Source organism: Amphibalanus amphitrite, unplaced genomic scaffold, assembly GCF_019059575.1.
Source record: "Amphibalanus amphitrite isolate SeventyFive unplaced genomic scaffold, NRLGWU_Aamphi_draft 000322F_arrow, whole genome shotgun sequence".
NCBI lineage: Eukaryota > Metazoa > Arthropoda > Thecostraca > Balanomorpha > Balanidae > Amphibalanus > Amphibalanus amphitrite.
The window spans coordinates 511,414-582,822 of NW_024881817.1; the positions used below are offsets into that span (position 1 = coordinate 511,414).

Genomic DNA, 71,409 nt, shown 5'->3' on the forward strand with positions numbered 1-71,409 from the left:
GTAAGCCCAGCGCGCCGCGCGCGAAAGGTGAAGTCCCGCTAACGGTTGCCCGAGTTAGTCGCAGGGAGGCCTTCGCTCGGGTCGCCGAGTTAGCCACAGGGAGGCCTTCGCTCGGGTTGCCAACATGGCGCCCAATGCTGGCGGCGAGTCAGCGGACAGCAAAGCCCACGGCACGTTCTTCAGAACGCGCAGATGAACCATGTCAGCAATGCTGCTCCAAGACAGCGCATCGAAAATGGGCGTATTGTGTTCACTGCTACCGCGGCAACCGTGATCAGTCAGACGAGCGGTAAAGTTTACTACTTTTTGGATCCTCGACAGGTGACAATCAGCCGCTCCTCCCTACACATACAGACAGTAGATGATCTGTAGAAAAACACGCGTCTGGACTGGGAGCTTCAGGGCTTCAAGATTTGCCGTTTGAATTTTGAAAATCGGACTGCTAGTTTCGGAGATAGGAGGCTACTCCTATCTGCGGGGGCTCTGGAGAGCTCCCCTCCCCTCCCCTCAGTCACTTGCATATGAAACGCATCCCAATCTTGCGTGGGTTAATCAACCACGCATGGTTGATTACTTTTTTTTACTTTGTTTTCTTTTTCAACGTGTGGAAAAAGTAGCTGCTGATGGGAAAACAGATCAGCTAGTGTGACTGGTACCTATAAGCTATTTATATAACGTTTTTATCACGTAGCTGACGAATTTCTGGTGAGACCTATAGGCAAAAAGAACCGAAGGTGGTAATATTTACGAGTATTTTTCTGTCGGCAAAATGGCCTAAGGGCTAAGCACCTTGCCTCTGAATTCATCTATCAGGCTTTGATTCCCGGACAACAATGGCCTTGGTCCTTGGCGCTTGAAACAGCGCGGAAATTCTGGTTGGTGCTTGGTGCACTGGGTATATGGTGCTTCATACAAATTGATATGTTCGTCGCATGTTGCACACATGGTGCCCCCGTGTACCTTTCGTGCCCGCATTTGATTGACCTGGGTGAAACGAACTGGCCAGTGGAATACCGGGTCACGTTGTTGCCGACCCGGAAGTCGGGGTGGGGCTTTCCTACCGATTTATGTCGAACGTACTCTTCTGTGGAGCGGCCGGTGACGTCACTGCAACCAACCGGCTGTTTATGGACACAGCGCACATAGATTGCAGCTCGTCTGTATTCAAATGGTTTAGACTCAAACCACCAAGAATGAGAACAATGTGTGACGGCCTGTTTAATTAGCCCGGCAGCCGCTGGGCCTCCTCACCACCCGCCGGCCGCCGCGCTGAGGGAGGCGGGGTGGGGGGGGGGGGGGGCGGGGCGGGGGGTAACTAGTTCCCCTCCTTACTTCGACGATATCGGGGTATAATGCGAAGTGATATAGAAAACGAAACTCAGAACACATATTCCTGAGCGAATACCTATTACCTACCAGAGGTTGTTCAAAGATGTCTATCCCATTTGGAAATGACGTCACAGTGACGGTGGCACTCCTTGCTCCCGTTTTTTAGGTTTTGTGAAAAACTGCAAGGAAGTGTTCAAACACGGCCCAGCAGGATGCGGGCTAATTCATCCAGTTTTAACGTGATCATGGAAAGTCCGTCAAAACAATTATTATTGTCCCCGGTTTTTTATTCAGAGTGCTCAACTTGCTTATACTGCTTGGGGATGAGCATCAACGGATGAAATGAACCAAGCGTTCTGATTTTTTTTTGTGCGTAGGATTGCAGCATTTCTTGACAATTTATCCGCACAATGCCCTGCATTGGATCGGTATCAGAAACGTAATAAAATCAGTTCGTTTTATTACAAAAAGTTCAAGGAAATCAGCAGCCTACACTAAATGTCGATGAATGTGCATTGCGCACACTTGCTTGCGTAAGAGCTCGTGACGCAGGCGATGCATGAAAGCTACGATATAAAAGAGACGCCTAAAATCAATTAAAAAAAATGCATACAGTCGGGCAGCACCCAATAGCTAAAATCGACGATAGTTTATATACACAGTTCGAAAAGAAGTCAAGGGCCCAACAGAACAGTACTTATTACATTTACACATGGTCAGTTCACAAAATCCCGCAAGCGCCCTAGTCGCGTAGCCCAGAAGAAGCCTTTTCCCGCCGATCCTTTCCAGCCACCTCAGCAGAGCTCCAGTCCGCCGAGGTCCACCGGGCCATAGTCCGTGAGGTTCACCGAGCCGCAGTCCGTGAGGTTCACCGAGCCGCAGTCCGTGAGGTTCACCGAGCCGCAGTCCGTGAGGTTCACCGAGCCGCAGTCCGTGAGGTTCACCGAGCCGCAGTCCGTGAGGTTCACCGAGCCGCAGTCCGTGAGGTTCACCGAGCCGCAGTCCGTGAGGTTCACCGAGCCGCAGTCCGTGAGGTTCACCGAGCCGCAGTCCGTGAGGTTCACCGAGCCGCAGTCCGTGAGGTTCACCGAGCCGCAGTCCGTGAGGTTCACCGAGCCGCAGTCCGTGAGGTTCACCGAGCCGCAGTCCGTGAGGTTCACCGAGCCGCAGTCCGTGAGGTTCACCGAGCCGCAGTCCGTGAGGTTCACCGAGCCGCAGTCCGTGAGGTTCACCGAGCCGCAGTCCGTGAGGTTCACCGAGCCGCAGTCCGTGAGGTTCACCGAGCCGCAGTCCGTGAGGTTCACCGAGCCGCAGTCCGTGAGGTTCACCGAGCCGCAGTCCGTGAAGTTCACCGAGCCGCAGTCGGTAAGGTCCACAGAGCCGCAGTCCGTGTAGATCCACTAGGGCCGAGTCTACAGGTCTACTGAGCCGGCTTGCAGACCCTCAGCTCGAGGCAGACGTCGTAGCAGCACTTGTCGGCGTGGCCGCAGGAGAAGTCGCTGATACACACCTCCGGCCGGGAGGAGTGGTGCTTCAGCCGCGGGCAGAACGGACGGGGTGGCGGGCAGCGGCCGTGGTGACCTGGCCGTGGAGAACGGAGGTCAGGTCACAATACGACGGGCGCATTGGAGTTCAGCTACCAGTTATGTGGGGAATGGCTTTTACAAATTGTTTCATTTTTGAAATATTGCAAGTCTTAAAAATCATAGAAGTTGGCTCGAGAACAATCTGCTGTTTTTCATTAAAGCGAAATGCACGAGCCTTTATAATGCGATGTGCAAGGTGATAAGTTCTACTTATGCATAGGTGCAAATTGCTATTTAGATTGTGGTCTGTTCAGATATTCCTAACGTCAATAATAATGTTTACCTTCGAGAGCTTTAACCCTATTAGTGGCAGGGGGGTTGTTTTTATCCACCCCTCAGGTTTTTCGGGAATATCTCCGAAACCGCTGAAGCTACGATGCTGAAATTTTCTGACTTTTCCTAAAACTAAATTGGGCACATTCCCTGAAACTTTCAAGCTCATAACTTTACCAGGGGCGGCTCCAGAGCACTGGGAATTGGGGGGTCCTATTCGTGAAGCGAGTCATTTGGGCGAAGATCACGATGCTGCACCAGTTTTACGAACAGTGAATGAAAGGTATCATGTGATAACATATACAGTTATTGTGTATCCTCTTTTGACACGTTTTTGCTATAATAGGCGGATCCAGGCGTCCAAAAAGGGGGTTATGTTTTACCTCCCAACATAGGTGCCCTGACACCGCCTATGCATGACCAATACAATTGTAGTCGTTATCTCATAAGAAAATTGTAACATAACAAGACCATTACCAGCCCTTTTTAGAAACAGTACCAACAAAAACCTTATTTACTATACTTTGTGTACCCCCAATCTCAATGATCTGTATCCGCCTATGATTTTTGAAAATGCATATTTTTAGGATCCATGTGAATTCCTGGTTCATTCTCTATCGATCGGCAAAAGTTGCGTTAAGATTGGTTCAGAAACCTGGCCGTGATAAACAGTCTAAAATGTATCTGCAATTTGCCCGTTTTTACCCCCCTCTACCCCCCCTATTGACATTTTTTAATTTTTATTTTTTAGAAATGTAGATCACGTTGAGCGAAATCGAATGCCGTTTGAATTTTGAAAATCGGCCCGTTAGATCTCGAGATATCAAGGGGGGGTCGTAAACAGCCCTGCCACTAATAGGGGTAGCCAGGAGCCTGCCACTGATAGGGGGGGGGGGGGGGCATTCCACGATAGATCGTACCAGGCCCGTAACCCTCATCTCTCAGATTTGAATGAAAATTGGTACAATGGGTAGTCATAGGCTCCAAAAACACCTGTCAAAATATCAGACTTCTCAGATCAAAACTTTTTGAGTTACATTGCATAATATTTTCTAAACTTCAGATTGTAAGGGTGAGTTTGATGAGCTATAACTCAAAAACGAGCTAAGCAAGCAACAAACGGTAAACAGCTTTGAACTAACGATGAATCAAAGATTGATACAGTATTTTTAAAATTGGAAAGAAAAGCTTAACATATTGAAAAAAGTCGTAGTATTTTTTTAAATTGTCTTTAATGGCCCTTGGGACCAAAATTTTTGCCATTTTTATTTTTTCAAAATATACCTCAGGTCCTTTAAAATCGACATGCAAAAAATTAGAAAGGTGTTCTTTTCTATAAGTTCCTCATTTTAGTGTATACAAAATGAGTTTCCGGGGGTCACCCCAGCTCGCCGTTTCGCTTCTAATGGAGCTAGAACCTTGCGGAAAAAAACGAGCATGTGCGCCGTTACAAGATGCATCGAATAATACCACACTTTAAGGTCTCGGGTTCATTGGTGACCCCTGAGGTCATTTCAAGTGACCCAAATTACGGGTCCGGTTTTTGATAGATAACTTCGCAACAAATGGTCGCAGAACCGCGATTTTAGCATCTTTGTGTTTGCCTAGCTCCGGCGCGTCGAATGGTATACTGTTTGTTCTGGTGAAGTCAGCTTAAGTCGCTGACCTCGGGTCAGCACACTGCCGTGTATTTGACTCCGCGCCCTGACCGGGCGGCCCAGCCGGCAGCCAGCCGTGGCGAGCGGGGGGGGATGTCCCCTTCTACAACGACCCCGGGGCAGCTCGCTAGTCTGTCCGGGGGTGTCCCCTTCTACAACGACCCCGGGGCAGCTCGCTAGTCTGCCCGGGGGTATCCCCTTCTACAACGACCCCGAGGCAGCTCGCTAGTCTGCCCGGGGGTGTCCTCTCCTACAACGGCCTCGGGGCAGCTCGCTAGTCTGCCCGGGGTGCCCCCTTCTACAATGGCCTCGGGGCAGCTCGCTAGTCTGCCCCAGAGTGTCCCCTTCTACAACGACCCCGCGGGGCAGCTCGCTAGTCTGCCCGGGGGTGTCCTCTCCTGCAACGGCCTCGGGACAGCCCGCTAGTATACCCGGGGATGTCCCCTTCTACAACGGCCTCGGGGCAGCTGTCTAGTCTGCCGAGGTTGTACTTTTCTACAACGGCCTCGGGGCGGCTTGCTTGTCTGCTTGGAGGTGGCTGCCGCCAGGACGCCGGTCTAGCGCAGGCGTCATTCCGGAGGGTTGGAATGCTGATGCCGGCGCGCGCTGAGAGCTCTCCCCTTTTTGCTTGTCGGCTATCTATGACCTGATTACCTATAGTTTCGTGGTCACTGTTTTAAGCCCTTGCAAAGTTTTAGGTAACATTCATGGTCGTTGTCATTGCCACGTATAGCACAGGGGCTAAGGTACACGTAACAGTGGCTGCGGCCTCTGTTTTCAGTTGCCTAACAACCAATGGGTTTTCATGTTTTTTTTTGTTTTGTTTTTTTTTAAGGTGCGGCGCTAAAATAATAACAATAATAATAATAATAATAACAATAACAATAACAATAATAAAAGAAAAAAGCAGCTCGCTAGTCTGCCCGGGGAAGCAGTTTCTCATGGCCTCGGGTGCTGCCCGGGATGCTCCATTCTTCCACCTTCTACAACGGACACGGGGCGGCTCGCTAGTCTACCCTTAGGTCGCTGCCGCTAGGACGCCCGGTAGCGCGGGTGTCCTTACGGCGGCTTAGAGCGCTGATTCCTGGAGCGGGCTGAGAGCCCTCCCCTTTTTTGCTGGGCGGCTGTCAACGACCTTCGTTGATACTGTTCTAACCCCTTCCAAAGTTCTGGGAAAATTAATGGTCGCGCTGAGAGGCATGTGCGTGGGCTCAAGGTAAGGAAAATACAGCTTCTGTCGTCAGATGCCTCAGAACTCATGGATGGTTGTTTTTTTCGGCGGGTACATCGCGGGCCTTTAGTTGGTGGAGGCTATCATCGCAGTAGTGGCTAATGCTACTGGTTATTAGTCCTGCTGTAAGGGCTTCGGTATAAATGCCGTAATATTGTTCTTCATTGGTGACCACTGTATCGCTCACATTCATGTTGGCAGGTTTTAGGGATCGTGGCGTTTCTGGTAAGCTTCGGGCCAGGTTGAGGAAATAATTACCTTCCTTCAACCAAGCACGTAGGTATTTGGGTGGGTTCCGCCACTGGTCTCGACACTGGCGGTAACTATAGGTCTTCTGTGTTAATTTGTATCCCCCATTCGGTCTGCTGGTCTCGGGAAGGGGGTGTTTTATGTTGGCGCATTGGTGTCTGGGTGGATGTATTGAATGGGTGGGGACACCATTGCGCCGCGCGGGGGGAGGGGTGGCGGCCCGTTGGCAGGGCAGTCTCGGTTGAGACATGTATACTTGCTAGTATGTTTGTGTCGTGTTCATTTGGGCTGAATATACCAATAGCCCCTTTTTGTACAGCTACAGTGTTTTACTGGAGGGACTTGGTTGTGAGGTTTGCGCTGAGATTGGTTACGCATAGCATAGCTAATTGTCTCTATGTTTGCTGGCAGCTCGAAGGGGATGCGGAAAATACGCCCGGTTATATATGACAAGATATAACCGGTTTTTCCGCGACACTACGAGCGTCTTCTCTGGGGCGGCCCCGGAGCCGGGCCGGCCTCTGCGAGCAGCGTTCGGCGGCAGGCGGGCGGCCGCCTGCGCCCCCGGGCGGCAAGGCCGCTAAGGCGACGGCCTCCTCTGATTGGTGGAGCGACTCGTGTCACGTGACGGTGACGGCGCGGGGTTTGAGTGCATTTGCGCGGTCACTCTGTTCTAAGCCGCCCGGTCTGACGCAAGTCAGCAGTGTTCTCGCTCTGAAATGTTTTTGCGTCGCGACAGCCGTGGCGAGCGGACGTGCGTGGGCCTCCTCCGGCCGGCCGCGTCCCGACCTGACCCGGCGGTGTGTCAGTGACCGCAGCGGGCGGGTAGAGGTGCGTGTGAGTGAGAGCTGAGACGAGACATTGAAGTGAGGAGTGATGACGAAGGGCAGAAAGAGGCGTCACCAATCAGGAACGCCGGAAAAGGAAGATGAAGGAGGGCCGAAATTGCAAGATGCGATAGAGGAGCTCAAAACCTTCATCGAAACAAAAACTGGTGAGGCCGTCAACGAAATAAGAAGGGCATTTGACTTAAAAATAACCAGCATAGAGGAATCACTGAACTTTGCTTACGAAACGATAATGGAGACATCACGAAAACTGAACCAGTGTGAGAAGGACGTGAAAAACGTGAACGAAGAAATTAATTGTCTCCGAGGACGCCTGGAACGGCTCGAAAATGACAAAGAGGAGGCAGACAGGCTGCGAAGGAGACCAGTGCTGATCTTCTCTGGGGATGACCTACACATCCCCAACAACGACCGGGCTCTTCAGCCAGCCGTAGCGGCCTTGATAAATCGACACCTGGAACTGGAGGTAAGCCCAGGCCACATTGCAAGTGTGCAACGCTTGTCAAGGAACCGCCTGCTAGTCAGGTTTGCTAGCGACGAGCGTGGCTCCTTACGAGACCAGGTGTATAAGGCCAAGTCAAAGTTGCGAGGGCAGAAGTTATACATTAATGAAAGCCTGACGCCAGCCCGACAGGAGGCCCTGAACTTCCTGCTTGAATTAAGAAAAGCGCGGAAAATATCTGCAGCTATAACGAGTGGCGGAGAGGTGCTGTACGCTGTTGGGCGTGACGACAAACTCAGCAGGGTCAGGTCAAAAGATGAGGCAGAGCGTAAGATATATCAAGTTCTTAGACCCTGCCCCATTGACATGGAAGCCTCCATGGCCGACATGCCTGGTGCCGCCCTTGCGGCTGCCTCGGTTGGAGCGGGCCGGTCTCTGGCCGTGGGTGGCGCCGGCGGTGGTGCTGGCCGAGGCCAAGACCGTCTCCCCGGCGAGGCGGGGCCCCCACCAGCACGCGCGCCTGCGGCCGCCTCTGCGCGGGTCAACGAGGGTCGCGTTCACCACCCTGCGGCTATGGGTCGTGAGAGTGACCCTGCTCTACAAAGTGAGCAGGCTGATGGGAGCCCTCACTCTGACCCGCGGCCGGCCGCTGGCGCCTGTGCGGAGACAGAGGGCGCCGGCCGGGCTGACATGGTGCGCCCGCGGGCGCCCCTGGCGCGACCTCCCGGCCGCGTCCAGCAGTCACGGCTCGGTGAAACACTGCGCGGGCCGGCGGAGCTTGACAGATCTGCTGACAGGAGAGAGGACAGCAGTCAACCGCGGAGGGAAGGTGTCACCGGCCAGGAGGGTGGCGCCACCGCGGGGCCTTCCTGTCTGGAGCGCCGTCTGCCGGCAACATCTGGAACCGAAGGTACAGCTCAGCCAGCTGAGATGGCGCCACCGTCGAGCCGACCGGCTGGGAAGACCGGGGAGAGGGATGTTGCGCCGAAACCACACAAAGAGGGAAGTGCGGCTAGGAGTTCGTCGGAGCCGCGGGGAGAGGGCATGCGTGACATACGCGATTATTGGAGGTAAGGAAGATTGTGAGCGGACAGACCAGGCACAGTGCTGGGATGTACACGGGTGATAGTGGGATGCACGACTTGGGGTGCGTCTTACGGGGAGTGGGTAGTGATCAGAGAGTTTTCGTTACTTTACCGCAGAGGTTCTGTTGTGATTGATGGGTGATATACAACTAATCACCATTAATGTAAGGGGTGTTCGTGACGTGTTGAAAAGACGGGCTCTGTTTCGTCACCTTCACGCTATGTACCCAAAGCATGCTGTTTGCCTACAAGAAACTCATTCGGTTGTGGGGGATGAGAGTCGCTGGGAAAGTGAATGGGGTGCACCAGTGTTTGTATCACATGGGCGTTCAGCGAATCAAGGAGGAGTCGCAATCTTAATTCCAAATGGTATGCAGGCAGGAATAAGGAGGATAGACTTTGAGCAGTGTGACCGTATGATTGTGTTGGAGATTAGTCGGTCGGGCATGGTGTATTATCTAATAACAGTATACGGCCCCAATAGTAACAGAATGAGAGACCAGCTTGATTTCTTGAAAATGTTAGAAAATCAACTGATGGCCCTCCCAGAGACTTCCAGGTTGTTTATTTGCGGTGACTTCAACATGCACTTATCCCAGTTGGACACGTCTGCCTGTTTCACGGCGAGTCAGGCGACGCAACAGCTGAGACAAATAATGGACAAATTCAATCTAGTAGATGTTTGGAGACGAATGTTTCCTGATGTCAAGGGATTCACCTGGCATCGAGATTGCAGCGAGCAAAGTCAGGGATCTCGTATAGATTACTTTTTTGTAAGCCAGGAGACGGTAGATAGCCAGGGAATCGCAAAGATAGAGATAAGACCCAGTATTAGGTCAGACCATAGCATGCTAGTGTTAGGTGTGAATATAGTCTCGCAGCAGCGGGGTCCTGGGGTGTGGAGATTCAACAACAAGCTGCTGCAGAATGACGATTTTTTAATTAGGGCCAGGGAAGAAATAGATATGGCTTCTAGAGGGCAGGGAGAATACCACAACATCGAGGATGAGGGACTCCTAATGGAGGTGTTACTGGCAAGGATACGGACGGAAAGTATTATAATAGGGAAGAGAATTGCGAAGCAAAGGCATAGGGAAGAAAAAGCCCTACTGTCACAAATAGTTCGATGCATTATTCAGAACCAGCAGGAAGTTCACAGGCAGAGAGAATACGTAGAATATGTAGCACGGTGGGAGCGGATGCAGGAGCAAAAGGCCGAGAAGGCTATCTTATTCAGTCGAGCAAGGTGGACTGAGCGAGGAGAGAAGCCTACAGGCTATTTTTTGAGAATGCAGAAGAGGGATGCAGAAATGAAGGTGATAAGCAAGCTAGTTACTAGCAACGGGGTAGAAATCACAGATAGGAAGCAAATACTAAACGAATGCACGAGGCACTACAAGGATCTGTATGCAACGCAACAGAATGATGAGACGTTTAAAGAGAGTTTTCATCGTTTCATGGCAGATGTAGACAACCCAAAACTCTCAGACGCAGAGCGAGATAGCTGCGAGGGAGAGATCACACAGGAGGAATGTCTGCAAGCGTTAAAATCGATGGCCAATGGTAAAGTGCCCGGTCCGTCTGGTTTCACAAAGGAGTTTTTTGTCACATTCTGGGATAGATTGGGCCATCTTACTGTAAAGTATATTAACCAGGCGTACAGACAAGGATTTTTCTTCGTCACTCAGCGACGAGGGTATATCTCTATTCTCCCCAAAAAAGGTGACCAAAGATACCTCAAGAACAAAAGACCGATCGTATTGTTGGATATTATTTACAAAATTGTAGCCAAAGTTATATCTATTAGAATAGGCAAAGTTATTAATGGGCTGGTATCTACGGATCAAACGGGCTTTTTGAAGGGAAGAAATATTGGAGATAATTTACGATTAATGAGCGATGTCCTTCACTATGCCAAAGGAGAGGGCGTCCCAGGCATAATTATGAACATGGACTACGCAAGTGCATTTGACTCCGTGGAACATGCGTTTCTTTTCCAAGCCTTAAAAGCATTCAGTTTCGGTGAGTCCCTAGTAAAATGGGTGAAACTCTTGTACAGCCGACCGGAGCTGACTGTGCTAAACAACGGTTACACTGCACAGTGGTTCGAACCGACTAGAGGAATAAAACAGGGTTGTCCCGTATCCGGGATGATATTTGTTCTGGCAGTGGAGCTGTTTGCTTGCAAGGTGAGAGCGTGTAAAGAGTTGAAAGGTATACGTATACACGGGAAAGAGTTGAAAATTTCGCAATACGCCGACGATACCACGATATTCGTCAATGATATGGACTCAGCTAGAAAAGCCTTGACACTAACAGAAGACTTTACTGACATATCAGGGCTTAGATTAAACCTGTCCAAATGTGACTTCGTGTGGATCGGCAGAAATAGAGGAAGTAAAGATAATATTTGCGGCAAAGCACCAAGCACTATGTTTAAGTCGTTAGGCGTACTCTTTTCTACTGAGAATGAGTGTATAGAAGAAAATGTGCAGCCAAAAATACAGAAAATGCGGAACATCATGAATATGTGGAAAGGGCGGCAAATGACAATTAAAGGCAGGATCACGCTGATTAAGTCGTTGCTAGCGTCACAATTAACGTATATCGCGACAGCCATTGTAATACCATCAACATACGTGAAGCTAATTGATAAAGAGGTAAGCTCATTTTTGTGGAATGGTAGATCCCCTAAAGTCAAGAAGGCGGTCCTGTGCCAGTCAATCGACCAAGGGGGATTGGGTGCCATTAATATGGATTGCTACCTTCGCAGTGTGCGGCTCATATGGCTTAAAAGGCTATTAGGGAATCCAGAACCGAAATGGCGGGCCATACTACAGAAAGTGATAGGAAAAATTCAAATAAAGGATCTGTTACAAGGAGAGATGGACGAAGCAGGAATTAGAAAACTCAACTTACCAGAGTTCTACCATGGAATCATCGTAGAATACTATCGACTAAAACCAGATAGACTGGCAGATAACATCAATGACGTCATGAGGCAGCCGTTATGGTTCAATAGGCGAATACAAATTGACCATGAGGTAGTATTTTTTGCTGACATGTATCGCCAGGGAATAAAATACGTTGGCCAGCTAGAAAGTAACGGGACTTTATTAACGCACCGTGAATTCGCTCAGAAATATCCGGAGCTGAGGGTAAATCAGTACAGATTTTTGTGTTTACGGCAAGCTATACCGAGAGAATGGAAGGTTATATTGCGGATAAACAGAAATAACAGGGTTCAAAATCGGTGGGACTGTGACGACCCTTTATCTGTCACAGTGGGGGAATCAGAAGTTGAATTGGAAAAAATGACGTGTAAACAATTCTACCTCACACAACTACCAAGGAATGTTGTACCTTCATGTAGGATAAAATGGTCCTCTGAACACTTTGACTTCTCAGAGGCAAGATGGAGAGAACTATGCTGCCTACCATATAAGATCACTGCGTCGACAAAACTACAAGTTCTGCAGTACAGGGTGATCAATAGATATATTCCAACAAGAAAGTTTTTGTACGTCAGAAAGGTTGTTGAATCACCGGCATGCTTATACTGTGCAGAAGAAGATAATATTTACCACTTTATGTACAATTGCAGAGAGACATTAACATTTTGGGATAGCATAATAGGGGACATAAATCAAAAGATGGGTACCAGGATACGCCTTACGGCAGAGCTAATCATATTTGGACAAACAAGGGTAGGAAAACTTGCAAATTACCTAGTGTTGATCGCAAAACAGTATTTGATGAATAGAAAGCTGAACGGAGAACCATTGTTGACTATCGGGTTCTGGTCCGTAGTCAAAAATTATTACGAGGTGGACAAATGTATCGCCATACAGATGGGAGGAAATGTCAATATGCATAACCGTAAATGGCGGCGGTTGAACACTTCGACTATCATCACAAGCGTAGGTTAATATTTATAAGGGCAAGTGTTAGATTTTTAAGTACGGATAAGGCTGTGGGTGCCGGGACCGCACATCGGAGTGCACGGTGCCCCCGCCCTTCACCCATCCGGGCCAACCTGGGACCGGCCCTTGTGCATATAGGTATGAGGTGTATGTGGGTGCGTACTTTGCGGGGGCCGGTCGGCCGGCCGGCCGGACGGTGGACCGGTCTGTGCGGTGTGCACTGTGCATGCCGCGGGCTGGTCCCTCGTTCGGCCGGCCGGCGGTTAGGGGCGCTGCTCCAGGCAAAGGAGTGTAATGCCGGGGCAGCGCGGGCGGGGGCACGGCCCGCCTGGAGCGCCGGGGAGGTACCCTACAGCTCTCCCCGGCCGGGGGGGCATAGGGGGGCCTAGAGACCCCCCCCCCCCCCGGGGCCGGGACGGTTTTTGACGCGTGTCACCGTCCCGGCCTGGCCAGGCGGGCCACAAGGTATATGTTAATGGGTGTATATGTTTTATGAGAGATGTTGCTGGGTGCCATTGTGATGTGCATTGTGCTTCTTGTAACTGTGTGTGGGTGCATGTGTGATGTGGTGGCGAAATAATAAAAAAAATGATATTTGAAAAAAAAAAAAAAAAAAAAAAAAAAAAAAAAAAAAAAAAAAAAGATTGGTTCAGAAACCTGGCCGTGATAAACAGTCTAAAATGTATCTGCAATTTGCCCGTTTTTACCCCCCTCTACCCCCCCTATTGACATTTTTTAATTTTTATTTTTTAGAAATGTAGATCACGTTGAGCGAAATCGAATGCCGTTTGAATTTTGAAAATCGGCCCGTTAGATCTCGAGATATCAAGGGGGGGTCGTAAACAGCCCTGCCACTAATAGGGGTAGCCAGGAGCCTGCCACTGATAGGGGGGGGGGGGGCATTCCACGATAGATCGTACCAGGCCCGTAACCCTCATCTCTCAGATTTGAATGAAAATTGGTACAATGGGTAGTCATAGGCTCCAAAAACACCTGTCAAAATATCAGACTTCTCAGATCAAAACTTTTTGAGTTACATTGCATAATATTTTCTAAACTTCAGATTGTAAGGGTGAGTTTGATGAGCTATAACTCAAAAACGAGCTAAGCAAGCAACAAACGGTAAACAGCTTTGAACTAACGATGAATCAAAGATTGATACAGTATTTTTAAAATTGGAAAGAAAAGCTTAACATATTGAAAAAAGTCGTAGTATTTTTTTAAATTGTCTTTAATGGCCCTTGGGACCAAAATTTTTGCCATTTTTATTTTTTCAAAATATACCTCAGGTCCTTTAAAATCGACATGCAAAAAATTAGAAAGGTGTTCTTTTCTATAAGTTCCTCATTTTAGTGTATACAAAATGAGTTTCCGGGGGTCACCCCAGCTCGCCGTTTCGCTTCTAATGGAGCTAGAACCTTGCGGAAAAAAACGAGCATGTGCGCCGTTACAAGATGCATCGAATAATACCACACTTTAAGGTCTCGGGTTCATTGGTGACCCCTGAGGTCATTTCAAGTGACCCAAATTACGGGTCCGGTTTTTGATAGATAACTTCGCAACAAATGGTCGCAGAACCGCGATTTTAGCATCTTTGTGTTTGCCTAGCTCCGGCGCGTCGAATGGTATACTGTTTGTTCTGGTGAAGTCAGCTTAAGTCGCTGACCTCGGGTCAGCACACTGCCGTGTATTTGACTCCGCGCCCTGACCGGGCGGCCCAGCCGGCAGCCAGCCCCCGGGCATCACGTGACCGCTCGAGTCCGCGGCAAAGCCAACCAGCGCGGCGCTGGACAAACAGCGCCGCTACAGAGATGGTTAACAGTCGGGTCAGGCCACGAAGCTGAGTGAATGAGATCATATTGCACATCATTCGATTCACAATGTCTTTCCGAGTGCATTGGTAGCTTTCCCGTCTCTCTAGCTCAATTTGATCGAGAGTTATTGACGAAAAACTCTCATGACCCTAGTGACGTACGAATGACGTCACGAAAGATCAACAATGCAACAGTGAGGCGAAAATGACTTCAACTGAACTTTCAGTAACCAGTGATGTCACTAGGCAGCTTTACCACACCATTTGTAGGCTCTTTTCCGAAATCACAATACGAGACCATTACGGTGACGCAAAATAAGTACATTTATAGAAAGAACACCTTCCTAATTTTTTGCATACTACTTAACAATGATCCAAAAATGTTTTTAAGTAAATAAAAATTCAAAAAAATTTGGTCCCAAAGGCATAAAAATGCAAATTAACCCGCGCCCTGCTGGGGGGGGGGGTGTTTGAACACCCCCCCTTGTGGTTTTTCGCGAATATCTCAAAAACGGCGGCGCGGAGCGCCGCCGTTTTTGGTACACCTTATCATACATCAATTCTACACATGTTGTGAAAATTGAAGACCAAGGTCATTCAAGGTCAGGTCACCAGGTCACTTGAAGTGACCTCACCTCATAAAAAGTTTCAATGTCTGTCATAGCTACACCGAGTGACCGATCGCTTTGAAACTTTCAGCGATTGCTAAGAGCAATAGCATGTACAAAATGTATATCTCAGAATTTTGATATCGATGACCTAAGGTCAGGTCAATTTTGCGACCTCCCCATTATAAGTCAATGGGAGAAAATTGAAATGCGCCTCTTTTGGACGAAGGACATTATTAACACTCCCAAACACCGAATTACAAGTGGTTTAGACACACTGAACATGAAAATGGTGCCCGTGACCCTTGTTTGTGCCCTGAGGTCATCTTAGGTCACGAATGGTATCTAACAGTTTTTCGCAAATAACTTTTGATAGAGACATGCTAGAGCGATGAAAACGCCTTATATGTGTTCAGCTCGACGATACGGATCGACTGATATGCAACATGACCCTTTCCGGTCAGGTCATGACCTTGACCTGAGGTCAAATTTTCAAGTTGACCTTTCAAGGTCAAGTTATAGTTCATTCGATGCGTCTTGACGAGAGGAACACGATACCGGTAAAAGTAAGCTCGTACAAGGCTTGGGTCAAAAGTTATTGCAGAAAAACTGTTTCCGAAAAAATCGGCTATTTTTGCAGCTTTTGCCCCCTGCAGGCAAAACCGTTGACGTTAGGTCAAATCTGAGAGAATTACTCAGAAAGGGCGTTAATAGGGCTATCGAATGCACTTTTCTGCGGCGTTGTAGCTCTATTGATTCCCGAGTTATGCGTTAGCTTCTTGGAAATTTTCGACATTCGACCTGGAAATCGGCGAAATTTTGCCTTCAATGACCTCTGGTGACCTGACCTTTGACCTGACCAAAAAATTGACCGAAGTGATTTCGTCATTATTTCTTACGCTCTTTCGAACGCCGCCTTCCGCGTATCGCTACGTGGCCCAGGAGCCGAGTTACAAGGGGGGTGTTCAAACACCCCCCCCCCAGCAGGGCGTGGAAATCCAGGACCCCCAGCGGGGCGCGGGTTAAAGGAAACTCGAGGTGTTATATATCAAAAATAGCATATATTTCAAAATGTTGAAAATGCATATTATTCTTTGTTTCAATGCAAGTTTAATGCCGTATAGCATTCGGCATTTTGATTATCCGTCTTAGAGTTACAGCCCGCCAAACTTGGGGCTGCAACGCAAGATCCAAAACATGTTATACACTATAACTCAAAAACCACTCGTCTGATAAGCTTGAAATTGTTACAGGAGGATTCAGAGCCCCTGCTTACCCCTTAGACCAATTATCGTTAAAATCCGAGAGATGAGGGTGTCAAATTCGAAAAAAGTGGTACGATCTATCGTGGAATGCCCCAGGGTTAAATATCATAGAATGATTCATAATAAACCCTTTAAAAAAATGTTCCTTTTCAATTTTTGTCGAATTAATTAGCAAAAATTTGCCTAAATCGAACTATTTTCCCAATTTTTTAAGCGTTGCAAAGAAAACAATGAAGAGTATAAGCATTTGTCGACTTGTGGATAATGCAATTCGCTGAAGCACGAGTGATAAACTAGACCACGAAACTGCCCGAACACCCGGGCTATATTGACTTTTCTTCAAATAAATGCCTGATTAACCCTCGCCCATGTAGGGGGGGGGTTGGTGCACCCCCCCCCTAAGGCTTTTCGGAAATAGTGCAAAAACGGCGGCGCGCAGCGCCGCCAAATTTTGGGTACCTTATGGGGCAAACCTTGCGCATCTTTTGATAAAAAAAATTTTGACCGGGTCATGTCAGGTCACGGAGTTATGACGTCACAAAGGGAACAGCCTCCGGCCGGATTTTCACAGACTGAGTGCCAACGCCCGAGGTTTCCTGCCGGTGGTACGGACATCGGTTGATGGATCGTGATGAAACTTCCCATCCATGTTGGGACAAGTATTGGCTATCATATGGTATAAGAAACTTGACCGGGTCAGGTCAGGTCACGGAGCTATGACGTCACAAGAGGAACAGCGTCCGGTACTATTTTTGAAAAGCGCCCGAACCACTATTTTGCTAATTCTTGTTACCTCAATGGGAATATGCAGCAATATTAGCTTCTATAGGGAGCAAATGGACCTCCCAAATCCAAAAATACAATCAGATTTCAAAAATTTAAATTTTGATTTTTCGAATTTCTGCCGCCGACTGTGACCTTGCCGACTTCCGGCGCTCCCAACGCGCGATTTTTAGAGCTAGGGAAACGAAATACATACCAAACGATAGAGAATTGATCAAGGAACACGATAGTGAAGGTTTCAACTCGATACCTCCCACCGTTTTGCCGCAATCGCCGCGGAAAGTTGAAAAAAGTCTATTTTTCCGAAAATTTGACCTTTGACCGGTCAAAAGTAGGTCAAATGTTGACCTAGGACCAAAAAATATACCACCAATCGCGAGATCTCGGCGAGAGCAATCCGTTGGTTTTTTCTGCTAAGCTCTACGACGCTCCGTTTTCAAACGCCAAGGGGGGGGGGGGTCGCACCAACCCCCCCTGCATGGGCGAAGGTGGCAGATCGCCGTTTACGGGCGAGGGTTAATTGAAAAAGCGAATTGTTTAGCTGTTATTGTTTATCGTTTGATTTACTTCACCATTTAATCAATTAAAATTTGCCAATATGAATTTAACCGAAAGGTATAGTTCATTTTCCTATAAAACTGTTACAAAAATTTCACCTGTATTTCAGTTGAGACAAGTATAATAACACGGAACAAAAATGATAGACGAACGTGTTTCGGCTAAATCACCGTCATCAGCGTCTAAAAGGAGAACCGACTCTCTTTTAGACGCTGATGACGGTGATTTAGCCGAAACGCGTTCGTCTATCATTTTTGTTCCGTGTTATTAAAAATATCACCCTCCGCGGCACACCTTCGGATCCGGGATCACCTCACCTTCGGAGCCGGAATCGTCGCAGCAGTAGAAACGGTTGGAGCGGGTCTTGCACCAGTAGGTACAGCTCGAGGAGCCGTGACCTGATCCGTGACCGTGACCAGAGCCGTGGCCTGACCCGTGACCGAAGCCGTGGCCTGACCCATGACCTGACCCGTGACCCAGGCCCACACCGGGACCCAGACGGTGACCGGAGCCGTGACCTTTGATGAGGTCGCTCAGGTGTCCGCCGGAGACGGTCACCGCCAGGGCCAGCACCACAACGGCGGCAGAGAGACGCATCTTGTCACGATCTGGGCTGAAATCACACAGAAAGAACGATAAATAAACGCGCATCAACAAACGAAACGCGAGACAATATTTGGAGCCCTTAAAACGAACCATTCATGTCTCACTTGAAATACAGCAAATGTTATAAAACAAAAGCTGTTTAATTTACTGTCATTTTTCCTACAGTCATCTACTGTCATCAAATAACTGACACGAAAGAGATGCGCTGCAAAGTTCCGTGTTGACCCAAAGAACAGTCCAAACTCCAAACTAACACCAGCTGCCCACTGTATGACCCCGGCTCAGCCTCACCTGATAGCAGCACACCCCGCTCCGACCTCGAGCACTCGACTGAACGGCCCCGGCCCTCGCCTGCCGCTGGTCTGGGCCGTTTGGCCGCGGGCTAGGTCGGTCGACCACGGCTCGAGCGCTGATTGGCTGCCGCGCCTCGGTGCCAGTAGACATGCAGACTTTGTAGCCGCAATCCAGTCAAGCAAGGTGATTACAGGGAAACTTGATGTTGATCACCGGAATGCAATAATAGAAGCTGTTGTTCGCGGAATTGGTTAACAAAAGGGTTTTAGCCCTATTAGTGGCAGGCTCCTGGCTACCCCTATTAGTGGCAGGGGGGCTGTTTACGACCCCCCCCCCTGATATCTCGAGATCTAACGGGCCGATTTTCAAAATTCAAACGGCATTCGATTTCGCTCAACGTGATCTACATTTCTAAAAAATAAAAATTAAAAAATGTCAATAGGTGGGTACAGGGGGGTAAAAACGGGTAAATTGCAGATACATTTTAGACTGTTTATCACGGCCAGGTTTCTGAACCAATCTTAACGCAACTTTTGCCGATCGATAGAGAATGAACAAGGAATTTACATGGATCCTAAAAATATGCATATTCAAAAATCATAGGCGGATACAGATCATTGAGATTGGGGGAACACAAAAAGCATAGTTAATAAGGTTTTTGTTGGTACTGTTTCTAAAAAGGGTGGCAATGGTCTTGTTATGTTACAATTTTCTTATGAGAGAACGACTACAATTGTATTGGTCATGCATAGGCGGTGTCAGGGCACCTATGTTGGGAAGTAAAACATAACCCCCCCTTTTTGGACGCCTGGATCCGCCTATTATAGCAAAAACGTGTCAAAAGAGGATGCAAATAACTTTGTATATGTTATCACATGATACCTTTCATTCACTGTTCGTAAAACTGGTGCAGTTGCATACAGTTATAATACATCAGCATCGTGATCTTCGCCAAAATGACTCGCTTCACGAATAGGACCCCCCAATTCCCAGTGCTCTGGAGCCGCCCCTGGTAAAGTTATGAACTTGAAATTTTCCGCATTACTGAACTCATCTCAATCTGGATTTTCTGACGCAAATTCAAAAATGTACCCTCAGGAAAACAGACGCCCTGGATCCCCCGGCCTAAGTAGGCAAATTAAGCCGTGTAATTAGCAACGATTGGACTCTCCAGATTTAGCGTTCGGTATTACAGTCTTATGTGCTCAGCTGGTCTGGTGCATCTACTGCCAATATTTTTCCCGAAATTGCGAAAAAAAATATTAAATAGGTGGAACTAGGTAGGTACCTATTTTTATTCCTATTCCCCCTATAATTTGGTGTCATACCTAACATCCTTCGTTTTAAAAATCATAAACACATTACAAACACTTTAAGTTACATACATACCAGCACATTGCAAACGGATCTGCCATTGAGCATCATCGTGGCTGATCACCTCGTCAACTCTAACCTTGTCAACCGAACTCACCTGGAACCTCACCTGGCAGGCGACGGTCTGTGACGAACCGAAGGTAGAACTATCCCGGCTGCTCAGCTCTGACCGTTCCACACAGCGGCCGGGTCTCAGTCTGCACACTGGCCCTCCGACTGCCGGTCCCTGGACCCCCGGTCCCCTCGGCCTCCCCCGGTCCCCTCGGGCCCGCCTCCCTGTCCCCCCGGGCTCCCCTCCCTGTCCCCCCGGGCTCCCCAGGCAGGCCCCGCCCCGCCGGGACCCCTCGGTCTGATCACAACATTCCAGAGTCTCACCGGCAGGTAACTAATCCGCCGCTTTGAACCCTTCGCCTCCTCTGGCGCCACCATTTGGGAGTTGTTTTCCACTTCCCTGTTGGAAATTTCCGTCTGGCTTTACCCAGGTCGGCCCCGTCCCTGTTGAAATGCAGCGTACGACCAAATTATCGATGACGTGTGAGTTCAACCAGCGCATGTAAACGACTGCTCTTGTAGGCATGCGTGGGCTGCGGCACTCGAGGCCGAGGAGCGAGGTTTCCTGGTAAGAAGTGAGGATTCCACGAAGTACAGCTGATTTCACCATTGCAAGCATCCGTAGGAGACAAATAAAATATGATAGGTGCCTAATCTAAAACTTATGCAGTGTCACAGACTTCTCTATATAAGAAGTCTATGGCAGTGTTGATGCTAAACTTTGCTATGGGATCCCTGCAATAAAACAATCTTGCTATTGCTGGTTTATACGTGACTTCATATACGATCAGCCTTCACTACCTTGAGGTCTGTTTTGCTGTTGGGCAGCTGTAAGGTCATGTGACGTCATCAAAGGTCACCAAAGGTTTTTTTGCCAACAACTCCGTACAGGAACAAGATACAGCCGTGCGGATGGTCTCATTGTGTTCAGCTCGTCAAGGCGCATCGAATGATACCCATGATGACCTCGAGGTCACGTGACCTGAGGTCAACCTTTGACCTTGACCTTTCGAGGTCAGCATATATATCATTCGATGCGGATGGACGAGAGGATCACGATGAGGCCCTTATTTGTTTCTATCTTGACTAGTTCGAAAGTTATTCGAGAAAAACTCTCCATATCTAGCGCCGCCGTTTTGACTTTTTTGGCCCCTGTGGCGTCATCTTTGACCTGACCTGAAAATGACCCTTGTAAAAACTGTAGACCTTATCCGTGCGTAGCCCATGCCGTTTACCGCTTGTCGAGCTATCTTGCTTCGTTCTCGAGATCTCAGGGGGGCGGTCATCCGCCCCCCCCGTCGGTTCTAAGTTGGCGCAGAACCACTAAGTCGGTGCGCACTAAGTCGGTGCGCGGGTCAAATGTACCAGCCGCTGCGTCTCATTAAGTCTCATGCGCATATTCTACCGCGACGCTTTATCTCAGATGGGAGCGGAACGTAACAAGGATAGTTCAACAACCCCTCCCCTCGGCCGGATCGAACGTATGAAACAGACTGATCCGGCGAGGGCCATCGAAGCTTCCCTCCCCCATCATTTCTGTTGACAGCTCACAGACAGGCAAGCGATCAAGGCATGAATTGCTGATATTTATGTTCCGTGGCGATTAACTCTTCTATATTAGTCAAATAATCATGCATTAGTCCGGATTTTAACCCGCGCCCCACTGGGGGGGGGGGCTATTTATAACCCCCCTCCCGTTTTTTTGCAATAACTTCCAAACCGCTTGACGTATCGACGCCAAACTTTCAGTACCTTCGGCTGCATCAATTTGACACCTTGTGTTAAAATTTCAACTTCGTACCTACCATAGGTCGGCCGGAAATGACGTCAGAGTGACGTCATGTTCGGCCGATTTCGACGCAAAACATTGAACCACGGCAATCGCTCCCAAGAGCTCAGTTTTTAAGCTAGATCCAATTTCTTTGCATGAGAGGACTCAGAATAGACTGCGCTATCAAACTGTTATCTCGAATTTTCGAAATTTTGAAAATTTTGAAAAATTTTAATAATAAATTTCAAAATTTATATTTTTACATTTCTTTTCAACATTTTTTTTGACTTTTCGAAAAAACCGGTTAATATGTGATAGAACGCTTTATTATGACTATAGTTCGTTTTTCTTAAGTTTGCCCCTCACTGTAAACGTCTTTTTGAACATAGCACGAGAATTGCTAGCTGAATTACTGAGAAAACTGGTTGGCGCACACTGATTTGACAAGAATTCACAGACGATCAATTTCATCAAATTTATTTACTATTTCACAGACTCGTAAATCGTACTTGCCAATACCTACAGGCCCACAGGGATAGACGATTCCTCAGGAATTATGTCTGAACTAATAAATAAATTGCACGGCGCTTAACATAACGTCAAATCGTCGGTGTTAAAAACTTATTTTTGAAAATATTATTCATATCTACAATACAATGTGCGCTAACCAGTTTTCTCAGTAATTCAGCTAGCAATTCTCGTGCTGTGTTCAAAGAGACGTTTACAGTGAGGGGCAAACTTAAGAAAAACGAACTATAACTCTAGCAAGTTTTAGCTAAATATCTTCAAAAATGGCCAAGTTATACGCAATATTGCAAAAATTAACCATTATTAATTTTTCAAATCTATTTTTCAGCATGAATTTGACATCGTACGCCAATATAAATAGCACCATCGTGTTCCTGAGCTCAAACTGCATCAAACATACACCTTTTTTGTTGAAAAATTTTAACTTCAAATTTGACCTTTTTGACCTGAAAGTGACCTGACCTGAGCTAAATTTGACTCAAAATGACCTCGAATGACACAGACGACATCAAATTCGAAAGCTCTGACCCAAATGGACCATAAAACATGCGTCACGTGACCGACGGTTGATATATTTTCGTGACCTGTGATGACCTGACCTTGACCTGAAAATCAAAGTACAAGTTCGGTACCCTCAGAGTATCTAGAGCATCTGTTCTTGAGTGTGTGAACCAAAAATGAGCCTGATCTGACTTGTAAGACGGCGGCCAGAGCCCAAAACGTGAAGAAGCCAAAATGCTAACAATTTTTACTTTGACCTGACCTGTGACGTCATCGGTGACCTCGAGGTCAATGAAATTAGGTTTCGCTCGACAGTTTTTCCGGGGCTATCAGACGCCGTTTGAATTTTGACGATCGGCCCGGTAGTTTCGGAGTTAGGAGGGGGGGCTATGAAAAGCTCCCCCCCCCCCGGAAGGGCGTGTTATACGCAGACCCCAGTGGGGCGCGGGTTAATTGCTGGCGGTTTTTATCGCTTCCCATATCCCGCGCCGGGCTGGGGGGGGGGTAAATTTTACCCCCCCTCGCGAATTTTTGCGATATCTCAAAAACGGCGGCGCGCAGCGCCGCCAAACTTTCAGTACCTTTTCTCGATAGGCGTTATCACAAGTGTATTCGCGGCCATTGGGGCGACGTAAGAAAAGAAGAAAGCAACTGGCCCCAAGAACTTTAAATTATCAGCCAGCATGCACCCTTTCTTTGATATGTATAGAATTTACCATTAACCCGCGCACCGACGGGGGTCTGCGCCAACTTAGTACCGACGGGGGGGGGGGCGGATGACCGCCCCCCCCCTGAGATCTCGAGAACGAAGCAAGATAGTGACAAGCGGTAAACGGCATCGGATACGCACGGTCAAGATCTACAATTTTTACTAAGGTCATTTTCAGGTCAGGTCAATGATGACGTCACAGGGGTCGAAAAAGTCAAAATGGCGGCGCTAAATATGGAGAGTTTTTCTCGAATAACTTTCGAATTAGTCAAGATAGAAACAAACTAAGGGCATCATCGTGATCCTCTCGTCAATCCGCATCGAATGATATATATGTTGACCTCGAAAGGTCAAGGTCAAAGGTTGACCTCAGGTCACGTGACCTCGAGGTCATCATGTATATCATTCGATGCGTCTTGACGAGCTGAACACAATGAGACCATCCACGCGTCTGTATCTTGTTCCTGTACGGAGTTATTGGCCAAAAACCTTTGGTGACCTTTGATGACGTCACATGACCTCACAGCTGCCCAACAGCAAAACTGACCTCAAGGTAGTGAAGGTTGATCGTATATGAAGTCATGTATGGTATATGGGGCCATTCCGACCCGTTTTAGTGGTAAAACAGGGAGTTGATTTTTCCCCCATTGACTTATAATGGGGAGGTCGCGAAATTGACCTGACCTTAGGTCACCGATATCAAAATTCCGAGATATACAAATTGTAGCTACTAATGACCTAATAACATCCTGCGACTTTCAAAGGCCTCCGACATCTACTGTAGCTCTGGCACGGTGACAAAGTTGCAAAAAAGTGACTTGAGGTTGGGTCATTCAAAGTGACCTGGTGACCTGACCTTGAAAGGTAGGAGGTTCAAACTTGCACACCATGTGTAAAATTGATAAGGGAATAGTCATACCAAATTTCGCGGCGCTACGCGCCGCGGTTTTCCCGCTATTCGCGAAAAACCTCAGGGGGGGGGGCGGATATCCGCCCCCCCCGTCGGTGCGCGGGTTAATTGTTAGAGAAAATTGCATTTAAAATCTTCCATTTATGCTTTTTTCATCGTTTGCACAGTATGTTCTTTTACTAAGCTGGAAACACTAATTATAAATAGTTCCCGCATCATCAAGAACAATAGGAAAGGCTTGAAGTGAATACAACAATCTAAACGGTTTTGTAATCCATGTGAAGACACTTCTAAAATTGCCTACAGAAATATTAAAGGCAAAAGTTCAACTTTTTCACAAGACGGATGGCTATAAACCTATTCAACGTGTGACAACTCAGCCGGTATTTCGTCGCCTACAGCCCAGCTTTTCCGAGTGACCGATAGAGGCGCTGCTATCGATGTTCGCCCGTGCCGCCTAACGTTACATCAATTTGACACGTTCCCTGAAAATTTGAGCGAAATCCGTCGGAAAATTTTTGAGAAATTGACGTTTTAGTGACGTGATGTTCGCCATTTTCGCCTCAAAAACGGCAAAAGTTCAAACGCCCCTAACATCTTCATTTTTAAAGGAATCAAGACGTAACAAAAAAGGTTATACGTAATTTTACTTTGTCTATCAAATGGCTATCTCGGTTTTTTGAAAATTTTGGATTTTGGCCTAATTTTTTTTTCTAAAAAAACTGACTTTTTTGGGAAAATCATTATAAAATCCAAAATTTTGAGTCTATCGAAAAAAACCGGAATATATGTCAGAGAAGTGGTCTATGTGCACCTACATACCAAATTTTAGAAGAATCTGTTCAAAAATGTGGGAGTTATTCAAAATTTTATGACGTCACGACACACAAATTTTTTGAAAAATGACTTTTTTGGAAGTTCTAGACCTCGTACGGAAACATAAATAGCACCATTCGATTCGCCGTGAAAAACTGCATCAGATAGACACCTTTTTAGGCCTTAACAACCAACTTCAAAATTTGACCTCACTTGACCTGACCTTGACCTGACCTCGACCTGAAATTCATCCAGAGGTGGTCCATATCACTTATTGAGTGTGCCTATTGAATTCTATGAGTAAAATGACCCATAAAACATGTGTCGCACATGCCCTTTTCTATATTTTGTTTTTTGGTGACCTGACCTGACCTGACCTTGACCTTGACCTCTGAATGTTATTGTATGCAACGAATATTGTCTTGGTAGCCTAAGAAGACGTTTTGGGCGATCAGTCTCAGTCCATGACTCCATTCTTCGGCAACTACGGTGCAAGGCCGATACTGTAGAAACTAGCAATTTGTACCCTTGACCTGACCTTGACCTTGACCTCAAACTTTAAATTAAGTACATGTTTTTAGTAGTTCGTGTGATGAGAGCTTTCGATTGGCGTTTGAATTTTCCAAATCGGACCATTAGTTCGGGAGATAACAGGGGGGGGGGGGGTAAAATTTACCCCCCCAGCCCCGCGCGTTCGGCTGGAGACCCGAGCCCCGCGCGGGATATGTTTGTATGTACGTTGGGTGGATGTCCTCTCGAAACATATGCGAAAAACGAATCTAAACAATTTAGACCAATCCATTCACCTCCTCAGACATAAATGATCATGGAGCGAGTGTATTATAGCGAAATCCAGGAACACATTTTCACAGGCACGCCGAACAGATCACATCACCAGGCAAAAAGCTTTCTACAGCCGGAAATACAAAATTCTAAAATGACAACATTCAGCAATCCAACATACAGGCACCAGCTCCAATTATTTATTTAAAAACTGTTATATAGGTAAAACTAAGAGCATGGTCAAGTTCACGCAGCCAAATCCATAAAATTCATTCGGCACCGCTCTTGAAACGGGTCGCACACCGAAAAGCGAGCGCCGGGGACCGCACTTGGATCATGGATGATCAGTAGCCAGACCACTGGAGGCGACCTGGCTTCCTGCGCGTCTCTGCTCAGTGGCGGCTTCCAGCGCGTCTCGCTTCAGTGAGCCGGCTTGCAGACCCTCAGCTCCAGGCACGCGTCGTAGCAGCACTTGTCGGCGTAGCTGCACGAGAAGTCGCCCTTGCACACCTGGGGCCGAGCGGACGAGTACGCCTTCCGGGGGCAGAACGGGCGGCGCGGCGGGCAGCTGCCTCGGTGACCTGGAGGGGTCAACAAAGATCAGGTCAGGTCAGGCCTGGAGGGGCCGTTCAGCAGCCATGAAAAAACTTCGGGCATAATCGGAGGCAAGCTTACATTCTAATGATTTGGAAGGGGAATCTATATTATGAATATGTAGTAAAATATGGCTTAGCGTTTGTCAATTGCTCAACGTTTAGGATGACCAAAATGACATAGTTCCACAAAATCCAAAAAGCCATTTCGCACCAATAGTTATACGCATCGGGCAGTGGTCTCAACAGGTGCAAAACATTAAATTCTAGTAGCATTTGAGTGTGCCAAAGTCCCACCACTAACCTTTAGCGACGGGCAGGCCTCCGAAGCCGGGCCGGACGGGTTTCAGAGCCGGTAGGACAGCGTGGCGAGAGCCGAGCCGACGCTGGTGCACCGAGTGGTGCACAGGATGGTGCACAGGATGGTGCACAGGATGGTGCACGCCGTGGTGCACCGGCCCACGGCGCAGGGGTACACGAGGGTGGCCAAGGCGGGGACGGACGAGACCGAGCCGTGGGCCGCGACCGTGACCCAGGCCGTGACCCAGGCCGCGCCCGTGAACCAGGCCGTGACCCCTCAGAGGGTCAGCTGTAACGGCCCCCGCCAGCACCACCAGCAGAACGGCAGACAGCAGACGCATCGCTACTTGATTGGTAGATGTAGGTTGGCCTCAGAAACAACGTCCCGCCAGAATGCAAACCTGAAAGTGAACAGGATAGTTAGTACGCCAGCCAAAAACTAGAGAAAAATGTGGATTGTGGACATGAAAGGCCTTTGTCGCCAAAGCCCAGCCACCTCGAGCGCTCAACTTTGACCACTGCACATATGTAGTTACAAGAGACTTCCATCTTAGCTGTTCATAGAAAACAGCATCAGTGAAATTGAAATGTTTTATTAGTGGGGCTAAACAATTAAATCTAAAAATAAATAGCTGAATAAAGAACCGTTTCGATGCCTTGCCGCGTCACCAACCAACAACATAAGCAAATCCTTCAATCCATCTCAGCATCAAGCTTCCTTTCCAGAAAGACTACGCCCATGGAGCCCGCGCTCCCGGTCGGCACACTCACCTCCGCCGCTGGCACCCGCTGCTCGCCGTCGTCCCAACTGCCACCCGCTGCCCAGACGGGTGACCCGGGTGACCTCTGGCGCCGCGGGCCAGCCGAGGTCACCGGCAGACGCCCGAGAAGCCAGCTGATTGGCGGCTGGCTCGGCATTCCAGTGGAGATGCAAACTTTTGTCCACATTCAAAGGTCCCACAAGCCGCATATATTTTTATTTCTTACGTTATCAAATATTGTAAAACACCCTTGCTTCTAGAATGCTTGATGCTCGAAGCATTACAGTCAATTTTCGAGACTTATTGTGGGTAACCCATTTTGAGAGTTATTTTGACCACAATGGCTCAGCATCGTATCAACATTCTCTTGTTATCGCACTTCGAACGGGTTTGGAACTATCTCAGAATACTCCGACGGCAGTTCCTCCAGTCCAATGCATTCGTGCGCAAACGAAAATATGTTTTTTTCACGGCTTCAAAGCTGATGTCAATTAAGCCTGCAAAACGCCAAAACTACTGCTGCAGGCTCAATCAGCCAGAGCAGTAATTCCGTTAGACATATTCACTCCATGTCAGAGGTGCGCCAGCACAAAACAACAATCACCGGTCGCATGCCCTGCACGTTGCTGGGGGCTCGTCTGCCATTGTCCCAGTGAGACGTGTCAGGTCAGAGCCGGCGGCCGTGTGGCGACAACGACCTCCCTGATTTAGCCCGAGGCAGTCTCCGGGAGCACAGCGCCGGCGGCGGGTCCTACCGGACCGAACCGGTTCGAACCGGAACAGTGATCAGCTCCGAGGATTCCCCGTCACATTCAGTGGCGTCGCTATTGTTCCTTGCAGGAACAACACAGTGCAGAGGCATATTGCTTCTGGATTTTCGACATAATTCATTCACTGATGTGTTGCATTGTGTAAGCTGAACAAGAAACATCTGGCCAAAAATGTTGCACTCTCGCATTGACAGTTTTTTTGTTACCCGCGACATCTACTTGTTTCTACAAATAGGTAGGTACAGCTGCAGCATTATCATTATCATCATCATTCATCATCACCATTATCAATATTGAATATGATCATAATTTTTATCATCATAACATACCTACGTCAATGTCACCAGTAGGCAGTATGACACCTTTTGGGGCAATAAACTAGCGAGCGCGAGGGTGAGTCTGTGAATACTTGATGGCTGACAGAAGGGATGAGGCTATCCTACACAAAAGACCGCAAATCAATCGGCACAGCGGCTGCTGAAAAAAAAACGTTACGTTAGTGGAACAACGTTAGCAATTAACATCCCTGACCTCGCACGTGGCACGTGCCATGTTGGTCACTGATATGCATCGAAAGAAGTTGGATTCATGTTCTAAAGGATGGAATGGATCTACAGGTATCTGAAGCAGAAGACCGCTTGTCTACTAGTAAGTAAGTAATGTCTATCGATTGAGCGGCCGACGAGCTTCAAGGCACGGGGTCACGGGGTGACGGGCCGGGCCGGGTCGGGTCGGGCCGGGCAGGGCCGGGTCGGGTCGGGCCGGGCCGGGTCGGCGGGCTGGGCCGGGTCGGGTCGGGATGGGAAGGGCCGGGTCGGGCTAGGTCGGGCTGGGTCGGGCTGGGTCGGGACTCGGGCCGCTCATAACGATAGTCGATAGATAAACTTGCACGCTTGCTGCACTTGCTCACTTGTTTATAATTTGTTTGTCATGTGATATTTTTTGTTCCTATTTAAATGTTTATAGCAAATGTGACGAAATGTTTTTTTCGGTGAATCCCCCTTCTCTGATTGTTCAGATCGGCTAATAACTTTTGCTGTCAGTCAGCAGCTTTCAGTAAATTATGTGGCTGGTGTGGATCGCCCTACCCCAACCACACCGCACAACTGAGTTCACCGGAGGATGCGATTATGACTTTTTAACCCTCGCCGGACCTATTGGTTTTCTACATACGCGCCGGCCGAGGGGGGGGGGGCGGGTACGACCCCCCCTTCGCCGTTTCGCCCCTGGTGGAGCTAGCGCGTCGCGGAAAAAAACGAGCGTGTGCGCCGTTACGAGACGCAGAGATTGGTACCCGATTTTAAGGTCCTAGGTCAACCGGTGACCTCTGAGGTCAGGTCAAGTGCCCCAAGGTACGGTTCAGTTTTTGGTGAATAGCTTCGCAAAAAACGGCCGCAGAGCGCCGATTTTGGCAGCATCGTGTTTGTCTCGCTCAGGCGCGTCGAATGATATACTTTTTGTCCGGGTCAGGTCAACTTGGGGTGTTGACCTCAGGTCAAGGTCAGGTCAGCACCCCCAGGTCACGAAGTTGGTTGAAAGGGGTCATGTCGCATATCATTCGATTCGGCAGGTCTTCCTGAGTCCATTGGTGACTTTCCCGACTCGCTAGCTCAATTTGATCAAGAGTTATTGACGAAAAACTAATATGACCTTGATGACGTCATAAATGACGTCACGCAAGGTCAACATTGCAAAAGTGACGCATCTAACCTTGCAAGGAGTGCATAAAATCACGATTCTGTGTGCTTGAGATAGTTGGAGATCGTTCCCGGCGCCAGAATAGCAGTTTTCATTTTTCCCCATTGACTTATAATGGTGAGGTCACGAAAATGACCTGACCTCATATGACCTTTAGGAAAAATCCGAGATATACAAGTTGTGGGACTCATAATGGATACTAGATCCTGCAAGTTTCATTTCCCTGTGACATCTCCTCTGGCAGTGAGGGCGTTGCGAAGTTGCGACATCTGAAGACCGTGCAGAGGTTCACTTATGACGTCATAGGTCAGTGACCTGACCTGACCCAAAAATGCGGTTGGTGTCAAAAGATGCGGCTTGGATCAAAGGTCAGGTATGCCAAGTTTCAGCTCTCTATCGCCAGCGTGTTCGGAGCTATCGCGAAAAAACCCTATGGGGGGGGCGGCACCCGCCCCCCCCCCCTCGGCCGGCGAGGGTTAAAGTTAAATAATGCATAGTCTAATGCGAAACGGTCGTGAAAAATTGCATTCCTAAATCCTAATGCTCGTTTCTTCAGCCATCTCATGATTCTGTCTCACGCAAGATGAAAAGGAAAACTACAATGTCGGTACACTCATTTATTGGCCACACCTATCAGAAACCGCGAATCTTCTGTGGTTGCAGGCAGAGTCGCAGGCTCAAGCAATGCCATGATAAAATGGTTTAGTGTTTAGCGGAGTGAGCTTTTGCTGCAGAGTATTGTATAGTGCATGTGTTATAGCTTATACAAGTAAGGTGTGGGATTGTGTGGAACGCCCAATTCCAGACCACGCATCCTTGCAAGTTTCAGTCGCACTTCCTAACACCTCTTAACCCGGCAGTTGCTGGGGTATTTCGCCACCCACCGTTTGCTGGGGGGGGGGCGTTAAACGCCCCCAGCCGATAACTCGAGAACCAATAGGCGCAGCGAAACGCACGAGGCGGCAAACGAAAGAGCGCGACGAGACGCTTCAGATGAGTACTTTAAAGTTGAGTTTTGAGGTCACAGGTCGGGTCAAGGTCAGGTCAAACACCTGAAATCGGCCTTTCAGTAGCATGGACTTCAGGACTTCGCAATGGGCGCCTCTCGTCATAAACTCTGTCAAAATGGTGCACAATCCATCGTATAAGGCCTACAAGAGTGTCAGCTCCATGTAGGGGTCAGTCAAGCATAGGTCAGGGTCAAGGTCAGGTCAACCGGGTAGGCACATATCCCCGAAAATCAAAACTGATATTCGCAGCCCGTGACACATGTTTTATGGGTAATTTGGGGCGTAGAACACGATGGTGACATTCATTTTATCATATGTGTACGTGTTTGGCTAAAAAAGTTTAAATTAAGAAATGCATGTATCATAGTCGTGAAGTAGTCACGAGAAATTGTCAAGATTCAGTTCAAGATTTTGGAAAATGCGGAACGATAATCAATAATCGAAGATAGCCATTTGATTGTTCATGGTATTGGCAGTCTAATGGCGTTTACGGCATGTCTGTATGTCTATTCTGTGATTTTATATGATTTTTTTAACATACGCCGTTTTTTGTCGAAAATTCAAAAATCATGACGTCACTAAAACATCGATATCTCAAAAATTTTCCGACCGATTTTTTTGAAACTTTGTCACAATAAACTTCAATCAATTCCCTACAGGTACCCAAAATTTGGCGCGCCTGCGGCGCGCCGTTTTTATGCTATGGCCCGGCGAAAAAAGTGGGGGCGTTTAACGCCCCCCCCCAGCAACTCGCGGGTTAACTCCTCCAAGAGCAAGATAGAGGAGGTTGGAGCAGGGCCCTCCTTGGCTTTGTAGGGGCTAGAGCTGCCACTGGAACAGGGAAGCAATCTTGGAGGAGTTTAGAGGTGTTAGGAAGTGCGACTGGAACAGACCCATAGACACCTTTTTGTATGAGCAGAGCACAACTTACCACCAGAACTCACAGACGTAGCCTAACGTCAGCTGGCAACTTCTGTTAATCACCCCATGATTCTCCACAATCAGGACGCAGTCGGAGGCTGGACTAGTCGAGCTCTCGAATACGTGGTTGAAAATGTGCTGATACCATTCCGGTTTCAGTGTGACGTTTCTCTCGTTGAACAAGTCCCTGTAAACGCCCTCGTCCTTGATGTCATTGATGCTGATCCACATTTGGCCGAAGGGCATGCTGATGATCTCGTAGAACTGCTCGTCGTTGGCCGGGAAGGCCGGCGCCGACTCGGGGTCATCCTCGCGACACTTGTCGATCAGTCCGTACCCTCCGGCAGCTACTGTGGCATGACCCCTGTAGGCGACACGACGGCCAGACGGTGACCGCTCGTACCCGGGAGGAACGATGTACTGGTAGACCGTCTCGGCAGTGGCGGTCAGCGGGTTGTCGGCAGAGTGGATCGGCCACAGGTAACACAGCGCCACCGCGGGCCCCTCCGCGCGGCGACTCCACTTGAGACAGCCCTCCGAGCGGCGGCAGAGCATCGCGCAGGCGACCGCCGAGGGGGTGGCGACCGGAGCGACCAGAGGCCTCTCGGCGTGCACCACAGAGCGGGTCACATACGCCTTCGAAGAGATTCCTGAGACAAAGATGAAGCCGCCAAGGTTACCACCAAGGACCATGCACAGGATTGCGATGACCAGCGCTCTTGGAGCTTTCCGTACGGGTCCGGCAGAGGAAACGATCGCAGCCATCCCAACAAAACCCTGGCTGTGTTGTTCTGTGAAATACCCTCCAGCGAAAATGTCGAGCAGCTTACACGCGAAATCAGCTGTAAAAGGCAGACTGCAAGCCATTCATGCTCCTTGAGAGGCACACACAGGACTGTAACAAACCGGTGACACCCACAAACCTTTATGTCTTTGAGCGCACTTATAAAGTCTGCGACCGAATGTAAGAAAACAACGTGTTACGCTGAGTGTTCCGATATTACTTACCGAAGGAAATCTAACTTGTATTACCAAGGACAGCTCTTTTACTACAGTTTATTGACGATGATGCATGGATTGTGTGTCATTTTTACTGCCACTAGGCCCCTGTCATTTATGTGCCCAGTTGATATTACTCAATGTTCTAACGCTAAATGTGACTGTTTTTTTTTTAGTGCGCTTTGTAACTAGGATGGAACAAATAGATACTTGAATGCACTTGAGTCTTAAAGCAATGCCCAAAGAAAAAGTTTATTATAAATGAGCAATAAAGCGCAATTACATGAAGAGTTCATTCTTGAGTTACGCTTAGGTATTGGCCATAGACATGTCATTAAGTATCATAAAACAAAAGGCTGACAAATAGCCAGCTAAAGCCTAGCCAGCTTTGCCTAAAAGCTAAAATCTCGCTATAAAACGTAGCAAGAGCTATTCGCAATTGAGTCCCATCACTCACCAAGGGGACCGTCTAGACGTAATTATGCCATCGTGTTTGAAGAACAACATTAGCGCAAGAGCAATAACCATCAAAAAGCACACACCTACGGTCTCCCGGTCTTTACAGTCTGCCGGTCACCGACGAAGTCACAAAGGCTGATTCCATGCCAGAAGGTGCACGGAGGAAAGGTCATGGCCGAGCTTGCCGCGCGGAAAAAGGAATGCACTTTGAGCACCTCCTGTAGTCAAACGAAGTGTCACAACTGACCTCCTTTTTGTTACGTTAAATTTCGAAGGATTATCATTATGACGGTGTGCTGTTGATGTGTTAAAATTTATACTAGAGTACAGGTTTTCGCGATAGCTGTATGCTTGAATTTATTTTATTTTACGGATGAATTAGTTTGGGCGCGGAAACTTCTATTTTGAATGTGTTATTTGGGTAGATTTGGGCAATCGCTTTTAATTGAACTGTGAGGTATTATGGTGCTGGATGCGGGTGCTCAAGCCTTTTGTATGCTAGGCCCTTAGCCCGCGCATGACTGGGGTATTTTCCATAACGCGAGTGAGCCCCTCCCCCCTCCTATCTCCGAAACTACTGGGCCGGTCGTCAAAATTCAAACGGCGTCTGATAGCTCTGTAAAAACTATCGAGCGAAATACATTTTCCGATGATGTCACAGGTCAGGTCAAATAAAATTATCGGCATTTTTGTTTGTTGACAATTTAGGCTCTGCCCGCCGGCCGACCAGTCCGATCAGGCTCATTTCTGGTTTACGCACTCCTTGATATATGCCTTAGATACCCTGAAGGTACCGAACTTTTACTTCGAATTTTTCAGGTCAAGGCCAGGTCATCCTAGGTCACGAAAGTTGTATATCATGTATCGGTCATGTGACAATTGTTTTATGGTCTATTTTACACGTAGATCTAAAAAATAATGTCGTCTGTGTCATTTGAGGTCATTTTCAGCTGAATTTACCGGAGGTCAGATCAAGTTCAGGTCAGAAAACGTCAAATTTTGAAAATGAATTTTTTTCAACAAAAAAGGTGCCTATCAAGTAGAGTTTGAGCTAAGAAACACGATGGTGCCATTTATATTGTTGTAGGGGAAGGTGGGGTAAGACGGACCAGCTAAGGTTTGAGGCCGCATATCTTGCTACACTGCTCTCGTAATTCATATTATTTATAGTCTTCGGAATGCTCAATCCTTCCTCTGTTGATATGTGTAAAGACTAAATTTCAAATTAAAGACATCTAGGTGGTGGATGCTCTTAAAGAGGGACATGTCAAAAACTCAGACAAGAAAAATCGTGGGGTAAGACGGACCACCCAGCAGTGCCTGCTATCCGTTCATGTGTGTTACACTTCTGCTCTGTACTCTTGTAAGAAAAAGTAACCAGAATGGTAAAATAACAAAATGAGCCTTTATTCTTTACTCATGTGTGATGAAAGTGCAGCTAAAAGCTGGGAACATGTGTGTTGATTGTCGTTTGGCATGAATGCATGCTAACTGAGCACTTGCATGCATGGCTCACATGCAACAAAGACTCCTTCCTGAAAAATTAGCTTACTTAAACTTCTGTCAATGTTTTGGAAAAGAACGTTCCATATGCAGGGTACAATGGACCACCACAGGGTAAGATGGACCACAGTGGTCCGTCTTGCCCCAAATCTATATTCTATCATTATCATGACGTATATGTCAAATAGCCCAACATTGCAAAACCTTGCCTTTCCTAAAGTGTGACTATAACTAAGTTAATAACTTTGTTCTTCACAGTGAAGTACAAAATAGAAACTAATCATGCAAGAAAGGCGCCGTAATTGAATCACCCGTAGACCTCTCATATTAGATCGTTTTGACGAAAAACAACATTTTTCTCAATAACTCAAAAGCTATGCATCCTAGCAGCATGAGCTCAAGGTGGCCATTGTTACGAAGGAAAACAAACATAGTGAGTGCATAAAGCAGTAGATACCAGCAGCGGTTCAGCCGGGAGGGCTGGTGGTCCGTCTTGCCCCGCTGGGCCGTCTTACCCCACCTTCCCCTACAATGTTAAAAACATACTGAAAAATGGTTTTGAAAAATATATAATTGTAAAAATTTTGACAGTGATGCAAATAACTTGACTATTTTTTAAGATATTGGGCGAAAACTTGCTAGGGTAGTTCATCAGTGTATGTTCTATCACAATTCACATATATGCCGGTTTTTGCGAAAATCTAAAGCTTTTTGGAAAAAAAATCAAGAAATACATTTTTTTGTAATTGTAAAAACATGTTTTTTCAAAATTTTCAAACCTTCGAAAATTCGAGATGGCAGTTTGATAGGTAGGGGAGAGTGGGGCAAAGCGGCCACCCGGGGCAAAGCGGCCATCCATCGTTTTAGCCCTCCACAGCTGGCGTCAGTTCCAATTTATGATTTCCAATTATACTTCTCTTTGCGGTCGTTCGAATGAGCCAGACCGGGGTTTCAGGCCCATCGCCATTGTTCTGTGAAACACGGAAAAGCATTTCTTGCCAGGTTACCAATTATGTTTACAATTTTTAAATGTTATTTTATTCCATAACCGTTTGGAATTTTTATAAGCGTTTTTGTCCATGCATTGCGTGGTTATCGTACATGCCTTCTACCAATTTTAATGCTTTTTACCCCACTAATAGCTGAGCTGGAATATTTTTGTCTCGGACGGTAGCGCGGGGCAAAGCGGCCGGGGAAAAGTGGCCAGCCCCCAATTGGCCATAAGTTGTTTCCATCTGGATAAAAACATTATTTATATTCAAATGTGCCGTCATGCATTCATCTTGGCCACTTTTCGGTTACATGAGTTACCAAATTATGCAATTAAATGTTTTTTCCAAGAAAATTCTTTCTTTGTTTAGCAATAGGTGGGAAGATAACAAAGTAAACATCCATCTTCCCTTAAACCTTGTCACCATCAAATACCCTAGTCGTGCATGAGGCAACTATTCTGTTTCTCATATCGGGACTTGAGAAGTCGCCAGTGGCCGCTTTGCCTCAGGGATGGGGCAAAGTGGCCAATATGCTATAGGTTTAAAGTTTTGTCAATATCTCCCATATGTGAACGCCTTTGGAAATGAAACGCAGTTGGAATAAAAGACAATTTAATAGGGATCACATTGGTATAGAAAGAATCTTTCCAAGTTTAAAAATCAAGCGTCGGAATCGTTAGAAACGTTAGGGTGGCCGCTTTGCCCCACTCTCCCCTACTTGTATTTGTAGTCCACTGATGCAAAGAAATTGCTGTAACCCTCGCACCGACGGGGGGGGGCGGATATCCGCCCCCCCTGAGGTTTTTCGCGAATAGCGGGAAAACCGCGGCGCGTAGCGCCGCGAAATTTGGTATGACTATAACCTCATCAATTTTACACATGGTGTGCAAGTTTGAACCTCCTACCTTTTAAGGTCAGGTCACCAGGTCACTTTGAATGACCCAACCTCAAGTCACTTTTTTGCAACTTTGTCACCGTGCCAGAGCTACAGTAGATGTCGGAGGCCTTTGAAAGTCGCAGGATATTATTAGGTCATTAGTAGCTACAATTTGTATATCTCGGAATTTTGATATCGGTGACCTAAGGTCAGGTCAATTTCGCGACCTCCCCATTATAAGTCAATGGGGGGAAAATCAACTCCCTGTTTTTACCACTAAAACGGGTCGGAATGGCCCCATATACCATACATGACTTCATATACGATCAACCTTCACTACCTTGAGGTCTGTTTTGCTGTTGGGCAGCTGTGAGGTCATGTGACGTCATCAAAGGTCACCAAAGGTTTTTGGCCAATAACTCCGTACAGAAACAAGATACAGACGCGTGGATGGTCTCATTGTGTTCAGCTCGTCAAGACGCATCGAATGATATACATGATGACCTCGAGGTCACGTGACCTGAGGTCAACCTTTGACCTTGACCTTTCGAGGTCAACATATATATCATTCGATGCGGATTGACGAGAGGATTACGATGATGCCCTTAGTTTGTTCCTATCTTGACTAATTCGAAAGTTATTCGAGAAAAACTCTCTCCATATCTAGCGCCGCCATTTTGACTTTTTCGACCCCTGTGACGTCATCTTTGACCTGACCTGAAAATGACCTTAGTAAAAATTGTAGATCTTGGCCGTGCGTATCCGATGCCGTTTACCGCTTGTCGCTATCTTGCTTCGTTCTCGAGATCTCAGGGGGGGCGGTCATCCGCCCCCCCCCCCCCCGTCGGTGCGAAGTTTGCGCAGACCCCCGTCGGTGCGCGGGTTAAAACTAAGCTCTTGAGAGCGTTTGCCGTATTTCAATATTTTGCATCAAAATCGGCCGACATGAGGTCAGGAGGCGGCGAGGAGGGATGCGCTGGCAGCACGCCTGCTGGCGAAAGCGCACTCTCTCCCGCCGGAGGACCCGCTGCACGCCGTGGCGGAGGCCGCCCCCGTGCCGCGCCTCAAGTCCGTGACCGGATGGAGAGACCGAGGGAGAGCGGTGTGGGACCGTGCCGGCGTGGAGCTGCCCGTCGAGGCTCGCCTAGCCACGAGGCCGCCCCCGTGGACAGCGACGGAAAACGTGACGATCCGCCTGGACATCGGCCCGCTCCCGATCGGAGCGACCGCGTCGATGAGGCGAAGCGCTGCGGAGGCGTGCCTGGGAGCGCTCCCCCAGTGTGCGACGTGGGCCTGGACCGACGGGTCGGCGACCGGCGGAGTGACGAATGGCGGTGCCGGGGTCCTAATCGAGCACCCAGACGGAACGACGGAAGCTCTGCGAGAGGCGGCGGGGAAAATATGCTCTAGCTACCGGGCTGAGATGGTGGCGCTGAAGACGGCAGTGCAACATCTCCTGGGGCACCCACCCCTCGAGCAGGATATAATCATGCTCCGACTCACAGGCGTCACTTGCGACGCTGAGAGGGGATCAGCCCGGGTGACCTACGCCCGAATCGCCTATTCCATCGAATGTCTACGCCCGGGTGACCTACGCCCGGCTGACCTACGCCCGAATCGCCTACTCCATCGAATGTCTACGCCCGGGTGACCTACGCCCGGCTGACCTACGCCCGAATAGCCTACTCCATCGAATGTCTACGCCCGGCTGACCTACGCCCGGCTAACCTACGCCCGAATCGCCTACTCCATCGAATGTCTACGCCCGGCTGACCTACGCCCGGCTGACCTACGCCCGAATCGCCTACTCCATCGAATGTCTACGCCCGGGTGACCTACGCCCGGCTGACCTACGCCCGAATCGCCTACTCCATCGAATGTCTACGCCCGGGTGACCTACGCCCGGCTGACCTACGCCCGAATCGCCTACTCCATCGAATGTCTACGCCCGGGTGACCTACGCCCGGCTGACCTACGCCCGAATCGCCTATTCCATCGAATGTCTACTAGCGTACGGCCTGCCCGTGTTCGTGGAGCAGTCCCTGCTGTATTATCGAGTAAGGATTTACCCATTCACTACGCCGGCTGACTGGCGGCCCCATCCTTTGTTTGCTCTATTGTCGTCCGTCGCCCGTCGCGGCGGTGCCCAGGCCCGGGGATCGCCTGGCGCAGCGGGGGGTAGCGTCCCGCCCCGCGGCCCCTGGCGCGGCGAGAGGTAACATGCCGCGGCGCACGGCACGGCGGGCCGCCGCCGCCGCCGCCGAGGGAGTGGACGCTGACAAGGATGAGGGCCGTGGGCCCGTGGCATCACCTGGGTTTGTATGGATTTTTGTCCATTTGGCCTGCTGGCTTAACACGCGCAGTGGAAGGGTTGCGAGTACTACGCCCAGTGGAAGGGGGGGGGGCGGATGTCGCCCCCCCCCTAAGATCTCAGCCTCCACTGGAGCTAGAAAGACGAAATTTAGAGGGTAGGTGGAGGCTATAGGGAACTCTGTTGTGTGTGAATTTCATGACCCTAGGTCAATATCTTCAAGGTCAAATGAGGTCAAATGTGGTCAAATCTGCCATATTAGCGACTTTTTTTGCGTTTACATGCCGATAACTCAAAAAGTTACCGGCCGATTTTCTTCAATTTTTCACTATACGAAAGAACAGACATTTGTGAGTATGTATGGTGAATTTCTAGATAATCCAACAATAAATATGGCAGTTAGAAGCCTGCTAAGGGTAAGATGTCGCCGGCTGAAGCGGGATCGGCCGACGCGGGAAACGCGGCAATCACAATTTGGTGTTTACACACTCATAACTTAAGTTGTTACTGGCCGATTTCCAAAATTCTTTGACCATGTGATTGCCTGTACATTTCTCAGTCTTCTCACCGAATTTGACGCGAATCTAATGTAATCAGCGGTAAGGAGCGCGATGTAAAGACGGAACCGTCCCGCCCCGGCACAGTCTACAATTCAGGCGGCGCGTAACGGCTAGCGCCGGCCGCCGCGCCGCCGCGCCGCCGCGGCGGCAGGATGTTTGACTTTACACCGCTATTACTAGAAAAGTTGTGAACCGATTTTCTTACCTCTTGCATGACAAGATCCGCAATTCAATTCTGGACAGGTAGCCGAAATTTCACATTGATATTATGCTTGCGGCGCGAGTTATTGGCGAAAAACAGGAGGGGTGGGCGAAATCCGCCCCCTTCCACTGCGCGTGTTAAGTCACCGATTACATTAAAAGGACAAGTGAAAATGAACCCTTGCACGAATTAGTGTCTTTGCCAACGGCTAACTTCAATTGCAGGAGGGTGAGGAGGGGTCGAAAGAACCACCCAGTGATTCATCCCTTGATTGAGCTATAGGGAAAGCGGGTTTGGCGAGTGGAAGCCAATGAAATAAATTTTTGTTGTCCTAAGAACAACTTGAACAGCCTTGACTTTTCCAACAACTTGACAAGAGTCATTGCCATAGAGTGCATCAAGTTTCAAGTTGAACATATTTTTTTTTTGAAAAATGTGAAGTAAAGCCTTGCTTCTCCGTCAAGTGACGGTGTATTCAAATAACCCGACCGTTGGGTAACTTGAACAGTCTTTCTTTGCACGCCATGAAATAGTTATCTGTCTATCACCGATGTTGTTTGGTGTATTAACAAATAGGCACAACAGCTCTAACATAGGTACCTTATTGAAGAAAGATTAAAACAACAACAAAAATAACCGTTGCAGAATATCAATATCTGCTTGCTGCACACCAGCCAGTTGACAGAGTTTGGCTTCTCTCGTCAGTTGACAGATCGTCTATATCTCCGTTCGGTAAAACCTATCACAACCTTACCACATCTGTTAGAGTGGTGCCAATTGTATTTTGTACCTTCAGAATTCCGATTTTGTCCTATGCCCAAATCGGAATTTGGTTGGACAAAGGCAGCATGCTTTGGACAATATTTGTCAATTACTTGCAACACTTCAGCATTTTTATAAAGTAATCGTGCACACCAGTAAAAACACCTTTTGGGGCGACCAACGGAGTGAGCGGGAGGGTGGGCCTTGCACGTGCGAAATTGCGAGGGGGTACCACCAAATAACTTGTGCACTGCACCCCAAGACCTACTAACCGGTCCCTAGTGATGTGACAAATTTGAGCGCAATCGGCCCAGCCGTTCTCGAGATCTGGAAGCGGCACCCTGCATGTGCGCACGTGCCAACTGGGTCCCAACTGACTTTTGCACGGCACCCTACCAACTGCTCCCTAACCGTGTACCAAATTTGAGCGCAATCGGTCCAGCCGTCTTCGAGATCTGGAATCGACCCCTGCGCGTGCGCACGTGTAACAGCACCCCAAATCTGGCACATGGATATGCAATGCATGGCTTAGTGGGTGCCTACCTACATGCTAACTTTCAGCTCAATCTTTCGGTAAAAATATTTTCGGGTCATGTCAGGTCACCGAGCTATGACCTCACAATAGGTAAAACCTCCGACTCTTTTTGACAAAATCGTACATCTGGCGTAACTGGACGCGATCCCATCGACATGAACGAAATTATTCTGTGACTTATGTCAGATTTTGACAGGACATGAAACATTACATCGTATATTGACCTTTCTAAGGTCAACAAAGGTCATTGACCTCGCATGTCTGTGTTTAGTAGGGTTTCTTGAGATCCTGAATCCGAATCTGTGGTTCAATCTTCATCTAAATGCTTTCAAAATTGTTCCTCGATCTTTACAAGGTCACCTCAGGTCAATTAGGACAGTCCTCGCCAGCGGCGGGTGTGACTCTCGTGTTCCCGGGGACTATGTCACGCCAGTAATGACTGAACTGCAGTGAACTATCCATCATTTTGTTGCTAATTCATTGAGAAACACGGTCGTGAAAGTTTCATGTTGATATCTTTCATAGATTTGCCATTATTGGCTAAATAGGTAGCTTGGAAAATTTTAGCTTTTCCCCGTAATTTGATCGTTGACTAGCCAAAACGGAGTCAAATATTGACCTAGGATAAAAATATAGGTATCACCAGTCGCGAATACTCGTAAAGAGCAATCGACTTGTCTTTGTTGGGAAGCGCTACGACGCTTAGTTTCGAAACGCCAGGAGGTCGGATCACCCCCCCCCCCCAGGCCGCGTTACGAAAAATGCCCTGCCAGGGCGAGGGTTATAATAGCACGATCTAGGCGTCCAAAAAAGGGGTGTGATATTGATACGCAACGTAGCATTTGATGAGCAGCTTGGTAATAGTTAGATTGTCCTGGAGTGACTCAATTCAGTTAAGTTCTGGAACACTTGCAAGCTATTAAAAAGATATCTAAGCGCGTCCAGTGAATGTTGGAAGGTATTGGAAAGTAATTACATGGAAAGTATGGAAAGTGTACACACAGCGAATATTTTCTACTCAGATCATGACTTTAAGTGTGTAAAATAACAAATGCAATAGCGATTGAAATGAACATTTTTTGTAGGTTCACAAGTGAACAAGAGGTGCCAGGTGGATCATAGGTGGACCCCGGAAAAGAAAGGGAGATCGATTTCACCTGCCAACTTCGGTACCCTAACGCCATCTATGAATTTTCAAATTAACCCGCGCCGTGCTGGGGGGGGGCGTTTTTACGCCCCCCCCCCTCAGGTTTTTCGCGAATATCTCAAAAACGGCGGCGCGCAGCGCCGCCGTTTTTGGTACACGTGTTCCTACATCATTTCCGCACATGTTGTGAAAATTTCAGACCTAGGCCGTTCAAGGTCAGGTCACCAGGTCACGTCAAGTGACCTTACCTCAGAAAAAGTTCAAAGGCTCGCTATAGCTACACCGACTGAACGATCACTTTGAAACTTTCAGCGATTGATATGAGTAACAGTATGTATAAAATGTATATCTCGGATTTTTGATATCTGTGACCTAAGGTCAGGTCAATTTTGCGACCTCTCCATTATAAGTCAATGGGAGAAAATTGAAATGCGCCTCTTTTGGACGAATATCGTTCAAAACGCTCTCAAACATCGGTTCATAGGTAAACATGACACACTGAATAGGAAAAATGCACCTGTGACCCCTCTGTGTGCCCCTGAGGTCATCTCAGGTCATGAACGGTCGCCAGCAGTTTTTTGGCTATAACTTTTGATAGAGACGTGCTAGAGCGGTGAAAACACGTCAGATGTGTTCAGCTCGACGATACGGATCGACTGATATGCAACATGACCCTTTTCGGTCAGGTCATGACCTTGACCTGAGGTCAAATTTTCAAAATGACCTTTCAAGGTCAACGAATAGTTCATTCGACGCGTCTCGACGAAAGGAACACGATGCTGGCAAAAGTAATGTCATGGCGCTTATGAGTCAAAAGTTATTGACGAAAAAACGTTTTTCGTAAAAACGGCTATTTTTGGAGTTTTTGCCCTCTGGAGGCTAAACCGTTGACCTGAGGTCAAATCTGAGAACATTACTCAGAAAGGTCTGTAAAAGGGCTATCGAATGCGCTTTTCCGCGGCGCTGTAGCTCTATCGGTTCCCGAGATAGCCGTTGGCAGTTTCCAAAATGTTGAAATAGTCAACATTTTACCTTTGGTGACCTCTGGTGACCTGACCTTTGACCTGACCCAAAAAATGACCGAAGTGTTTTCGTCCTTATTTTTGACGCTCTTTCGATTGCCGCTTACCGCGTGTCGCTACGTGGCCCAGGAGCCGAGTTAGACGGGGGGCGTGAAAACGCCCCCCCCCAGCACTCGGCGGAAAGTTCAGGCCACCAGCACGGCGCGGGTTAATTTGAGTAATTTTATCACGCATTTTTGTAACATAATTAGACTATTGCCAACACGTTTTCGTGATATCACCAACAAAGAAACCGATTTATGTTGCATTTTGTGTGCTTCCTAATTCGATTACCTGTATCCGCCTTTTATTTTTCGAAATGGTTATATTTATGATTCATGCTAATATTTGGTTCATTCTGCATCGATCGGCAGTAATTATTTCAAAATTGGTTAACCCGGCAGGCGGTGGGCCTCCCAGCCACCTTCCGCGCGGTGGGGGGGGGGGGCATTTTTTGCCCCCCCCCCCTCGTATCTCCGAAACTACTGAACGGATCCGGAAAATTCAAACGGCGTTCGATAGCCCTGTCAAATTTGTTGAGGGAAACCAAACTTCATTGACCTCGAGGTCACCGATGACGTCACAGGTCAGGTCAAAGATAAAATATTTCACCGTTCACGGGGCCTCTAGGGAAAGCGCTATAACACCGAGTAAAACACATTTTGTCGAAAATCAGCGATAAGCCGTCAGTTGTCTAGTACATACGTTGCTATTAGAGGTCACTGGTCATACCAGGTCAGCTCACAGGTCAGGTCACCAAGGGTCACCACATGAACCCAACTTTACTTAAGTTGTGGGATGCATGTTTTATGGCCAGTTTTCATTCCCAACTCAATGGTATTGGTTATAAGACCATCAGGTACGGTTTAGGTCACTTTCTGGTGGAGGTCAGGTCAAAAGAGGTCAGATTTTAAAGTTGATATTTTTGCATAAAATGGGTATCGGTTCGATGCAGCTCGTCAAGGGGAGTCTAATGGTGGTCTTTGTATTGCGCTACGAGGTCTAGAATTGCTAAAAAATTGAGTTTGAAAATTTGACGTCATCAATTTTGAACAGTTTTTTCGCTATAACTTGGCCAAAAAATAGGTATTGATCTCAAAGTTGGTATGTAGATAGAAGGCGGTAGGGACTACCACATATATTCCGGTTTTTTTTCGAAATTCAAAAAACTTTTTGGATTTGTCGGCTATTATATTCAAAAAATATGTTTTTTGATTTTTGGGGTCAAAATCCAAAAAATTCGATAAACAGAAATAGCAGTTTTGTAGCCCTCTTAATTCCACACCTTTTATGTATGTTCAAAACATTTTTCTGTATCTCTAAAGCTGTAGGCCTGACAGCTCTTCCCGCGAAACCTTTTTTTGGGTCGAAAATGGCAAAAATGACGTCACTCTGACGTCATTAGCGGCCAACCTTTCATAGCCTTTGGAAAAATTGTTGGTCACCATGTGCGCTAGCTACTCCCGGGAGGGTAGGGGAGAGTGGGGCAAAGCGGCCACCCGGGGCAAAGCGGCCACCCATCGTTTTAGCCCTTCATAGCTGGCGTCAGTTCCAATTTATGGTTTCCAATTATACTTCTCTCCACGGTCGTTCAAATGAGCCAGACCGGGGTTTCAGGCCCATCACCATTGTTCTGTGAAACACGGAAAAGCATTTCTTGCCAGGTTACCAAAATAGGTACCAACTATGTTTACAATTTTTAAATGTTATGTTATTCCATAACCGTTTGGAATTTTTATAAGCAATCTTGTCCATGCATTGCATGGTTATCGTACATGTATTCTACCAATTTTAATGTTTTTTACCCCACTAATAGCTAAGCTGGAATATTTTTGTCTCGGACGGTATTCGCGGGGCAAAGTGGCCGGGGCAAAGTGGCCACCCCCCAATTGGCCATAAGTTGCTTCCATCTTGATAAAAAACATTATTTATATTCAAATGTGTCGTCATGCATTCATCTTGGCCACTTCTCAGTTGCACGAGTTACCAAATAATGCAAATAAATGTTTATTTTCATGAAAATCCTTTTTTTGTTTACATACAGGTTGAAGATGATAAAGTAACCATCCATCCTCGCTTAACCTTGTCACCATCAAATACCCTAGTCGTACACGAGGCAATTATTTTGTTTCTCATATCGGGACTCGAGAAGACGCCGGTGGCCGCTTTGCCCCAGGGTATGGGGCAAAGTGGCCAATATGCATAGGTTCAAAGTTTTGTCAATATCCTTCATATGTGAACGCCTTTGGAAATAAAAGCCTGGAAGGTTAACCCTCACCGGACCTATTGCTTTTCTACATACGCGCCGGCCGAGGGGAGGGGGGTGAGCGGGTACGATCCCCCTCGCCGTTTCGCCCCTGGTGGAGCTAGCGCGTGGCAGAAAAAAGAGCGTGTGTGCCGTTACGAGGCGCAGAGATTGGTACCCGATTTTAAGGTCCTAGGTCAACCGGTGACCTCTGAGGTCAGGTCAAGTGCCCCAAGGTACGGTTCAGTTTTTGGCGAATAACTTCGCAAAAAACGGTCGCAGAGCCACGATTTTGGCAGCATCGTGTTCGCCTCGCTCAGGCGCGTCGAATGATATACTTTTTATTTGGGTCAGGTCAACTTAGGGTGTTGTCCTCAGGTCACGGTCAGTTCAGCGCCCCCAGGTCACGAAGTTGGTCGAAAGAGGTCATGTCGCATATCATTCGATTCGGCAGGTCTTCCTGAGTTCATTGGTGGCTTTCCTGGCTCGCTAGCTTAATTTGATCGGGAGTGATTGACGAAAAACTAAAATGGCCTTGATGACGTTGTAAATGACGTCACGCAAGGTCAACATTGCAAAAGTGACGCATGTAACCTTGCAAGGAGTACGTCAAATCACGATTCTGTGTGCTTGAGATAGTTGGAGATCGTTCCCGGCGCCAGAATAGCAGTTTTCATTTTTCCCCATTGACTTTTAATGGGGAAGTCACGAAAATGACCTGACCTCATATGACCTTTAGGAAAAATCCGAGATATACAAGTTGTGAGACTCGTTATGGATACTAGATCCTGCAAGTTTCATTTCCCTGTGAGTTTCCTCTGGGAGGGCGTTGTGAAGTTGCGACATCTGAAGACGGTGCAGAGGTTCACTTATAACGTCATAGGTCAGTGACCTGACCTGACTCGAAAATGCCGTTGGTGTCTAAAGATCTGGCTTGAATCAAAGGTTAGGTATGCTAAGTTTCAGCTTTCCATCGCCAGTGTGATAGGAGCTATCGCGGAAAAAACCCTAGGGGGGGGGGCGGCACCCGCCGTCCCCCCATCGGCCGGCGAGGGTTAATTGAGTACCTTATTGCTTCGTTTGTGTATGTGCATGTAGAACATTTACCTCTTGAATGATACACCATAAACTGCGTTTGAATTTCAGTTATTTTTGGGTAGATATATTATTTATGCTAGCGGCTGCAAAACGCCAACAGTAGGTGCGATGAAAGAGACACCTCAGTGAGCTGGTCATAAGGTCGCCTGAGACAGTGTCCCTTACGATCCGAGATATAGCTACCTGCAAGTTGAGAAGATGCTTCTTCCTGCAAGTTTCATTTCTCTGCAAAAGATAACTTCGCACTGATGGCCTTCGGATTTTTTTTTTACCAAGTAGGGGCTTCCTTACAACGTGACCGTCATTAGAAAGGTAAATAGTATTCACTTAAAGCAGTGCTAAATGACAGACATACTGATAGATAAATGACCGACATCAGATATCGCGCTACAAACAATCACTGTAGAATTCACAAAACGCACTGATACCTGGCTCCGAAGACATCCATATACCTACCATTTTACATGCTAAAATGCTTTACAATCCAGAAGTGGCTATATTGCGATGCATTGTTGCTAATTGGGGCAAATAGATGAGGAAAATGTTTAAAACATTCCTTTTGCAGTGGGGCTATATATTGCGCTAGGCAACCTTGCTTGCAAACGCTTAACCCTATTAGTGGCAGGGGGGTTGTTTTTATCCACCCCTCAGGTTTTTCGAAAATATCTCCGAAACCGCTGAAGCTACGATGCTGAAATTTTCTGACTTTTCCTAAAACTAAATTGGGCACATTCCCTGAAAATTTCAAGTTCATAACTTTACCAGGGGCGGCTCCAGAGCACTGGGAATTGGGTGGTCCTATTCGTGAAGCGAGTCATTTGGGCGAAGATCACGATGCTGCACCAGTTTTACGAACAGTGAATGAAAGGTATCATGTGATAACATATACCAAGTTATTGTGCATCCTCTTTTGACACGTTTTTGCTATAATAGGCGGATCCAGGCGTCCAAAAAGGGGGGGCCAGGAGCCTGCCACTAATAGGGTTAAGTATTGTTTGTTTTTGAAACGGTTCTTCGTCTAAACCTATTATCCGAAGGCCACGTTACTGACACTCATACGAAAACGGAACATTAAATGCATTTTCTATGCAAACGAAACTCATAATCAGGTGACAACCAAAGTATAGCGTCTTACCATACCCGTAATATAAACACCCCGTTTCGAAATGTCTTGGAAAAGCTCATTCACGCTCGAATGCAGCATACCAGTGCTTTATGCATTATTTTGTTTAATGGTTGAAAGATATGGTCTTTAAAATAGTATATGGCATAGTGCGTTATATAGGCTGTGAGTTTTGCACCGATGAACTTGTGACCATGGTTTGTACCTATGTATGTATGTGTTACAGGCAAAGTGAAAACTCGGGCATTTTGCAAAATGCCTAGGCAATTTGCAAAATGCCTGACTGGCTAGGCATTTTGCAAAATGCCCAGGCAATTTGCAAAATGCCTGACCGGCCAGGCATTTTGCAAAATGCCTAGGCAGTTTGCAAACTGCCTGGCCCACCAGGCATTTTGCAAACTGCCCGAAATTATTTTCTCAGGTAGTTTGCAAAATGCCTGACATCGAACTCACACCAGCGACGATGCGTAAGCATCATTGTAAGTGCCGCCAACAGGGGTTAATCACAAGCGATACGCACCAAGTGGGAGGACACACAGTGAGACATTCTCCGGGTAGCGCTGCCGAGTTCAATGTCACTGAGCCCCAGGCAGCGCGTGCGGCCCGGCCGCTGCGCCGGCTACCGGGCGCCCAGCGCGGTTTTATCGGTAAACACACGCGTTAACCCGCGCCCTGCTGGGGGGGGGGGGTGTTTGAACACCCCCCTTTGTGGTTTTTCGCGAATATCTCAAAAACGGCGGCGCGGAGCGCCGCCGTTTTTGATTCACCTTATCATACATCAATTCTACACATGTTGTGAAAATTTCAGACCAAGGTCATTCAAGGTCAGGTCACCAGGTCACTTGAAGTGACCTCACCTCATAAAACTTTCAATGTCTGTCATAGCTACACCGAGTGACCGATCGCTTTGAAACTTTCAGCGATTGCTAAGAGCAATATCGTGTACAAAATGTATATCTCAGAATTTTGATATCGATGACCTAAGGTCAGGTCAATTTTGCGACCTCCCCATTATAAGTCAATGGGAGAAAAATGAAATGCGCCTCTTTTGGATGAAAGACATTATAAACACTCCCAAACACCGAATTACAAGTGGTTTAGACACACTGAACTTGAAAATGGTGTCCGTGACCCTTGTTTATGCCCTGAGGTCATCTTAGGTCACGAATGGTATCTAACAGTTTTTCGCAAATAACTTTTGATAGAGGCATGCTAGAGCGATGAAAACGCCTTAGATGTGTTCAGCTCGACGATACGGATCGACTGATATGCAACATGACCCTTTCCGGTCAGGTCATGACCTTGACCTGAGGTCAAATTTTCAAGTTGACCTTTCAAGGTCAAGTTATAGTTCATTCGATGCGTCTTGACGAGAGAAACACGATGCCGGTAAAAGAAAGCTCGTACAAGTCTTGGGTCAAAAGTTATTGCAGAAAAACTGTTTTCGAAAAAATCGGCCATTTTTGCAGTTTTTGCCCCCTGCAGGCAAAACCGTTGACGTTAGGTCAAATCTGAGAGAATTACTCAGAAAGGGCATTAATAGGGCTATCCAATGCGCTTTTCCGCGGCGCTGTAGCTCTATTGGTTCCCGAGTTATGCGTTGGCTTCTTGGAAATTTTTGACATTCAACCTGGAAATCGGCGAAATTTTGCCTTCAATGACCTCTGGTGACCTGACCTTTGACCTGACCAAAAAATTGACCGAAGTGATTTCGTCATTGTTTTTGACGCTCTTTCGAACGCCGCCTTCCGCGTATCGCTACGTGGCCCAGGAGCCGAGTTACAAGGGGGGGGTGTTCAAACACCCCCCCCCCCCCAGCAGGGCGTGGAAATCCAGGACCCCCAGCAGGGCGCGGGTTAAACACGGTTATGTTTCTCAGAGCCTTGATGGCTCTGGAAATCAGGGCTGTGGAGTCGATGGATTTTAGGGTGACTCCGACTCCAACTCCGACTCCGGCTTCAAAAAACGACTCCGACTCCGACTCCAACTCCGACTCCGGACGGTTCTATTAAAATACATATCATGATATTGAAGTTCATAATGGAGATGTTTTTATCTTGCCTGAAACGATCTCTTGTGCTTTCCAAGGGGTTGCGTTGCAAATTTGCATTAAAAATAACATGCAGAATTAAAAAGCAGGTTCTGAGGAATTCACCGTCTTCTGCTTCCTTCGCTGTAAACGTTCGTCCAAAACAGCAAAATAACCTTTTTTCGACAAAATCTAATTTCGAGCGCAGTATCGTCAATTAAACAGGTGCGGTACATGACGCTGAGCCATGCAGGCAGCGTTAACTCCGGCTCCGGAGTCGGAGTCGGTAGGATTTTGGCGACTCCGACTCCGGGCAGAACTGTCGACTCCGACCGACTCCAACTCCGACTCCGACTCCGACTCCGCAGCCCTGCTGGAAATACTTTGTGTGGATATTGATCAGAAAAGAATGTTCTTTCGATGTATGGTAGCTTGGTTGGCGAGACACACGTCTACATTATCAATGCATTGTGACTGTGTAAAGATGAACATGCCCGTCATGCCCGTTGCATGTAAAACTTGTAATTTCTAAACGTCTTTTTATTACAAAGGTGTGCACGTGGGTCGTGGATGACCAAAAACTTGCTTTTCTGGAAAAGCGGAAAAGTCACATGTTCTTGTTGTCTATGGAATGTATCTCATCTCATTCCAATTTCCAATGCATTGCCATTGTTTTTTTTTTAATGCAGTTTTTCCTGAAATGTACCAAAAATGGCTGATTTCTCAAGATATAAACCATTTCTTTCCACGTGACACGTGATTAACAAAAATGTTTATTGGATACGCTTGTCTCTGTTCTATCGATCGCTGGCAACCCCGTGTCGCTGCGGCCCTCTCTTGCCGTGATGTAAATAAGCATGGGAAACGAAGAATGTCGGGTCAATATTCGGCTGGTCGCCGCGTTTTTCCGTGCCCATGTTTCTCTGTGCCATGCCCCGCGCCCCATCGCAGCATTCCTACACACGAACGGCTACAACTCCGTATACGAAAATTATAGGGAGACGTTGGCTCAATCTACACCAGTTCCATCTCGACGGAAGTGGCGCAAGACGTGGGTATATTCGTAAATATTGAATGTGTTTGGGGCTCAGGCACATGGGAGCGACATGGTCAACGCCTGTGGTAAACAAAAACGGTAAAATAAATCAATCACAACTCAGGCATTTTGCAAAATGCCTGACCCGCCAGGCATTTTGTAAACTGCCTAGGCAGTTCGCAAAATGCCTGGTGGGTCAGGCAGTTTGCAAACTGCCTAGGCATTTCGCAAAATGCCTGGCGGTCAGGCATTTTGCAAATTGCCTGGGCATTTTGCAAAATGCCTAGCCGGTCAGGCATTTTGCAAATTGCCTAGGCATTTTGCAAAATGCCCGAGTTTTCACTTTGCCTGTAACATATGCATAACACTCCAATGATGTACAGTCTGCTTTTCTTTTTGCTCTATCTTAGATCAAAAGTTATAAGCGAAAAACATTTGACCTATTTTAGCGAAATTTTTACATTTATATCCCCCCAAAAACTCCCTAAATATTGGCCTAGAGCAACCAAATTTGCACAGGCGTGAGAACTCCAAGGGGCCCACCTACCTACCAAATTTGGTGTTTCTAGGTGCCATAGGAGCCAAATGCCCTGCCAGGGCGAGGGTTAAAAGTACCGCGCAAAGTGACGGTGGATCCATCAACCCTGACCGAGGAAGGGCCTGCTATAATTTGAAAGTCACCGAACCAATTGACCTGGGGAATGGACGAGGATATCCATTGTTTCGGTGACTAGCAGTCCTTCCTCGGTCAGGCTTAATGGATCCACTGTTACTTTGCGCGGTACTTTTAAGCCATACTGTGCAATGACGTAAGCTTTAAAACCTACCACGTGGAGGCTTGAGATCGTAAATAAATAAATATAGATAAATACCTAATAGTATATGGTCAAATAACTAGTCTAGCGGTGACACTCACACACTTCCCCTCGCCAGTATTGGTGTTTTGACAGCCGCAAACGTATAAGGGCGGGGGAAGTCCGTTGGACCCCCTTGCCGTCTCACCCCTGATCGAGCTAGAGCTTCGCGAAACAACGAGCGTGTTTCCCGTGACAAGAGGAAGCCGATGATACCCAATTTTAAGGTCCTAGGTCATTGGTTGACCTTCCAAGCCAGGTCAATGGCCCAAAAGTCGGGAAAATCGAGACCAGTTAGGTCGTAAAGTGTGGCTGCTACGGGGTTATTCGGGGTTCTGATCACGAATATCATGTTAGTTTTTATCACAGATGATGTCTTCATGCTTTTAGGCCAGGTCGGGTCAGGTCAGTTCAGGTCAACCAGTAGTGGTTTTGCCAGGTATTCGTAGTAGGTGTCAACCGCCTCTGACAGCTTCGTAACATGTTACAATGGCACCAAAACTACTTCGTAAATGCTCATTTGGTTGCTAAATTCGAATTAAGCTAAAAAAACTAGCCTAGAAACATGTAAAAGTAAACCGAGCTCATTTAAGGTCAGTGACCTGTCCTGAGCTTCAAGTGAACTTGACACCCACCCTAACGCATAGGAGCAATACCATATCACATGTTTGAACCCTTGAAACCACGAAAAGAGTGCAAACGCGCGGCTAAGAGGAGACGACATACGCCGAATCGCGATTCCGGCCAAACATGGTCTCGAAAAGTAGGTCACAGGTCAAAGGTCATTTGCGTCAGGGTCATGAAATTGTTAGGGTAGGTGTAAAATTGATGAACGCGAGGGTAATGAAAGTTCCGTCGCGATCAGCGGGTTTTTACGCGAGTTATTTGCGAAAACCGAGAGGGGGCTGTTCGACCCCCCCCCCCCCCCCCACCTATACCGGCGAGGGCTAAGGGGGAGGGGCGTTTCTCACGGTTCTTCCTACCTAAGATCATTGTTAAGATCTGAAATGAGAAATCATAAAACATGGCTCACAGCAGGGCTGAAGCGTGAAATACGCAAGCATGGCTACTCAAGCTTGATCAGCTCAACGATTAAAAAAGCAGTTCAGGCTCTCCGCCGATGATGACAGCCTGGTCGGGTAGTTCGCTCCGCGACAGGGTCCGTCTGCTTTGTGCGGCGCGGCACGGCGCGGCGGGGGGGGGGGGGGGGAAGGCGGCGATGCGTCTGAAAGGCGACGCTCGGACGTCCCGGGAATCACCTGTCACCATGCGGCGCGGCGGTCGGTCCCTCCGACCCTTCCCATTGTTACCTGACTGCGGGTGCCGGTTCCCCCGGAAGGGTCACTTTGGTATGCGAAATCTTCACTCGTTAATCGGACAGGAGGGGAGCAGTAGACATTCGATGGAGTAGGCGATTCGGGCGTAGGTCAGCCGGGCGTAGACATTCGATGGAGTAGGCGATTCGGGCGTAGGTCAGCCGGGCGTAGGTCAGCCGGGCGTAGACATTCGATGGAGTAGGCGATTCGGGCGTAGGTCAGCCGGGCGTAGGTCAGCCGGGCGTAGACATTCGATGAAGTAGGCGATTCGGGCGTAGGTCAGCCGGGCGTAGGTCAGCCGGGCGTAGACATTCGATGGAGTAGGCGATTCGGGCGTAGGTTAGCCGGGCGTAGGTCAGCCGGGCGTAGACATTCGATGGAGTAGGCGATTCGGGCGTAGGTCAGCCGGGCGTAGGTCACCCGGGCGTAGACATTCGATGGAGTAGGCGATTCGGGCGTAGGTCAGCCGGGCGTAGGTCACCCGGGCGTAGACATTCGATGGAGTAGGCAATTCGGGCGTAGGTCAGCCGGGCGTAGGCCACCCGGGCGTAGGTCACCCGGGCCTGAGCCGCTGAGAGGTGGACCAGCGGCCCAGACGTCCCCTCTAGCCCGCGACCTGGTGGGGGGGGCTATTTTTTGCCCCCCCCCTCCAGACTTTTCGATATATCTCCAGAACCACTGCGCCGATCGTCACCAAACTTTCAGTACCCTCCCGGACATCAATTTTACACATTGTGACCAAAAAATTTTCCAAAGGCTATGATAGGTTGGCCGGAAATGACGTCAGAGTGACGTCATGTTCTGCCGTTTTCGACCCAAAAAAGGGTTTCGCGGGAAGAGCTGTCAGGCCTATAGCTTTGCAAATACAGAAAAATGATACGAACATAAAAGCTGTAGAATGGACAGGGCTACAAAACTGCTATCTCGGATTTTTGAAATTTTTGAATTTTGACCCCCAAAAATAAAAAAAATAGATTTTTTGAATATAATAGCAAAAAAATCCAAAAAGTTTTTTGAATTTCGAAAAAAACGGAATATATGTGATAGTCCTTACCGCCTTCTATCTACATACCAAATTTGAGATCGATACCTCTTTTTTTGGCCAAGTTATAGCGAAAAAACTGTTCAAAATTGATGACGTCAAATTTTCAAACTCAATTTTCAGCAATTCTAGACCTCATAGCGCAAAACAAAGACCACCATTAGACTCCCCGTTACGAGCTGCATCGAATCAATACCCATTTTATGCAAAAATATCAACTTTGAAATTTGACCTTTTTTGACCTGACCTTGACCTGACCTCCACCAGAAAGTGACCTAAACCGTACCTGATGGTATTATAACCAACACCATTGAGTTGGAAATGAAAAACTGGCCATAAAACATGCATCGCATAACCTTAGTAAAGTTGGGTTCATGTGGTGACCCTTGGTGACCTTTGGTGACCTGACCTGTGACCTGACCTGGTATGACCAGTGACCTCTAACAGCAACATATCTACTAGGCAACTGACGCCCTATCGCTGATTCCCGACAAAATGCGTTTCCTCGGTGTTATAGCGCATTCCCTAGAAGACCCGTGAACGGTGAAACATTTCATCTTTGACCTGACCTGTGACGTCATCGGTGACCCCGAGGTCAATAAAATTTGGTTTCCTTCGACAAATTTGACAGGCCCTTCGAACGCCGTTTGAATTTTTCGGATCCGTCCAGTAGTTTCGGAGATACGAGGGGGGGGGGGCAAAAAATAGCCCCCCCCCCCCCCACCAGGTCGCGTTATAAACAGACCCCACCAGGGCGCGGGCTAGGTGCCGCCATCTGGGAACACATGGCGGCACTGGTGGCTGATGGGGACCGAAGAGTCCACCTCCAATGGGTGCCGTCCCACTGTGAGATGGAGGGAAATGAACGGGTGGACGCTATCGCCAAGGAAGCCGCCGGCGCCGCCCTCCCACAGCAGGGAGTCCCGGTTGACGTCCGCACAGTGTACCGTGCGGCGTCCCGGATGGCCAGAAAGGAGGCGATCAACAACTGGCCGGACGGCTGGTATAGGCGGCTGATGGACTGCCACCTACCCGTACCGCTGCCCAGCACTACTCCACGGGAGGTGGCGGTTGATGTGCACCAACTGCGCGCTGGTCACTGGTCGGAATCTGCGCAGTACCTGCATCGGATCGGCAGGAACCCCGGCCGGGACTGCGCACAGTGCAACTCGCTGACGTGCCGGGCGGCCGGCTGCCGCTGCTGTGGCGAAGAGGAGGCAGACACGCCGGAACACATTCTGCTACGCTGTCCGGCACTGATGCGACTACGCCTGCGACATCTAGGCAACATACACCCGAGTGAGGAGGAGGTCCGGGGCAGCGGCGTGGTGGCGGCCCTGGGGGCCGCCGCCAGGTACCTCCACCTCCAGAGCCGAGAGGCTACGTAGCGACCGCTGCGTGGGGAAGAAACAACGACAACAACATGAGGTCACTCTTACGTCATGTCCAGCGAAACTGTGGTAGCTAGAAAATTATTTTTTTTTATATAAGGTGTCAAATTGATGCCGCTGAGGGTACTGCAAGTTTCGTGTTGCTCCGTGAAACGGTTTAAAAGATATTGCCGAAAAACGGGAGGGGCTCTGTAGAGCCCTCCCCCCAGTCATGAGCGGGTTAGTGAATTCAATCATACCCTTACCCTACTCCCACACTAAACTATCTCTATCCTACCCTACCCTACCCTACTTCTACACTACCCCTACCCCTACCATAGCCCATATCTTACCCCTACTAAACCCTACTCTGCCTCTACACTAACCCTGCACTGCGCCTACTCCTACACGACACCTACTCCTACACTACCCTTACTCCTAAACTACCCCTACTCCTACAGAACCCCAAATCCCACACTGCCCCTACTCCCACACAACCCCTACTCCTACACAACTACTACTCCTACACCACCTCTACTCCTACACTACCCCTACCTACTCCTACACAACACCTACTCCTACACTACTTCATGCCTACACTACCACTACTTTACCCCTCCCATGCCCATGCCTCTAACCCTATCCATAAGAAGGAAACCAGCAGTTTTTCGACAATAACTTCTCGTAGTGATTAAACTAGTTTGATGAAAACCCCTTGCATATGTTAGCCTCGCCGGACTTGTTTGTTTTCTAATACGCCCAGCCGAGGGGAGGGGGGTACGACCCCTCGCCGTTTCGCCCCTGATAGAGATAGAGCGTCGCGGAAAAACGGGCGTGTGCGCCGTTACGAGACGCAGCGACTGGTACCCAATTTTAAGGTCTGATGTCAACCGGTGACCTCTGAGTTCAGGTCAAGTGATCGAAGGCACGGGTTTAGTTTTTCATAAATGACTTTCCAAAAAACGGTCGCATAGCCGTGATTTTGACATCGTCGTGTTCGCCTCGCTCATGCGCGTCGAATGACATACTTTTTGTTTGGGTAAGGTCAAGTTCAGATGTTAAACTCGGTTTAAAGCCAGGTCAGCGCCCCACAGGTCACGAAATTGGTCAAAGGAAGTCATGTCACATATCATTCGATTCGGCAGGTCTTCCCGAGTCCAATGGTGACTTTTCCGACTCGCTAGCTCAATTGGATCGGAAGTTATTGACGAAAAACTTTTTATGACCCAATTCACGTCATAAATGACGTCACGCAAGGTCAACAATGCAAAAGTGAAGCATCGGACCTTGCAAGGAGTGCAACAAATCACGATTTCGTGTGCTTGGGAAGGTTTGAGATCGTTTCCGGCGCTAAAATAGCAGTTTTCCTTTTTTACCCATAATGGTGACGTTACGTCACCGACCTGACCTCATGCAGCCTTTATGAAAAAAAATCCGAGATATGCAGGTTGTGAGACCTCTGGAGGTTACCACATCCTGTAAGTTTCACCTCCTTGTACAAGTTCCTCTGGCACTGAGGGCGTTGCGAAGTTGCGACATCTGAGGACAGCGCAGAGGTTCACTTATGACGTCATAGGTCAGTAACCTGACCTGACCTGAAAATGCAGTTAGTGTTACAAGGTGCAGCTTGAATCAACGGCCAGGTATGCCAAGTTTCAGCTTTCTATCGCGGGCGTGTTCGGAGCTATCGCGAAAAAAAAACTATGGGGTGGCACCCACCCCCGCCCCCTCGACAGACAAGGGTTAAGCTCAAAGACACGGGTAGACTGATATGCAGCATGACCACTACCAGTCAGGTCATGGCCTTGACCTTAACCCTCGCTGGGCTATTCAGCCATACCGCATACGCGCCCTGCTGGGGGGGGGGGCAGATTCTGCTCCCCCCTGTCTAACTTCCGAGCTGATGGTCATAGAAAGATGGGGAAAACGGCAATCGAAAGCTCTGAAGAAGGCGGATCTTAAGAGCCGATTTTTTTTTTGCTTAAGTAGGCCAGAGGTCAGGTCAAAGTCAGGTTCAAGGGTACAAAATGTAAGTTTCTACAGTATCGGCCCTGCACCGCAGTTGCCGAAGAACGGACTGAGACTGATTGCCCAAAACGTGTTCTTAGGCAACCAAGACAAGATAAGTTGCATACTATGTCATGTTAAGGTCAAGGTCAAGGTCAGGTCAGGTCACTAAATACGAAATATAGAAGAGGGCATGTGCGACACGTGTTTTATGGATTATTTTATTCATAGAATTCAATGGGCACACTTGATTAGTGATTCTGGATGAATTTCAGGTCGAGGCTAGGTCAACGTCAGGTCAAGTGAGGTCCAATTTTGAAGTTGATTGTAAAGGCCTAAAAAGGTGGCAATCTGATGCAGTTTTTCACGGCGAATCGAATGGTGCTATTTTTTTCCGTATCAGTGCTAGAAGTAAAGAAAAATCATTTTTCGAATATTTTGTGCGTCGTGACGTCATAAAAGTTTGCATAACTCCCACATTTTTGAACCGATTATTCTACAACTTGGTATGTAGGGGCACACTGCACATAGACCACTTCTCTAACATATATTCCGTTTTTTCGATAAACATAAAATTTTGGATTTTATATCAAATTTCCCAAAAAAAGTCAGCTTTTCAACTTTGGGCCAAAATCCAAAACTAAAAAAAAAAACGAGATAGCCATCTGATATACAAAGTAGAATGACGAATAACCTTTTTTACGTCTTTATTCCTTTTTTAAATGAAGAAGTTTGCGGTGTTTGAAGTTTTGCAGTTTTTGAAGCGAAAATGGCGTGACGTGACGTCACTTAAACGTCATTTTTTCAAAAAGTTTCCGACGGATTTCGCTCAAATTTCCCAGAAACTTGTTGAACTGATGTATTATAAGGTACTGAAAGTTTGACGTTGCTGGCGTAACGCGTTTAGAAGTTTTTGGCGAAAAACGGGAGGAGGGCAGATTTTGCCCCCCCAGCGGGGAGTGGGTTAAGGCATATCTCGTTCCTTGCATATGTTTGGAAAAGGTGATCCAGCGTGACGTTTCATGGTGCATAGGCCGGGAATCTATTGTACCGGGTGGCCATGCTTCGAACTTTGGAGACGACTATATCTTATATTCTAATGCACAAAACGAGCCCAAATTTTCGTCAAGTTTGCGTCACTTCTTTTAGCATTGATATTCCAAATTATAGCAATGTACTGTCATCTTCAAGAGCCTACCAACTACCAAGTTCATATTTTGACACAAGAGCCTCGTTTCATAAAGCTCTGCCGTAACTTACACCTTTCCGTAATTCACACCCTTTCAAACTATACGGAGCGCAAATGAAGCCGTTTCATAAAGCCACAATTGGAATTGTCCACACCTCAGTAAATTGGCACATTTGTGTAGTTGCCGTGATTTAATAAGTGTAGTTGCCCTCTAGCTATAGCAGCAGTCTAGCGCCGGCAGTCACGCTATAGCAGCGGTTTAGCGTTCGATCGTCGCGACATCTATATTAGTTAAGCGCCGATAGTCACGCTATAGCAGCAGTTTGGCGTTCGATCGTCGCGACATCTATATTGACAGAGTGTGATTACGCGTGGGTATTTACAAGTACTCGAATGTGGCAGGTACTTTAAATACTCGAATACCATTCTGATGAATATTTCCACGGTTTTCTTTGAATGCTATGAACAATATTTTGTACAACGTTTTCCGAAACAAATAATTCTGCGTTTTGTGTTTCACGTTTTCGAATCTAAGAACCTAAAACATTGTGACGTGTCAGCAGTTTCGGTATGATAGTGGTGGGCACTGTCGTGTTCCTGCCACGCCCGTTTTGTGCGGCCGACATTCTTGTTCAGGATTGTTTCTGAGGATGGTTTGATTTCCCTGGCGCTAATGAGTGAGTTTAGGAAGTGAAATCTTGCATAACTCTATGTGGATTGAATCAGATAAATGCCCGTTGTTGATGGTGATATGAAACTAGCAGATTTACCGTGATCTCTGTCTGATATCAGCACTTGAACTCTGCGCTGGATTTGTATTTGTTTGCCGCATTTCATGTATGTAGAGCTAAAGGTCCGCGATAAGGCCTAGAAACTAGAAAGTATTTTGAGAATGTTATTTTGTTTAAGGCTGTGAATAGCCAAGCCAAAGGTGTTTCAGGGTTGTCCGTGTTTGAGTGCCAAACTGATAACTTTGTTTCTGCAGGAATAATATGAAGAGACTGTTTCGACCGTGTGTCAGAGGGAATCAGCCCCCCAGTTAGTCCGGCATGAGGTGCACACAGTCAGTAAGTTTAACCGATTGAATTGGTCGTTTTCAGTCTTATGATAGTATGTGCCTAGTATGTGCTACTTGCAGTCGAAATGTGTCAAGGACGAACGAGTATGGGTCATGTCAAGGTCTAATCGTCAGATCGAGTGTGGCTCAGTTGTTGTGTTAGGGAAGAGCTCACTGCTGCTATATGTGACGATTGTTCTGACGTGTTGCAGAAACGGATCTATAGACAAGATGAATACAAGGTCCTGTGTTTGACTACACCTGTTTTGGGACGGAGACATGCCGGAACTAACAGTTTTGACTGTCTGCTACAAGACTGCTCATCCGACTGCAACTGGAGTGCATCTACCACGAGACTGCTCACCCGACTGCAGTGAGTGCATCTACCACGAGACTGCTCATCCGACTGCAGTGAGTGCACCTGCCACGAGACTACTCAATGAAACGCAGTGAGTGCCATCTAAGAACTGAGAATGCATAAACTGAAGTCCAGTGAGTTGAAGGCTGAGCTGGAGAGGCGGGGTCTTAACACTAAGGGGACTAAAGCTGAACTATGTGAGAGACTAGAAGCTGCAGTTGGGGATGAACTTGTTGATGCTGGTGCTGACCCTGATGCTCGTGATGTGAGAGGTGTACAGCAATCTGATGGTGCTCATGTCGTAGTGGCAGCCAATGTAAACTCAAACATGACTGATAAGGATTCAGGTGTTAAAACCGATGGTTGTCCTGCTGCTGTTGATAGTGGTAGATCTGTCACTGATGTTGATGGTCAGAGTATAGGAATTGAATTAGGTGTGAGAAGCGATGTTCTTTCGCACGAACAGGTTGTGCATCCCCAGGATAGTGCATCCAATGTATCCAGAGCATCCCGTTCCTCTACCTCCTCGGTCAGGTCTAGGATAGCTAAAGAAGCAGCAAACAGAGCTGAGTTGGAGGTCAAGCTCAAGCGTATGACAGAAAAGCAAAAGCTGAGCAGGGAGTTAGCCAGATTGCAGGAAGAAAAGGAGCTGCTTGAGATAAATGAAGCCCTTGATGTGTCCAAAGCTCGAGAAGTTGCCTTGTCTGAACAAGTGAAAATGATTGAACGCTCTCAACAGGTGCAAGCAGAGGCGAACATCACTCAACCTCAGTCCGGAGTGCACTGTCAGCAACAACAGCAGGTACTGACGACCCAGCCTCCACATGGAGTACTACAGCCGCAGATGCAAGAGCGAAGACAGTTCGTGGAAGCTCAAGGAGCTCCGACTTCGGTGAGCGCTAGAGGACCAGTTCTCGGTCAGGTCGCCAGTCAGGAACCACTCACTTCAGTAGGACAGTCTTTGGTGTTCCAGCACAGGTTTTCAGACGCTATCCCGGATCAGTATGCTGCATGTTCACAGGCATCACAATTAGCAGGTCAACATGTCGTTCAACATGGTGCTATTCCACACTTCCCACCGATAGATGAACAGAGCATCCATCAAACTACCTCGCGTCCAGTGAATCACCAGGTCGGCGAACGAGTCGTCCGCTCGGCCGGCGCACACACAGTTTCACACTCGTCAGGGGAGAGCGCTCAGCGTGCTCTCGCCGGGTTCATGCGTCTTCCATCAGTGGAGATAGCGAGATTTGAAGGTGACGTCACTGAATATCCCCAGTTCATCCGAGCATTCGACTTGAAGATCGCGTCCAAGTTAGACGACCCTGATGAGAAGTTGTACTACTTAGAACAGTACATGGTTCCTGGTACAAAGCCGCACCACATCGTGTCTGCTTGTATGTATCTTCAGGAGGGCTATGACGAAGCCCGACGGTTGCTAGATAGTAGATACGGACGGCCTAGTACTGTATCAGCGGCGTTCATCGCTCGTCTAGAAAATCACAGTCAGATTCGAGCGGATGATGTACAAGGACTTGATTCTTTTGGTATCTTGCTCACCAAGTGCAGGAACGCTCTGAGTAGTTGCGGCACACACGAGACTCTTCGCGACCCCAGGACACTGAGAACAATCGTGGGGAAGCTCCCTGGGCTACTGATCAACAAATGGAGACACAAAGTTGATGACATCGAAGAGATTGGAGGTCGAGAAGCGAACTTTGACGATTTGGTCGCGTTTGTAACAAAGGAAGCGAGAGTTGCGTCTAACCCCACATACGGTAGGGACATGTTTGGCGGGAACCCCATGAGTAGGACACCGGTGACACGAACGAGTCCACGGATGAGCTCTGGTCGAGCAGTGGTAACGGCGACTCATGTCACGCCGCGTCCCGAGGAGAGCCACTGCGTATTTTGTAACCGACGAGGTCATGATGTGTGTGAGTGTGAGAGTCTCTCCGCAGTCACGAGTCAACAGAAGCAAAACTTCGTCCGGGAGAAGGCTCTGTGCTGGAGCTGTCTGAAGCAAGGACATCGAAGTCGCGACTGCAGGCGAAGAGCGTCGTGCAGGACATGTGGAAGGCGACATCCAACCTCACTACACTGGGAACGATCTGAACAGTACGTGCGGCAATATCAGCAACAGAGTGGACAGCACCCGGATCGAGACGACACTCAGCATCAAAGGGAGGAACAACAGCCACGAGAAGGACAACAGGGCCGTCAGCATGACCAATCACATGTTGTCCAACATCAGCATGGACGTGGACATGAGCTGAATCACACCCAGCAGCAGCAACGAGAGGGGCCTACCGACGCCGCCAGAGTAACAACATGTCAAACAGCGGGTGAGTCTGAGGCTAGCAAGCCAGTTCTCCCTGTTGTGCCTGTTGTTGTTCGTGTTGGTACGAGTACGTGTCAAACATACGCTTTTCTCGATAGCGGCTCGACACATTCCTTCATCTCCTCAGCGTTGATCAAAGAGCTCAACATTGACAACATGCCACGCAAACAGCTTTCACTGACGACAGTCGACAGAAGCACGAAGGTGGAAACACATGTAGTAGAGGGAGTAACGGTTTCGGACCTACGTGGGCGGCACGCGCTCCGGCTGCCTCCGCTGTTCGAATTGGAGCGTATCCCGGTGGACCCAGAGGAGTTCCCCAGCCACCAGCTCGATGTCAGTAGGTGGGAACATCTCACAGGAGTAGAATTCGAGCAGGCAGACGCCACATGCGTTGGACTTCTCCTCGGCGCCAACGCGTTTCTCAGCATGGAGCCGCTGCAAGTGATACCCAGTCGCAACGGAAGCCCGTATGCTGTGCGCACGAGGTTCGGCTGGATCCTGAGTGGGGTGACGTCTTCCTCAGCCACAGACAGCGGAACAAAGGTCTACAGAACGTCGGTGAATGACATCGAAGATATGATACAAGGAATGTATGATCGGGAATACGAAGAGAACCTCAACTCAATGAAGAGAGGCCTGTCTGAGGAGGACAAGAAGTGGCTCACGGTGATGGAGGCGTCCAAGAAAGTTGACAGAGGACACTACCAGTTCAGCATTCCGTTGAAGGATGAAGACGTCGTACTGCCGAACAACCGTGTCCTGGCAGAGAGAAGACTGACGAGTCTAGGTCGCCGAATGAAGAACGATGTTGAGTTCGCTGAGCAGTACCGAGATTCTGTGGAAGAAATGATCGACAAGGGATACGCTGAGCCCGTACCAGTAGCAGACATTCATCGTGACGACGGCAGAGTGAACTACTTGGCGCACCATGGAGTGCGCCACGCGTCAAAGAACCGCATCCGCGTCGTCTATGACTGTGCTATGAAGTACGGCGGTGTCAGTCTGAATGACTGCTTACTGCAAGGCCCCGACATGACGAACTCGCTACTCGATGTCCTGATGCGCTTCAGGATGGAACGAGTCGCCTTCATGGCTGACGTGGAAAGTATGTTCAACCAGGTTCGGGTGCCAGAGTCTGAGCGCGATCTCCTCAGATTTCTGTGGTGGAGAGACGGGCGCCCCGACTCTGGTGTGGTAGAGTATCGGATGACTGTCCATATCTTCGGAGCGAAGTCTTCGCCAAGTGTGGCGTGCTACGCCTTGAGAGAGACGGCGACGGACTTCGCAGAAGAGGTATCACCTGAAGCAGTGAAGACTGTAAACAGCAACTTCTACGTCGATGATGTGTTGAAGAGCACTGACGACGCTGACATGGCCATCTCGTTGGCTCACGACCTGAAGACGCTGCTGGAGAAAGGTGGGTTCAGTCTCAAGAAGTTCACCAGCAACAGCTCGGCGTTTATGTCCTCGATCCAGACAGGCGACAGGTCAAAGGTGATGCAGACATGTACAGGAGTCGGTGAAAGTCTACCAGAAGAGCGCGCCCTGGGCGTAGTCTGGGATACAGAGAACGATCTGCTGAGGGTATCTGTCAACGCGACCAGTCTGCGGGCGAAGCCGTTGACCCGCAGAGGCATCCTTTCAGCAGTGAGTTCTATTTACGACCCGCTCGGTCTCGTTTCGCCAACGATAATCTGTGGCAGGAAGATCCTACAAGATCTCTGCAGGACGAGAGAAATCTGGGACAAGGAGATTCCAGCTCAACAGCGCAGCGACTGGATGAAATGGCTATCTCATCTGGATGCTACTCAAGATCTGTGTGTCCCACGGCATCTGAAGCCAGCTGAATTCGGTGGAATGGCGACGCTCCAGATGCATCATTTCAGCGACGCTAGTGAGTGGGCGTATGGTACAGTCACCTATGCTCGCTTCACTGACCAGCAGGGAGATGTCCATGTCGCTTTCGTGAAAGGTACATCACATCTGGCTCCACTGAAGAAAATAACGATTCCTCGTCTGGAGTTGATGGCTGGAGTGACGGCGGTACGTGTTCGGTTGCTGATAGAGGACGCGATGGAGCTCGGTTCGGAGACAGAACATTTCTTCTGGACGGATAGTACTACCGTTCTCGCATACGTGCAGAACACTGCGACTAGATTCCACACGTTTGTCAGCAACAGGTTGGCGATCATCCACGATGGATCAAAGACTGAGAACTGGAGGTTCGTGAGAGGTGAAGAAAACCCGGCCGATGACAGTTCACGAGGTGTTCAGAGTGAGAGGTGGCTTTCTGGACCGGCTTTTCTTCGGCTTCCAGAGGAGCAGTGGCCCATGATGCCTCCAACCAAGGTGAAGATAGCGGAAGAAGACCCTGAAGTGAAGAAGGTGAAGGTCTGTGCAATGAAGGTGTCAGAAGAGAAGATGAAGGATCCAATCGAAGTGCTCATTCGTCATTACAGTAAGAAGCAGGCTCTTCTAAGGGCAGTGGCTTGGCTGCTGAAGGTGAAGAAGAGATTGCAGGAAAGAGCGACAAAATCGCAGGGTCGAGAAACGGAGCGTCCATCTCGACTCCAGCTGATAGATCTCGAAGAAGCAGAGAACTGTGTCGTTAGGTGGGTACAGGAGCAGAGTTTCCCTGATGAGCTGGAGACACTCCGCAATGGGAAGGAAGTGAAGGGAGCTCTCAGTAAGCTGAATCCATTCCTGAGTGATGGGATCCTCCGAGTTGGCGGACGTTTGAAGAATGCTGATGTCACCCTGGACCAGAAGCACCCAATTGTACTCCCGGATTGCTATTTCGCCGAACTAACTGTTCAACAGGTGCATGAGAAGGTCGGACACTCTGGACGTCAACATGTGTTAGCTGAGATACGGAGACGTTTCTGGATCGTGAAAGGGAACTCGATCGTCAGACGAGTGATTGGACGTTGCCTCGGATGCCGCCGACGACATCGCCCACCAGAATCTCAGAAGATGGCGGACCTGCCGAGTGACAGAGTCACAGCGGAAGAACCTGTATTCACTCGAACCGGAGTCGACTATTTCGGACCGTTTTTTGTCCGACAAGGACGGAAGCAGGTGAAGAGGTACGGAGTCGTTTTTACTTGTTTGGCGGTGAGGGCCGTCCACATCGAGGTCGCCGAAAATTTGTCAGGAGATTCATTCCTGTGCGCCTTACGTAGATTCGTCGCACGGAGAGGTCACGTCAAGGTGCTCAGATCAGACAAGGGGACAAATTTTGTTGGTGCCAGTCGCGAGCTTCGAGAGGAGTTGGAGAAACTGCGAGCCAATGAAGATGTGCTGCATCGTACGCTGTTGAATCAAGGAGTAGAATGGAAATTCAACACAGCCGCAGCGTCCCACCACGGAGGTGTCTGGGAACGACAGATACGCTCAATCCGAAGAATCCTGGGATCATTGCTGGACTCGCAGACGTTCACGGAAGAAACTCTGTTGACTCTATTGTGTGAAGTAGAGGCAATATTGAACAGTCGGCCACTCACCCCAGTATCCTTAGATCCGGTTGATCACGAGCCACTCACTCCCAACCATTTGCTGATTGGTACCGGCAGCGTGGTGATGCCGTTCGGGGTAGTAGGCCAGAGTGACTCAGATAGTGTCAAACGTTGGAAGCAGGCGAGGTATCTCGCGAATCTGTTCTGGAAGCGGTGGCGAGCAGAATACTTACCGTTGTTACAGGAACGACCGTATAGGGTGACAAGGAAAATGACTAACCTTGTTGTAGGAGACGCGGTTCTAGTTGTTGATGATGCTGTGCCGCGAGGCCAGTGGCCATTAGGAGTAGTGGAGCGAGTACGAGTCGGAGCAGACGGATTAGTGCGCTCGGTAGAGATTAAGACCAGAGGCGTCACGCTTCAGCGACCGGTGACTAAGCTGATCAAGCTGTAGGCGAGATCGTGTACTCTGTATGGAAGATGTTCCTGTGCGTCATGTTCGTGTCGTAGACTAAGGTTGAAGCCATGTGTTGCGTGGTGGCTTCAAGGGGGCGGGTGTAGTTGCCCTCTAGCTATAGCAGCAGTCTAGCGCCGGCAGTCACGCTATAGCAGCGGTTTAGCGTTCGATCGTCGCGACATCTATATTAGTTAAGCGCCGATAGTCACGCTATAGCAGCAGTTTGGCGTTCGATCGTCGCGACATCTATATTGACAGAGTGTGATTACGCGTGGGTATTTACAAGTACTCGAATGTGGCAGGTACTTTAAATACTCGAATACCATTCTGATGAATATTTCCACGGTTTTCTTTGAATGCTATGAACAATATTTTGTACAACGTTTTCCGAAACAAATAATTCTGCGTTTTGTGTTTCACGTTTTCGAATCTAAGAACCTAAAACATTGTGACGTGTCAGCAGTTTCGGTATGATAGTGGTGGGCACTGTCGTGTTCCTGCCACGCCCGTTTTGTGCGGCCGACATTCTTGTTCAGGATTGTTTCTGAGGATGGTTTGATTTCCCTGGCGCTAATGAGTGAGTTTAGGAAGTGAAATCTTGCATAACTCTATGTGGATTGAATCAGATAAATGCCCGTTGTTGATGGTGATATGAAACTAGCAGATTTACCGTGATCTCTGTCTGATATCAGCACTTGAACTCTGCGCTGGATTTGTATTTGTTTGCCGCATTTCATGTATGTAGAGCTAAAGGTCCGCGATAAGGCCTAGAAACTAGAAAGTATTTTGAGAATGTTATTTTGTTTAAGGCTGTGAATAGCCAAGCCAAAGGTGTTTCAGGGTTGTCCGTGTTTGAGTGCCAAACTGATAACTTTGTTTCTGCAGGAATAATATGAAGAGACTGTTTCGACCGTGTGTCAGAGGGAATCAGCCCCCCAGTTAGTCCGGCATGAGGTGCACACAGTCAGTAAGTTTAACCGATTGAATTGGTCGTTTTCAGTCTTATGATAGTATGTGCCTAGTATGTGCTACTTGCAGTCGAAATGTGTCAAGGACGAACGAGTATGGGTCATGTCAAGGTCTAATCGTCAGATCGAGTGTGGCTCAGTTGTTGTGTTAGGGAAGAGCTCACTGCTGCTATATGTGACGATTGTTCTGACGTGTTGCAGAAACGGATCTATAGACAAGATGAATACAAGGTCCTGTGTTTGACTACACCTGTTTTGGGACGGAGACATGCCGGAACTAACAATAAGCGTTCTATAAATTACAAATTCATGTCAATACTAATTTTTACCAGTAACTATAAAAAGATTTTGATTTAAATTACTTATTTAAAAAAATATTTACGAAAAAAAACAAATATGATCTTGCTGTTCATCCTTTATTAAAGGAACTATCCCACCTTCTAAAATGTTGTTAAAACCGGTTAACCCTATTAGTGGCAGGCTCCTGGCTACCCCATATTAGTGGCAGGGGGGGCTGTTTACGACCCCCCCCCCCTTGATATCTCGAGATCTAACCGGCCGATTTTCAAAATTCAAACGGCATTCGATTTGGCTCAACGAGATCTACATTTCTAAAAAAAAATAAAATTAGAAAATGTCAATAGGGGGGTAGAGGGGGGTAAAAACGGGCAAATTGCAGATACATTTTAGACTGTTTATCACGGCCAGGTTTCTGAACCAATCTCAACGCAATTTTTGCCGATCGATAGAGAATAAACCAGGAATTCACATGGATCCTAAAAATATGCATTTTCAAAAATCATAGGCGGATACAGATCATTGAGATTGGGGGTACACAAAAAGTATAGTAAATAAGGTTTATGTTGGTACTGTTTCTAAAAAGGGTGGCAATGGTCTTGTTATGTTACAATTTTCTTATGAGAGAACGACTAAAATTGTATTGGTCATGCATAGGCGGTGTCAGGGCACCTATGTTGGGAGGTAAAAAATAACCCCCCTTTTTGGACGCCTGGATCCGCCTATTATAGCAAAAACGTGTCAAAAGAGGATGCACAATAACTTTGTATATGTTATCACATGATACCTTTCATTCACTGTTCGTAAAACTAGTGCAGCATCGTGATCTTCGCCCAAATGACTCGCTTCACGAATAGGACCCCCCAATTCCCAGTGCTCTGGAGCCGCCCCTGGTAAAGTTATGAACTTGAAATTTTCAGGGAATGTGCCCAATTTAGTTTTAGGAAAAGTCAGAAAATTTCAGCATCGTAGCTTCAGCGGTTTCGGAGATATTCCCGAAAAACCTGAGGGGTGGATAAAAACAACCCCCCCTGCCACTAATAGGGTTAAATTGTGCCCGACATTATAGATTGGATGACCAGGAACACGGTTCTGGCATTTATTTTTCATTAAACATCTTAGGCTTCCCATATTCCAAACACAAAGTTTCAAATATGTGACGTCACAGCCCAAAATTACCTCCTTCCCCAGGCCACATTACTGTCATAAAGCTGATTCTTTTTACTCTGTAGGCACCACAACAAAATTCAGACCAAGTTTTAAGCGATTTTTCAACGAACAAACCCATTTAAATCAGAATGACTAAACGAGGTGACGTCACACTAACGGTCGCTCCATGTTGAAGATAGGGCCTTGTACAAGGCCCATTTTCAAATGAAGGGAACGAATTTCTTCAACACCAACAGGCCGCGGCGGTTGCAACCTAGATAGATAGTGGTTTCTGAACCTCGCCGCAAACTTGGCTATCTCAAATTAAACCCCATGTTAAAGGTAGGATAGTCCTTTTAACTCAATTTATTGAAAACAGCGGAAAGCCAGCTAAGCAGAGGTAGCAGAAGTAGCTACGAAAGTGGCGCGGCGCGGCGAATAAACAAATTTCCGATAGCGGCCACAAATGCGAATGGTACAGAAGATTTCCAAATATCAAGAGCTTGATAAAATATTTGGCGTTAATTACGTCGTTTTATGAAACCCAAATGGCATCAATTGATCCGGAATCGAGCATTTGCCGTAAATGATGCTCCGTAATTTCGATTGCGTGACTTACTCCTGACTCCGGCTTTATGAAACGGAAATGGCATCAAATACGACAAATCTGGCATCCTTGACGGAACGCTGTAAGTTATTCCTTTTATGAAACGAGGCCCAGGTGTCAAATTGATGCAGCTGAAGGTACTGAAAGTTTGGCGTTGATGCGTCAAGTGGTTTGAAAGTTATTGCAGAAAAACGGGAGGGGGCAATGAATAGCCCCCCCCCCCCCGTGGGGCGCGGGTTAACTTTTATTATATTTGTAATGAGGAGGATCTAGTATGTCCGTATAACAATTTTGACGGAAATTTCAGGGGCTCACCATGATGACCTTGAAATTGAAACCTTCGTAACTTTTGAAATGTGGCGGGCCGAGCCTAGATTTTGCGATATTCGTAAGAAGGAGCATCTAGAGCAGGGGCGTCGCCACGGATTTTTGAGTGGGGGGTCGGGTTTCTAGTCTTCACCCGATGGGTAGGGGTGTTTTTTTGCCACACTTCCCACCGTCCGTCCGTCCAGCTGGTTTTGTGCGTGCGTATGTGTGTGTGTGTGTGTGCGTGTGTAACAAATCGGCGCCAAATTTGGTATAACCTATTAGGTAGGTATACCTACCTACATCAATTGCGTAAAAATTATCACTGGTCATTTAACCCTCGCCCATGTAGGGGGGGGGTTGGTGCAACCCCCCCCCCCCTGAGGTTTTTCGAAAATAGTGCAAAAACGGCGGCGCGCAGCACCGCCAAATTTAGGGTACCTTATGGGGCAAACCTTGCGCATCTTTTGATAAAAAAAAAAATTTGACCGGGTCATGTCAGGTCACGGAGTTATGACGTCACAAAGGGAACAGCCTCCGGCCGGATTTTCACAAACTGAGTGCCAACGCCCGAGGTTTCCTGCCGGTGGTACGGACATCGGTTGATGGATCGTGATGAAACTTCCCATGCATGTTGGGGCAAGTATTGGCTATTATATGGTATAAGAAACCTGACCGGGTCAGGTCAGGTCACGGAGCTATGACGTCACAAGAGGAACAGCGTCCGGTACTATTTTTGAAAAGCGCCCGAACCACTATTTTGCTAATTCTTGTCACCTCAATGGGAATATGCAGCAATATTAGCTTCTATAGGGAGCAAATGGACCTCCCAAATCCAAAAATACAATCAGATTTCAAAAATTTAAATTTTGATTTTTCGAATTTCTGCCGCCGACTGTGACCTTGCCGACTTCCGGCGCTCCCAACCCGCCATTTTTAGAGCTAGGGAAACGAAATACATACCAAACGATAGAGAATTGATCAAGTAACACGATAGTGAAGGTTTCAAGTCGATATCTCCGACCGTTTCGCCGCAATCGCCGCGGAAAGTTGAAAAAGTCTATTTTTTCGAAAATTTGACCTTTGACCGGTCAAAAGTAGGTCAAATGTTGACCTAGGACCAAAAAATATACCACCAATCGCGAGATCTCGGCGAGAGCAATCCGTTGGTCTTTTCCGCTAAGCTCTACGACGCTCCGTTTTCAAACGCCAAGGGGGGTCGCACCAACCCCCCCCCCCTGCATGGGCGAAGGTGGCCGATCGCCGTTTACGGGCGAGGGTTAAGGTCAGGTCGCCATGTCAAGTTCAGTCATACGGTATACCTAGATGTAAAAAAAATCCCCTCTCGCCATTCTTGTAGCTTTTCTCCCATAACTTCGAAATTTGGTACACTGTATAGGTACCTAATGTATGGGGTTATACGTGTCAGCAATTCATGATTCTAACTGAGGATTTACATCTATGATCTGAAGGCAGGTCAAATACGTGACCCCATCATTAGAAAATAATGAGAAATTAGAAAAAGCAAGAATGCCTCCTGCTTTGAAAAAGTTCGTCAGAAACGCAAAATATCTTTGGAGCCATGACAAATCAGCTCATCATTGCCAGGGACAGGGTGCAACTTATGGCGAGTGATGACTCGATAGG

General features: G+C 47.9%; 3 protein-coding genes across 6 annotated transcripts; 1 reads left to right on the plus strand and 2 right to left on the minus strand.

Annotated features, from left to right (window-relative positions):
• Positions 1-1,772: 1,772 nt before the first annotated feature.
• On the minus strand, positions 1,773-18,248 carry LOC122388415 (acidic phosphoprotein-like). The gene is made up of 4 exons (XM_043379471.1): positions 18,140-18,248; positions 2,771-2,910; positions 2,192-2,729; positions 1,773-2,142 (listed from the first exon to the last, which is right to left on the minus strand). Exons 1-4 carry the CDS (start codon positions 18,246-18,248, stop codon positions 2,072-2,074), a joined length of 858 nt encoding a protein of 285 aa, XP_043235406.1. The 3' UTR covers positions 1,773-2,071.
• Positions 18,249-26,032: 7,784 nt separating this feature from the next.
• LOC122388434 lies at positions 26,033-28,312 on the minus strand. The gene is made up of 3 exons (XM_043379502.1): positions 27,659-28,312; positions 26,892-27,288; positions 26,033-26,575 (listed from the first exon to the last, which is right to left on the minus strand). The coding sequence occupies exons 2-3, from the start codon at positions 27,226-27,228 to the stop codon at positions 26,415-26,417; spliced, it is 498 nt and encodes a 165-aa protein (XP_043235437.1). The 5' UTR covers positions 27,229-27,288; positions 27,659-28,312; the 3' UTR covers positions 26,033-26,414.
• A 30,656-nt stretch (positions 28,313-58,968) lies between these two features.
• Positions 58,969-67,648, plus strand: LOC122388435. 4 transcript variants are annotated; one of them, XR_006257790.1, is made up of 4 exons: positions 58,969-59,441; positions 59,750-59,831; positions 60,034-60,270; positions 67,321-67,648. XR_006257790.1 is itself a non-coding variant. In XM_043379503.1 (3 exons), exon 1 carries the CDS (start codon positions 61,966-61,968, stop codon positions 66,430-66,432), a length of 4,467 nt encoding a protein of 1,488 aa, XP_043235438.1. In that variant the 5' UTR covers positions 61,660-61,965; the 3' UTR covers positions 66,433-67,012; positions 67,321-67,402; positions 67,605-67,648. The 4 variants fall into 4 exon arrangements, 1 of the variants encoding a protein (XP_043235438.1); XR_006257791.1 differs by having other exon boundaries at positions 60,034-60,232; XR_006257792.1 differs by having other exon boundaries at positions 60,034-60,194.
• Positions 67,649-71,409: the final 3,761 nt, after the last annotated feature.

What these genes read in the sequence shown, in the direction of transcription:
- LOC122388415 (XM_043379471.1), bottom strand. Translation starts at nt 18,248, where the DNA reads ATGCGTCTCTCTGCCGCCGTTGTGGTGCTGGCCCTGGCGGTGACCGTC. An exon ending in CGGTCACCGTCTGGGTCCCG is followed by an intron (nt 2,911 to 18,139) that starts GTGTGGGCCTGG and finishes CTCCACGGCCAG; the next exon opens with GTCACCACGGCCGCTGCCCG. An exon ending in ACGTCTGCCTCGAGCTGAGG is followed by an intron (nt 2,730 to 2,770) that starts GTCTGCAAGCCG and finishes ACTCGGCCCTAG; the next exon opens with TGGATCTACACGGACTGCGG.
- LOC122388435 (XM_043379503.1), top strand. Translation starts at nt 61,966, where the DNA reads ATGTTTGGCGGGAACCCCATGAGTAGGACACCGGTGACACGAACGAGT.
- LOC122388434 (XM_043379502.1), bottom strand. Translation starts at nt 27,228, where the DNA reads ATGCGTCTGCTGTCTGCCGTTCTGCTGGTGGTGCTGGCGGGGGCCGTT. An exon ending in AGGCCTGCCCGTCGCTAAAG is followed by an intron (nt 26,576 to 26,891) that starts GTTAGTGGTGGG and finishes TGACCCCTCCAG; the next exon opens with GTCACCGAGGCAGCTGCCCG.